This window comes from Ctenocephalides felis, unplaced genomic scaffold (assembly GCF_003426905.1).
Source record: "Ctenocephalides felis isolate EL2017-DRISC unplaced genomic scaffold, ASM342690v1 CF-g0.4_SCAFFOLD_03571, whole genome shotgun sequence".
Lineage (NCBI taxonomy): Eukaryota > Metazoa > Arthropoda > Insecta > Siphonaptera > Pulicidae > Ctenocephalides > Ctenocephalides felis.
In genome coordinates, this window is record NW_020539725.1 from 5,299,996 (window position 1) to 5,372,084 (window position 72,089).

Below are 72,089 nucleotides of genomic sequence, written 5' to 3' on the forward strand. Positions count from 1 at the left end.
GTACGTTTGACCAGCCCAAGAATCTAATATTAATATAAAAAATCCTTTTCGACATATGACTTGAAAACATTAATAAAATTTATTCACTACAGCACAATCCCCACAATTGTAAATTTGAACATAGTTTTCACATGGAAATAAATTATATCTCTTTTTCCGTATTATTGCTGATATTAATATAAAATTATAATGTTTCAGGAATCACTTAACATTTATATGATCGTAAGTTTCATAAGTAATATCAAAATAAAAATTTACCGGTATTGCGGATGACTTTATTATAGAATATTTAGCGAAAAATATAAAATTAATTGAAAAATCAAATAAATTTTGATATTATTTACACATGAAATTATAAATATCAAATAAAAAAAAATAAAAAAAATATATCTGAATCGGGAATTGAACCCCGGAGCAAAAATTAGTATTCCACGACGATAGCCACTCGGCCAATCGGCTAGTTGATAAGGAAAAACATCGCAAGCTATGCATGCCGCGCGCTGCTACAATGCAAACTTTAATTAATTTTTATAATTAAACCGCTTCTCATAGGCCTCTAATATTTTACCGGAGTCAGTTTGGGCATCAAATCTACCATTGTGCCAAGTTTCATCAAAATCCGAGACGAGCAACGCGCGGGTTCTCCTTTTAAGTATAAAAACTCCTAAATATAAAAATTTGAATAAAATTATATAAAAAAAGGTTCGTAGAAACATAGAATTGCATAAATATTAAGAGTGATCTGTTATAAAAAATTACGTAGTGTTTCCATGCATCCTGAACATAATAATAATATTGAATAGTAGTCTGCCCAAAGGCAGGTAGGTTATATTAAATATGAGAGCACCACAAAGTGTATATTTATTCCCCTCCCTTGTTTATTATTCCCATGGCCATTTTATTAACACTAATTTATGACCTTTAATTACTTTATATTTGTTTTTATAAATTTTTCTCTTCAGACTTCTGCTGACATGCTTCCTGGTCCTGTATTTCGGTTTTCAATTCTCTATATTTCCTCTTCTTGTGTAAGTCGTCAATCATCTGCATTCTTCTTCTTGCCAACCACTTAAGTTTTTCTACTTTGCTTACGACGGCATCGTGCAGGAGGCACTCTTTTTGCAGAATAGGTCCGATCCAGTTTCCTTTTTTTTTCAAGATCGTGCTCAGTAGAGACTTTTCTTCGCCCACTCTTTATAAGACTTCTTCATTTGTTATCTTGTTGGTCCATTTTATCTTCAGTCCACTTAAGCCTAGCCATATCAGTTTTCAAATCATATAGCATCTATATAATATTTTTTCTCTTTTTAATTTTTTTTCTATCTATATAATATGATTTCTATCTATATAATATTATTATGGATAATTATCATTATCCATATGATGAGGTCAAAATCATTTTTATATTAATTGTTGTAATTTACAAACTTCTAAAACAATATAACTCCTGAATATATTCCCAAAAAAATTATCTTAATACTTTGCAGTATATTTTCAATGTTAGGCAATGTTAAATTCTGCTAAACAATTTAAGTGGAATAGATCATTACCTCCGCGGTGTCGCTTTCAGGAAAGCTGATGGGATTAAACCTCTTGGCTCATACCGGGCTATAAATACTATTATACAAATCCTCAGTTTTAATATTTCTCCCTGGGCTGAAATATAAATATGATACATCGCCCTGTAGGGGTTGGCATTTCGGGTTTGGGATTTGTTGTAGTATCTACCCCCTGATAGAAGCAGATAACCAGCTCGACTAATTAACCAAATGAGACATCATCGCGGCGGCGAGAAAATTCAAATCGTTTTGGTTATTTTTTGTAAAGAGCTCATTTTGTATTAATCGTTGACAATTTGTTAAATTAGGGAAAATGTAGAACATTTAGTATGACGTTTTTATTTATTGCAGTAATTTACTGTTGTGATATATTTAGCATCATATTTATGTTTGAATGAATTTTGATAAGCATTGTCTGATCATAGGATTTAGCTCGAGTTATTATTTGCAGAGTTGTTCAATCAAATAATCGAATAAAGTTACATACAAATAAACAAATATCTAAATATAGAAGTACATCAAATTGAGGGTTGCTTTGTGGAAGAAGTTGATCAAATACTCTATTTAGAGCGTTAGTTCTAAATGGATTGGAGCCATGGACTTATACGACTTTACTTAGCGCACACGGAAACTATCTGGCAACTCTCTAAATATGATGTTAGAGATAAATAGCGTGCTATATTATAGTATTTCTGCTAAATAGTAATTTGGAGTGTAGGGCAATCACGAATTAGATCAATGTGAGACGTCATTGATAAAAAAATAGTTTTAATAAAAGATCTTGTTGGACAAGCACCAAAAATGACGTTGGTCGGCGTTTTCTCAATAACTGCTAAACCAATTTTGAAATTAAAAAGCTATTTGATGAAATTCCACAGAGTCTTGCGGTTACTAGTTTTTTATGACGATTGTCGCAGCGATTTTTCATAATTAGCATGTGAGTGCTAAATTTTATGTCCACGTTTCAGCCTCCCAAACCGATTTTAACGGTAAAACATTTTTGCGGTAAAATGCTACTTACTACTCACACCTGGTTTTTAGTTTTTATATTTTATGTTTCGTTTAAACTTCTACTGATATCCAACTCTAAATTGCAAATTCTGAAGAACAGTTTAACATATCAATACTATTTTTTACCTATTATATTCAGATTATATGAATATTAATAGATTGTTTAAATAATAATTTAATCTATAAATGATCAGGAATACAAAATTCTATATCTTTTGCTTATAATATATCTTGAGGTAAGCAATTGTTTCAACATAGTATATACTATTTCCTCAAAATTAGTCAAAATTATGATTTGGCATAATTTTGTACCAATTAGAATAATAGTTTGTTTTACAAATTAATGCATATTTTCAACATTGCACAAATATAATTATATATTATTTGCCTCAATTAAATTCAATTCGAAATTCATTGTTAATCAAACCGTATTACTAATAATGGATATGATTTGCGTTTAATCATAGTGAAAATTGCAGGATATTTTACTCATAATAATAGTAACATTTATGTGCATTCTGTACACAATATGCGCATACGTAAGTACTTATATCAATGTATCAATAAACGCATTGATAATAATTAAAATATATTCACACATCAGATTCCATATCACGTAATCACTGAAAAGCCAATGTAAATTAATAAATATTTTAATTATTAATTGCGTTCATTGTTTTCAGATAATCAATATAATAATTATTCATTCTAATATAATATTATGGATAATATCATCCAAAATATTAACTATTTGTATATATTCATTGTAGTAATTTTCTAACAGAACGTACGAATGAGTTAATGAAAATATTAGTCCACAATATATGACTGAAAATGTAAGACATCTTTAGAAAAAAATGACAAGTTGAATAACCAAATCAAAATAAACACACGTTAGTGCAGTCAAGTGATAAAATGAACTGTAAGTGAAGTATAAAATTTATATTAGCATCAATAATTTATTACGTTTGCAGTTTATTGCTAATAACGTTTTAAGTTTTATGTAGATAGAAGACAACCCATTCTTATGAGAGCAGAAATTTATGGACCATGAAGAAGTTAATTTCACACTTTTTGTCGATATCAATTTTGATCGAGAAACTTCCTTTCCTCTTGTATAAACCAGCAATTTTAAGTAAAATGTACTTTTTTCTTTACCATTTGATTAACCGTTTCAATTATAAATAAAGTTTGTTCAGATTTTTTTGTAAACTACAATAAATAGAGAAATTTAGCAATCGTTTTGTATATATAAAAAAATATGATTAAATGATTCTTTCTGGTGAGAATTTTTTTAACATATTTAGTAAGTATTTTTGCGACAATGGTGAAAAGAGCTATTTTCACTCAATAACCTTTTTATCTATATTTTTAATTGCAGAATGTTATCACTAGTGCTTGATATCAGGTCATCTACAAAAATGATCTTGTGTCCCACCTTCGTCATAATCTAGTTTTAATCTGATTATATCTATATTTAGTATTGCACAAAGTCTAATATTTGTGTTCTCTAACTGTACTTTAAACTGAAACATAGTTATGGAATATGTAGAATATTTTTATTAGTTCTACTTAAATATTATGAAAACAAAAAATTAAAACAAAAAATACCACTATTAAAGTAAAAGTAAAGAAAATGAATATAGTATTATGTTTAAATTAGAACTAACTTGATGTATCCATAAATTCATAATGAGATGTCGGCAAGATACTCTTTACGAAAATGATCTAAATACAATTACGCAATACGCCTATCTTATATGCAAAGAAATTTATTATGCCCGTATATTCTCTACATTTTGCACATATAATCAAGCAATAAAGTTTGTGAATTTATCTTTCACTATCATATTCTATCTTTTCTATTATTTAAAGGAAACTTTCAACTAGTTGGATGGAATATTTATGTTAGCTAAGTATTTGTGCGAGAATGTACTGTTAAAGAATCTCAAAAGGTAATTATAGAAATTTCCTTTAGTTTTTTAGAACTACAATCAGCAGTTTGTGTATATGTAGAAATTACCAGATGTTTCTGAGAACCTACTACAGGCACCCATTACTCAAACTGTTTTCTGAGCTTAAATTTCATATACGCCATGTGGGCAACAAAAGTCCAATTTGACATTGAGCAATATATTGTAAAATTCAAACCAATTATATCGCAACAAATAACACATATAAAAACAAACAACAAAACTCGTAGCAAAGTTGGAATTACCATTTATTTAATTTGTATCTTTTTCTTTCTTAACTTAACTTACTTTTTGATTTGCTATTTTTCTTTGCTAACCTTTTACAAGGCGTTAGTTTTATTTTACATCTTTATTCAAGATATTCATGGATAACAATTTGCATATATATATATATATATATATATATATATATATATATATATAAACTTGATAAAATGAAAATGGAAAATTCCCATAAAAATCAGTATAAGGAATATGATGTACATTACTAGAAAAAACAATTTGCAATAAAAATAATTAGTTGATTTTTTAGTATTGCGTCTAACTACAATGGCGTCATAAACTACATAAACTTGAATCAGAATTTTATCATCGGACGTAATTGAAATGTATTACTTAAATATTCTAATTCAACATTATTATTAGAAAACCATCATTAGTTTTACCAATACAAGAGCTTTAATAATTCTTTACTTCTCTATTAAAACCTTATTACGACTACATATGCGCACGTCCATGAGGGTACTACTCTATGCCCCAAAAATTCATTGTTGGGGCCTCGGGCACAGGCACCTATTCCTGTGAGAGGATCCTACTTCCATATAATGCAAACCCGAATGTTATACGGCCTTAGTTAACAACGATGTTGTATTGTTTTCTGGCAAAATGGCGCAAATGGGATAAATAGCCTTTTCACACATGCTGGTATTAAGACGCGTTTAACAGACTGAATTTGGGGGTCTTGAGGCGGGGCATGGCAAACCAGGTATAACATGAGTTGATTAAACTTTGAACAGAATTTCATTTTATATATAAATAGAAATATTTAGTTTATATTTCTCACTATGAATTTATTTGTCTATATTTTAGTCAAATTTATATAATTCTCTTTAATAATTTATTTATTGAAAACCTAAACTGATCGAAAATCTGTACATTTCAAGAATTTTGGGCATTGCCCCCAACAAAGTAAAATATATTTTTACAACATGTTAGTTTTTGTTTGTTGAAATTGGCAGTTTTTTAACAAGAATAAATCATACAAATAAATTAAATGACATCAGACTAAATATGCGATAAAGCCAATACAATTTTCCCTGTATATATATTTGCACCTATTTCACTATGAAACATCAGCAGGAATTAAAATGTCTACATTGGATTCCAGTCCATTTATTGGGCGTCCGGGTACGAGTCAATAAATTTTGAGAAAAGAAGTTACCTATATCGTAATGTGGAATAACGTTTGTCAAATGATTTGTTCGTAAATAAATATTATGGATTTGAGGACATCAACCTAATACTCTTTTATTAATATTTAGCAATATTTATGAAAAAAATAAAAATTTTGAATAGTATTTCAAATATTGTATTTGATTTCATTGCTTTTATTTAATGTCTTTTGAACACTTTCTTGATCAACTTATAATATGCATAAGTAAACCATCTTTAATACAATTGTAAATTTTCATTTCAAATTTTGAACCGATTTATTCTTTTTATTCGCAGAGTAATGTTACAATATAAGCAAACAAATATTGTATTTTTCCAGAACATTTGAAATTTGTTATACATTTTATACAAAATAATCAATGTTAGTCAATTAATTCTTAATTGTTCTGAAAGAATATGAAACCCATATTCATAAGTTAAAAACAATCATTTAGTGGTCAAAAATGATCATTACAAATTATTATTGTTGATTGAATTTACAAAGTTTAACACAAATGGAATTATTTGTGGACAGTTAGACAGGAAGACATATAGACAGAAAGACAGGTAAACAGGTAGACAAGTATATAGATAGATGGGTGAATATATAATCAGGTAAAGAACTAGAGAGATTAATAGGTGGACAGGTAGACAGATAGACATGGATTGGCATACAGGAAGGTAGGTAGACAGGTAAACACCAAAACAGCTGGACTCATGGACATATAGAAGGTGAGCATATAGAGCGGTAAACAGGTAGGCAGGTAGGCAAAGTAAACAAGTAGACAGATAATCCGGTGAACAGAACAATATGGATGGACAGGTGAATGATAGATAGCTTAATATAAAAAAATTGAGAAAGAAATAGACAGATATAAAGGCAGGTGAATATACAGGTAATCATATAGAAACCTAGACAGGTGGACAGATTGTGTCAACTTATAATAATAAAATATGTATATCGTGAACTTTACAATTACAATTTAGAAAATATATTCTGTAATACTAAGTTGCTTGGAATATTTTAAGGGTATGACTGTATAAAATAAGTATATTGACATTTTACCTGAAAGCAAATTGAATAAACTTCCTGAAAAGTGAAAGTAATATACGTAATCAATAAAAGTTGAGATTTAACTATTTAAAAATGTTATTCTACTATTTTTTTGCTTCTCATCCAAACCTGTACATACTTTCTTACATTAACACGTGTATTATATATTTCAGCTAATTTGATTAGCTGAAATTTCTTACATAACACGTGTATTAAATATTTCAGCAAATTTGATTAGTTTACAGTTTAATACGTATCTAAATGTAATATATGTTTATGTCAACAAAAAAATTAAATGTAGTAATAATTTTTTTCAATTTTGTCAAGTAAACACATATTTTTCATCCGATATTTTAGCAGTGCAACACACTGTAATATTAACGAATATACTCGTCATGAGCTTGATTCGGAAGACAAAAAAGTGTGCAAATTGTTTTATGGAACACAGTTAATTAATAATAAACATCTGAAGTACATATTATTTAATTAGAAATAAAAGTAGATATTATAAAATATTTTTTTAATCTGTTTAAATTTAATTCATTTAATATTTTCTTACAAAAAATATATATCTTTGGCAACTTTAACTTAAAAGTTTATTAAAGATTATTTAAAGATTAAAAAAGATTAAAGATTTATTTAAAGGGTCATGTGTGATAATTCAATAACTACAACTAAACTCAATTACTTAAATTCTTTGTAATTCTGACATCAAACAAAACTAAAAATTAATTCCATTAAAACGTGTAAACATACACTAAAATTTGTTATACAAACTAGCTTGTGTAAAAAAAGTAATTATCATGTTGCTTTCACCAGTCATTTTGTGATGCTTCATAAAAACGCGGTAATGCATTACTCCATTTATCTTAATTAGAAGCTGGAACTAAAAACATTTTTAGCAAAGAATACACAATACCTCTCACCTGGCCGTGTGAAGGTATGAAAGGTTCGTTGTTCCGGGACAAGTGTTGACGCCCCGTTTGCTTTTGCTTTTGCGGCGACCCCGACGGGCGGCAAACTTTATGACAGTTTTATAATTAATGCACTAAACGGCCAACACGGCATTTTGTAGAAAAGTGAGTAATAAACATGTGGATGTTTTCAAGCGAAAACGTTTGTTGCCATTAATAGTGAAATGACAAATATTTTGAACTTTGTGCAGAAATAATTTATATTAAAATTAAACAATGTCGAATCAGATTGCTACACATTTTATTTTATGTAGATATATAAATTACTGCTGGTAGATTCATACGAATTATTAATAAATAAGGTGATAACAAAACTATGTGTAAAGATTATAAATAACACAATATAATAATATAAGACAGATGCTATTGAACAAATAAGAAAACTACAGGGGTGCATGGCACCGTACCTTAAGGTAAATTGCTGGAACTTCCCGTATCGTAATTAAAGCTCTTGGTACGGAACCCAAAAAAATTTACACAAAATGTGTGCACATTATTAAAATCTCTATAAAATATCTGATATATTTTTAACTTAATTTTGATGAGAGTCCATAACCGCTAGACCTGCCTTTACAAAAATTAAATCAGTTCTTCATCTTATCAATACAAGTAAAATGTTTTTTGAATTATATTTGAATATTTTGAAATAATCTCATTTTTTAAACAGCTGTAATATCTGTCTTGCCTAAAAATATTTTCCATTTTAATAACTTCAAAGATTTAAAGAAACTACGAATAATATAGAAATAATTTCTAATCAATGAACTTACGTTTACTTCACGGAATAAATGTTTAATTTGTTTTATTATTTTCAGAGAACAGGGTAAAATATTCTTTTGATTCAGGCGTTTTTTATTAAATCAAGATTAGTACTACGATGTAACTTTAAAATGTTTATTCATCTACGCCGATTTCTTTGTTTCTATCGGTACGCATACAACGACCGATCTCTATTCACATACACGACCACGAATCACAATCGACCCGTATAGAAATGATATCATCGAGAGCGTACGACCAGTCATTGGCACTCGACTCTTATCTTATCTATTCTTATCTGCCGTAACGCATTTCCGTTGCATTTGTACGGATTTACACCTTAATCGCACCTAAAGAAGTTCATAACCGTATGTAATTATGATTAACTTTAAATAAAAATGATTATACCAAAAATGGAATTCGAACTAACACATACCATTTTCCGAACTTTTCATATTATTTATAATATTAATTTTAAGCCCGGTGCACACGACACTAGTATTTCTTTATACAGTATTTCTGTCAAGTTTTCTGGTAAGGTGAGCAAGAATTAAGTGCCAGATTTATACTTATTTTATGATTAATAATAATTTTGTGCCATTTCAAATATTTTTTATTATTGAATGAGTCAATTTAGGGCTAACATAAGTAAAATCCATGCCACTTCTAATAATGTTAATAATTAATAAGTACTCAATTTATAGAGAAATGATAGAGGTACGATAACAATAATATATAGTAAGTGTTTATTTACAATATGAACAAGACATTGCATTCAAAGCCACTTAAAATCTCAAAGTATACTATTATTTTATTTATTTCAAAACTTTATTATTTTATTATGTTTCAAAACTGCAAAAATATACAAACTAATGAATTTATAAAAATTTGTAATATAAAATTGAATTAATATAATTCAATTTTTCAACTTGAATTTAACAAAAATAATTAACATCAGGAAGAACTTTTAAAATATTCATATCGCTAACAAAATTATTTCTTCCGTCTTATAAGGCATTAAACTACGACAATTTCGCTAGACAAACTTTTAAGAAAACTTTCAATTTCCTAAGGCGAACTTATAATCGCTTCCGATTCCTAGAACACATGTCGAACATCGATTGGTACAACTAGAACGCGCTGACAAGGATACTCGGTCGCTCCTCTCGGCTCGGAATTTCTGTCTGAGGCATTTCATAACTTGCACAAGCACTGGCTGCACGTATGTTTATATGAGGTTCGTGGAATTACATTGTTGCAAATGGATTTTGCCTTGTTGTGAATTCGATTCCGATTATTGTGGAAAAGTATAACATTGTAGTGGATTATCGATGTTTATAATATTTATGAAACGGATGAGTATCACAGTCCTAGGAAAATGATAAAATACTTGTAGTGCTTCTTGCCTTGAAGCAAATTACTGAAATATCTCGTAATTTAAAAATTTTAAAAGCTTTCATTTTTTTGAAAAGTTTTAAAAAAATAGATTTTTTGAGCTTTTAAATTTGATTTTTTTTCGAATATGTGAAATTTTTGATTCATTCAAATTCAAATCATTCGATTGATCCTGAATAGTGGACAAAATATTGTATTTAAACATGCATACATACATACTACATACTACACACACACACACAAATACACACATAGGGTAGGGCGAGACAAAAATGACCAATTTAATTTTGAGAAATTTTATTGTGAAAATCAAACCAATTATATTTCAACAAATAACACATATCAAACAAACAACTATCTGACTATGTTCAGTAAATTTCCCAGTAAATTCATCATTGTAGAAATGTGTTTTCATGATTCTTTTTACTCAATAGGCGGGGTAAATTGCGACAGCTATGGGGCAAACAGGTCTAATATCTTACTTTAATTTTGAAAGAATTTTACAAAATAATCTATTATTCAACCAATGCAGAGTATAAATTTCATGGGCGCATCCTTTACAGAGATATCATTGTAAATAACCTTAATTTTCGTATTTTGTCACAAATATTTATCAACAGAGTTGGAATAACTATTAATTTGGTGTATATCTGTTGAATTTATTTTTATATTTACTACTTACACATTATTTACACCGTTGCCAGTTATTATATAAGATTTTATAGACATTATATAAAAAGGGTATAACTAAAAATGACAAAAAAGTCTTATGAAACAAATAAATAAACCATTGATAATTATTATATTAAGGTATTGTAAACTAAAAAACAGTGCTAACAACAACAAAAAATACATTTGTCACTGATTTTTAAATTTTGCCGTTTTTTTCCCGATAGCAACGTCGTAAAAGTCAAGATGCTGGCTGATTATACGTTTTTTGCGCTCTACTTTCAAATATTGTTGGTAAAAATTTCCATCACTTGTTTTTAAAATATTGGTGGACCTTTTTACCCGCGGACCTTCAAACCCCGCCCTACTCTCCTAAAATTAAACGAAGTATATATAATTAATAAGTATTATGTAAAAAATAATATAATATAAAACGTATAAAAAATAAAGGTAGAAGTGGTTAGAAGCTAAAAATATCAAGGTTAAAATAATTGAAAGTAACTAATATAATGTTGTACATAACGTACGTGATAACAGAGCATTTTTTGTGATAAGAATGTTTTTTCTTCATTTACTCTTGATGAATATTACCATTTCGTAATTTTTTAAACGATTTTCAGATAGTATATTAGGTTGATAAAAGTACATTCAATCTTAATAAAAATCTTTTAAAGTATCTGAAAAATGTTATTATTCATTGACACTGACAAGGGTACTTTTTCCTTTTCTCGAGTTCAGCGCTCTTTAATAAATACGTGTTTATGTAAATAAAATTGCCAAAAAGGTTTTATTTCGAATACAAATCAAATTGTAATTTATAAGAGAGATATTGTATTTAGATATGTATGCTGATAAATTTGAACAAGGAAGTCAATATGTTTATTAATCTGTGCAATCTCTAAGATATTATATGCAATAGATTTATAATATTACAATAATAGCAAAGATTACAAATTATTTTCTAATTATTATTTATTATCAATACAAAACTAGGAAAATAAATAAAAATCTATCTTTTATTATTTTAAATATGGTTTGAATTTTTGTAGCTTGGATTCTTCAAATCAAATCACATTGAAGTGCATAAAGAAATTAGCAAAAATAATGACAAAAACTTCTTTCAACCCATTTTTAATATTACCCATTCAATAATAACATTGAAATTTTATTAGCTTTATCAGCCGAATACGAAATAAAATCTTCTAATAATTATTAAAATTACTAAATATATTATTTCATTGCTCTATTTACAAAAAACTTAATTCGACTCTATAGGCTTTATTATTAAAAATAACTAAATTAAGTATTTGTAGAATCGGTGAATTGTTAAAATGGATGAAATTTGATTTATAAAACAATCCATAATACTTCGTTTATTATAAAGCGCATAAACTTTAATACTTTAAAATAACTCCAAATCATAAATAATATTATTTCCAGGCACAACGTGCAACTGATCTATAAATTATTTAAATTTCATCGTCGTAAGTTTTTAATGTTTTATTTTAAAAGAATTAAATTTATGACTTAATTTCTAGAATAGTACTAAATTTATTGTTGTAATCAAAAGCAGCGAAATAATAACTTTTATAAAGTTTTTTAGCATGCAATCATATATAAGAACTATTGCGTGTTGCACGTATGCATTTTTAGAGGATTAGCATTACTTTGTTGTAATCGTGCTCGATATTATTATGATGACCTACTTGTCATTATTTATTTATTTAAATACCGATTATGTAGATAATATATGCACATGTACATTTTAGCAAAACCATATTAGTTTGTTAGAAATGCAGTCAAATCAATCTCAGGGACAAACTAGAAATAGAGTAATTAAATACCATGTTTTCATGAGAGTACTATCAACAATAATCTTTCAAACGGTAAACACACACAATATTTATTGATTAAATCGAAAATCAATTTCTAAGTTACTACTTGATATTACTAAATTAGTTAATAATAGTAACACATATATCCTAAGTTCATTTAGTTCATATTTAGTTCTTTTACCAAAACTTTACAAATATATAATCAAAATTTAGGCATAAACACCTTGATCGATACTTTCTGTGTACTATTTTTGGTTTTATATGGATTTGAATATATTGAGTTTTCTAAATCTAATTGCCATCATTGTCGAATATCCTTAACAGCCTCAAAAATTATTTTCTTTACAATTTAAATAGTTTTACATATTTTATCTTTTTAACTTCCCAAAGGAGAAGTTTATGTTTCGCTATTTTATGTTTTCTCGACGTTTCAAGCCATTCTGAATCGAATGAGACCAAATTTGGAAAAAGTATGTGTGCGTGTATGAACAGATTTTTTGCCGTAAATCGACGTTTTCTCAAAAACGGTTCGACCGATTTAAAAATTTAAAAGCCATTCGATGTATTTTTTGGGGGATATATCATTGTCTTTATAAATTATCATTATCATTATCATTATAAAACTTAGTGAAATATTACGGCCTCACGACAAGTAGTTCAATTTTAAAAATTCATCAAAGTTTGAGAAAATGAGTAGTTTTTTTGACGTTTGTTAAAATTAAAATTACACGATTTACTTGATCTTAATGAACATACTAAATTATTAAGGCCCTTCGAAAACTGGTTCAATTATAAAAATGGTTCATTTGTGAAAATTTTCTTTTAGAGTTAACGTGTTTGTTCGTTTTCAAATATGTAATAAATCCATAATTATTTTTTTATTGTTTAAGTCGATTATTTACATATATCGAGAAGTTCATGTAACTTGCCTAAAGGCAAAATAACAATACCAACTAGTTTTTGTTTTTATACGGGTTTGAATATACTGAGTTCTCTAAATCTAATTGCCATCATTCTCGAATATCCTTAACAACCTCAAAAATTATTTTTTTTGCAATTTAAATAATTTGACATATTTTCTCTTTTTACTTTTTATTTTCAGGGAAAATATATTATAATATATTATATTAAGAATTTGCAGAAGACAACTCGATACTTTTCCTGTCCTATGACTATATTTTCAAGTAACGAAGTTCTAAAAAGCCTTTGCGATCGCAAAGAATTGGGCGAATATATAGTTGCATCACTGTTTTTTTAATAAATAATTTAATAGTACATTGAATATTAATGATAAATGACTTCTGGTAAATTCTGTCGTCTGAAGGATTGTACGTGATAAAAAATAGATCGAGTTTAATTTCCAGTCCGTCTGTGAATTTTGCTAATTCAGCATTTTGATATTTGAACAAACCTTCTGGAAAGATTTTTCCATCACTTGTAACTAAGCATTTTTAGCTAGAGATGAAAATTAATAAAATATAAATCACGACACTCTGTTTGCGATTTTGGAGTCGAAAATATCTTCCAAAATGTAGTTCTTTATCATCTTTTAAAAATTAACTAGCCTTCTGTGAATGTGTTCTTTTATATGCACGTAGTTGTTACTGCAATCAGAACAACTTTATATGTTATATAAGCTGTACTAAATACTGCTCATTACGAAGTCATTACTCTATCTGAGATACAGTTTTTTCAATTTCATACTGAACGGTATCAGAAGACTACATCGTGGTCGTCGTTATAATTGGGATATGTTGCAATGCCGGATGAAGGGCTATTTTCAATTGAAAACATATTGCTATATACATTTCTAAGTGAAAATCGTTGTCACTGCTACCTGACAACAGGCTGGTCGAAGTTGGTATCAAACCCAGGACCTCTAAATCATCGCTTTTAACCGCACACCTACAGATAAGCCTTCGAATGTCAATGTGTTTCTGAATATTTTATTTAAATTTAAGGTAATAGAATGTTTAAGTAATTACAAGTTATTGTGCCTAATTTTCGAAATTGTAAAACCAGAGCGCCAATCACGTTAACAATATGAACACACGTTCCATTCTAGTCTGAAACATCATTCAATTTTTTTTATTATTTATTAGATTTTTTCAAATCATGCTTGCAATCATCAAATGGTACTAGTCATAACTATTAGATAATTAGCCCAATTAATTAAGTATCAGATAATAGGCATACTTTGAAATTTGACATCCATGAAACTGTACAAGTTTCCTAGTGCGTCCAAAATGACTTCAAGGCATTGCTATAATTTGCATATATAAGATACTAGCAAACCCGACGAACTCCGTTTCGCCACCAGATGGTTTCGTGAGAAAGATGAAACATTTTTTGTTTGTTTTATATTTGAAAAGGAAAAATTTGATTTTATTACACAACAGTAATGAATTAATTTCGATTACCAAAAATGAAGTGTTTTTTAGTTGAACTTCTCTAAATAAATGATAGTGAATCCGCAAATTATCCGTTTCATTGAAGTGCTCTTTGGTAAACCACATTTTTTGTTTTTTGGTCTGACGTTAACACAACCAAAGCGGATGGCTTTCCAACTCGTGAGCAGGCAACGTATAACTGCCCATATGAAAAACAATGATTTTCTAAATAATCTATTTAAAATTTATCCCGCAAACACTAAGCGATTGGCCTTGAGACTTGTTATTGCGAACGCAAGGCGCACTGGAAATTGCAATCGTTTGAAGTCAAACGGAAGATCAGTCGGAATTATTGGTATGTCATCAAATCGCCAGCAATATTTGATTGAATGGTGAAATTCAGTGCATGTACATCATTATTCTTTGCGGCAAGAATTGCTCGTTGACTTAATCAAGCATAATTCTGATAACTCTCACTAATGTCATTACTCGAATTTTTAATTACGGTGCATGAAGTTCCAGCAACTTGCATTAAGGCACGATGCCATGCACCACTAACCTTCCTCATTAACCGAGACCTTTCCAATGAATGCAAAATTGTCCAAATCGGTTTGTGTGTTCTGGAGTTATATAGTCAGGAAGGAAAACAGGACTAATTTTTATATATATGTAGATAATACATTTGAAATTATTCAAACCAATTATTGATTATTTTCATTACTAGAATTTCTAATTACGGTACGTGAAAATCTAGCAATTTGCATTAAGGCACGATGTCATGCACCACTAATTTTCTCAGCTATAAACCTTGCGGAGCCCAAGACCTTTCCGCCGAATGCAAAATTGTCGAAATCGGTTTGTGCGTTCTGGAGTTATTTCGTCAGGAAGGAAAACCCGACTTATTTTTATATATATGTTGATTAAGTTGACCATGTAAAATTGCATATGTAAAACCAGTCATAAATATTTGGGCCTAATAAATTACATGTACGCATATACACGAGACTCCGGCGCAAATCCGGTGCGACTCCGGAGCAACGTAAATCCATCGCTAATGGTTCCACACATATCAGAGGATGTCGGCCAGTGCATTGTGTCGAATGGAGCACTAACAAGGTGCCAACATGTAATCGAGCACTAATATTAGGACAAACCTAACATATATCGTGTAGTCATGTGCATGCAACCGATGGAAGAAATTTGATAAAGCAATGGTTTGCATTACTTGCTCAATTTAACATTGCATTGGTTTTGAATAATTGGAAATTGATACATGAACCTATGCACACCTGTTTGAAACGCATATTCTATACAAATTTTCTCGAAAAAATGTTCCAGTTTTAGATTTTTGTTTGCAAATTCACAGAATATTTATTGTTATTTAATAGTAAATGAATAATTAACATTAAACAACTTCTTACCAAATGTATATAATACCAAATGTATAAATGTATGTACGAGCACGAGTATGTTTTTGTAAGTTTTATCAGCAATAAGAACTACTTAGAATTCCATAATAAGAATAAATATATTATTTGATGTTAAGATTAAATTATTAGTTTAACACTTCACCTAATGTTCTTCATAAGAGATAACCTTCCATTCCAACCAACTATTCTTCTATATATTGCGATTATATTAGCTCTTATACCTAAATGTAATTTTCACTTGAAGCAATAATAAGATCTATAAATTCAAATGTAAAATTTGACATAACGCTGCCTGATGTCGGGCTTGGATATCGAGGCTAGTTGGTGCTAGCCCACGTCCGTACCGATTACGCCGCAGCTGAGGCCGAACAATTCATAAAGAATGATAGAGCCTGAAACTGAATTTTATTGAGCAACATTTTTCACAAGAACCGCAATTAATTACGAAGAAAAAGTCTGGAAGATCTTCATCAAAAACTAATTAGAACGACTCCAAAGTCATACCAAAGTCATACCTTTGGAAAAGCTTCTTGATTTTCAAAATCGGTTCAGTATCTCTCATATAGAATTATGTTCTTATCTGCAAATTGTAAAAACATGGGTTGGCCAACCTTCGTACAAAACTAGAGAACATTCGAAACGTTGTCCTGTTCCATCAAATTTCATATAAAAATCACTTTTGAATCACTTTTCAAAATAATCTATCGCCTTTACCAGTGAAGCCCTTTAGGGGTATTGCTACGCTGATAAAAAACCAACACTATTAGATACATGTAAAAATATGTAATATATAAGTAGTAACTATATAGACAGCCTCAGAATTATGCTAGACAAGACACCTTTAAATATGTAAAATCATCACATAATCTTATAGAAACAATGTATTTTGATTGTTTGAATAAAAAATGGAATCGGTGCTTCCTTTGTTGAAAAATAATCGACAAAAGGCCAAATTTTGGTTTCGGTAAACATACTCATACATTAATTTGTCAATATTGGTGTCATACGATTCAAAATGACATAAAACATCGGAAAAAGGTGCACGTAAAGTTCTCATGCGATTGAAGTAAAACTTATTTGCTACTGTACATATGGAATTTAAGTAAAAATAAATATATATAGCAATTTAAAATAATGCTTATTAGTAATATGTTAACACTCGTGATGCACATATTTATTAGTGTCAACCATTATACATATTTATATAATAATAAATTATAAATTATATATTTATATTAGCATTAAAAATATGAATAATATTTGAAAACAATAATGTAATTAAAGTCATACTTCAAATATGACATGATCGGTTTGTGATTGTAATTAGCATTTAGAAATGAACCTTCATTAGAGAAATGAAGTAATTGCTGATTAATAAATTCCTTAATATTTGGTCACACAGTGGATTATGTTAAACAACGCCTAAAAAAATATTGTTTTCGCAACTTCACACATCATGTAATTGTGTTTGAAGAACTTCATGTAATTAAATTTAACATACATTCATTGACTGGTTGTATTTTTATTAGTTTTTTGCTGGCGATATAATATTATTCTTGGAAAAGCTCTAATATCTGTCTTGCCTGAAAAATATTTTCCATTTTAATAACTTGAAAGATTGATGGAAACTACGAATAATATAGAAATAATTTCTAATCAATAAGCTTATGTTTATTGGTTTTTACGGCACAAATGTTTAATTTATTTCATTATTTTCAAAGAACAGGGTAAAATATTCTTCTGATCCAAGCATTTTTCATTAAATCAAGAGTCGTACTACGATGTAATGTTAAAATGTTTATTCATTTATGCCGATTTCCTTATTGTTATCGCTACGAATACAACGTTGATGCCGTTACGCGTACAACGACAGATCTATATTCACTAAGCGACGACTAATCACAATCGACCCGTATAGAAATGATATCTTCGAGAGCGAACGATGAATCTTTGGCACTCGACTCTTATCTTATTTGCCGTAACGCACTTCCGTTGCATTTCTACGGATTTACACCCTAGTCGCGCCTAAAGAAGTTTTGCTTCAAAAATATAATAGTAGCAAATAAGATTTTCGGACAAAAACTTATAAATATTGCTCAGAAAGTAAAATAGAAATTAAATTTATTTAGATTTAGTAAATATTTCTTAAAATATATACTTTCAAACATTTATAATCAAATCCAAGATCCATATCGCTAAGTTCATTCTTTTGCAATGAGGTGCATGGTAACTTAAGACATTATTACATCACACGGACACATGCAACAAAAAAGTTTAGAAACCAAACAGCTAAAACTCTATAAAACAAGAAAAGAACATAATTAGTTACCTATAATTAACTTATGTTGTACTTTAACATACATATAAAAACTGTTAGATAGTTGCAGAGTAAAGACAGTGCATATGACCGCCATAAATTCTCTATCATCCGTATATTTATCCGTAATGTTTGGACTTGAATGAAGAATCCGGGAAAGATCAGGATCATTACCCAAACTTAGCCGAGCATTAATCTTGCGATATTAGGAGAACTTGAGTGTCAAAGCTTTATGTACACAGAAACTCGCGTTATACAAAGCGTGTAATATGTATTGTCTCGTATGTTATTTGTTGAATGGAGCAACCTAGCGAACTAACCCCTTAACCTCTAAAGCAAAACCCCCATGAACAAGACAGATGTGCTTAATAGTTCAAATTATATACTAAATTATGCACCTTGTTAATGTTTCTCTTTATTCAGGGTGTTAGGAAAACTTGAACCCTGAAATTTAGCGGACTGGAATCAGAGATATTTTGAGAAACTAAGTTGCACACAAGATTTCTTTCTCTAATTTTCTTTTATTTGATAAATATTTACAAACCAGTACAATTCTACATATAAGACAAATATATCATTGTCTTTTGATTTTGGTAAGTCGCCTCAGCGATAGGTACTTTGCTGTCATTATCATTACTCTTACAAGAATATATTTAAAAATACATTCTCAAAATGTTTATACGTTATTACTCTTGATAAAAAAATATATCTGTGGACAAAACAATTCATAATTGTACCTATTATATTATAATGAAAACATAAGCTTATTTATTGATTCTAATAAGTTTCAAAGTGATCTTCCAAAAATTGAGTACTTCATTATTTGAAAAATTTCTACTTATTGTTAATTATAAAATAATCTATTGTACATTTCTGTTGCATATTAAAAATGTGAAACTTCATAATGCATAATTCTTTATTACTATTCATAATGGTCAATTCTCGGCTGGTCAAACTGCTGCTCAACCAATTTGAATGATTCCATAACGTTTTAATTCTTTTATGCTTATTAGTTTTTTGCAAAGACAAGTCTAGCCATTTTAATGATACGACGCAATAAGTGCAAATAATATTTTATGTTAGTTTTTGCGAGAACCCAATTAGATTGGTGAGGCGTGCTGATTAGTTATTAGCAAAAGCAGGTCCACATAGCACAAAGAATACAAAAAATAGTTTTTGAAAAAAAGTCGAATGATTCAAACTAAACTTTATTTACATTAACAGAGTAAATATTTGTGAATTTGTTTGCGGTTTCAGAAACCAAACTATGGCTTTAACTTCATAGCTATATTAAAAATACTTACAGAAATGCCTTTGTTCAATTTTAGTATCATACATAAGTCCGAGTTGAAATCATGATAATCCAATCTGTAAACTTGATTAAAAATATAGTATAATTAACTTACCGTAGGGTAAGTTAGAGTAATCGCAAAAAAATCGAAAATGAAAATTTTTATATATCTTTACGTTTTAGGGGTTTCTGAATATTTTGGCATACCTTAGAAAAAATGGATGTATGTGTGTGTGTATGTATGTGTGTGTGCGTGTGTGTATGTGTGTGCGGATACAAATTTTCGTCGACGATTTCGGATGATGGGATTTGAATAATTCAAAAAACATTCGATACGTATTGATAAGGAGACGTGCTGATTAGTTTGTGGCGGAGGCAGGTCTACCCGTTCCCAAGATATGGGGCAAAAGTGCCAAATACGATAACTTAGTTTTTAAGAGAACGGAGCGTCCGATTTAATTAATTCAAAGAACATTTTACTTGTACAAGATGAAGAACTGATCAAATTTTCATGTTGGCAGATTTAGCGGTTTCGGAGATCTAGTAAAAAAAGTAAAAAAAATGCCATCTGGCGGGCAAAAATGATCAGATGTTTTATAGACATTTTATTATCAGATGTTTTATAGTCATTTTAACAATAAGTATAAATTTTGTTTACATTCCTATGGGTTCTGTACCAATGCTTATCCGTTAGACGGCGGCGCGGCGCTTACGCGCTTCGATATTTCGTCTCTATGCAGTTGAAGCAGTACGATTGCTTTAAAAAAAAGTTCAGAGTGTCCAAAATATTTCAAAATACACTTTTCTTCAAAAATTTATAGTTTCTCAAAAATCTAATTTTTCAGAGTAATTTTTTTTAAAAAATGTTAATCTTTAACAAAAAAATTTTTGTTACGGGAAGTTCCAGCAATTTGAATTAAGGCACGATGCCATGCGCCCCACTAGTTATGATTTATAAGCAAAAATTCTATTTTCAGGCCGAGTAGTATGTGTAAGATGTGTAATAATAAGGAATTTTAAATTACTTGATGTAAAATCAAAATATTTGGGTGTAATAAAAGTGGCCTATAAATGAATTTATATTTAATATTATATATGATAAAATAGTCACATAAATTCAAAATTAACTAACTAACAAAATACATAAAAAAGAGTAATTCCGAACTACTAATAAATATATTGCGGTGTTAATGAATATATTATTAAAGTTTTGAGTATTAATTCATGCTTAGATTAGTGATATCTAATGTAATGAATAGAGGTATATATCATTTACATAAATATACAATAGTTTTCTATGATACATTTTCTAATGACGTGTTAGATTACTTGTAAAAACAATGATTTTTAAAGCATCTTTTATGCCATTTCATCACTCACCTTGACGTAATGGTTAAGGACGTGAACGAACACAAAAGCTCTGGGTTCAATTTTAATTTTGGTAAGCTTGATATCATGCAGCATGATGTTAAATTTCCACTTGAGGTTAAATATGTAAAATATAATCTCAAGTGAAAATTGCCTTTTTTTGGACTTAGATAGCTGCAATATGACAATTATCTAGGCAACCAACATGTGATGGCTTTCAAGAACATATCAATCAATTAATCTATAACTCAGTTATTTAGAGCAACCGATGTATTGCGTAAATTATTGCCGTAATTACCTACAAATATTTGAAAATATTATTGTTGAAAGTAGCTCAAAGAACTCCTAATATATCGGATCTCTCTTCTCTAAATTTGAGAAATTGCCAACGAGGGTTATACATATGTATTAGAGATGTGTAACTCACTCCGGAGTGAATCCGAGTGGAGTTGTCTCGTCGGATTTGTGATATCCGACTTCCCTAAACTAGTACTAAAATTGTCACTGCGTTTTTGCTTTGGGAAGGAAGCTGTCGCTTTCTCGTCTCACAGGCAGTTTTATGACCTTTTAGGTATACGGTTTTTTCCAGAAAATACAAAAATATTACTTCAAAGATACAGAACAATGAAATTGTGTTCAAGAGTGAATAGCTCCAATGTATAATTTATTGAATAGTAAGGGGTCATATTTCTAACTACGACAATCTTTGGCCATGAATGACGGCAATCAGGATTATACATACCGAAAAATACACGAAACAAAATGTATTTAACCTGGTTGTTCCATAGCCTGAAATAACAATACTTTAGAGTGCAAAATATATATATATCAGTGACGTCAATAGTATTTATGCAGCAAAATTACATTTTTATATAATTGTCAATTATATAATTGTCTAAAAGTAATAATATGCTAATCGAACTACACGATATAATATTAATTCTTGAACAAAAATAGCAGAAGAAAAATTAGAAAGCAGAAGTATTATTATTTGGTGAAAATATTTTATGATGAATGTTTTGCTTTTATTACGAAGTTTACTACATTATTTTTATATAAAATTAATCGAAAAAATCAATTATTTTCCCATCAAAAGAAAATAAATGAATTGAATTTGATTCTCAAGTTTTGCGTTTTTATTTGGTCAACACTGTTAAAATTACGAGTCATTGAGTCGATCATGTGGTTGACCGATAAGTTTTACAACTCGTCATTTATTTATGAATTTTTTATAAAAATTATATTATTAATATTTTTTCATTTTTTTTTTATTCATAAATTTTCAATTCAAAAAATTAAATGGGAATTGACAAATTCTTAGATGCATAAACAACGCACTATAAAACACATTTGTGTCGAGTATTTCGGTCTCAAAGTTATCGGGGTCCTTGAGTTGTTATGCGGATATAACTCCTCCCTGAAGCGGAGACAATTCCGAGACGACCCGGCTTCGGATATGATAAGCCCATCTCTAACATGTATATATAAATAATCTATAATTATATAATTAAAACATTATTATTTCTCTAATATATATTATATTTTTAAATAATTAAATTAGACACCAAATTCAGCAAAATACGAGCAATGAAGAATTCACACAACAAAGCCATCAATTTACTATATAAAGATATAAATTCTCTTATCTATCGGAAAAGTATGAGCAGTTTCAAATAACACGCAAATGACTTCTGTATTAAATCGTTAAAATAAGTGGTTCTGAATTATCGAGATCTCGTATCATTTAATGGGAGCTACGTGCACCTAAAAGTTAGTTGGAATAGCGTGCGAGCAGACTGTCAAACTTGTCGGCTTATAACATTCGTCACGACCATTATCGCAAAAATGAAATTTTACACCCGTTCTCTTTGCAGCGAAAGCTCCGAACGACGACCATATGCGAGCTTTCGTGAGCTTTTCAAATATCACCTGGCCATAACTCAGCCATTACATATGAGAATCGCAAAAGTTACACGGTCGGGTTAGTTGCATGATTTAACAAACGCTGACGTCATTTCTGGAACCGCGGTGTCGATTTCTCCCTTTTGTACTAGAGCCCGATTTTCCATGGGGTAGTAGGTATAGGCGAACAGATGCCACCCCTTTGAGGTTTTAAACCTTTCGTCGGAGAAGCTACAAAATTTCCAGTGCTCGCCTCTCGACACGACGATTCGTTTGCTTCGAACTGAGATATTTCAATACGGTACGAAGTACTTTAAGACAGGGTACAGAAACGTTTTATTTAAACGTCCCAAGAATTAATTTATAATTATTTAAAAAACTTGTGTTACTTTCAAATCTTTGTGCTAAAGCAAAAATCCAGATAAGTATGAAAAGATACTTGTTTTTTGTTTGTTTTTTATTACTGTTGAGTCTATATTTTGTAATTCATATTTTATTTTCTGTAATAATGACTTTAGTAAAAATCTGTAAGGTAAAATAAAATAAAATCTCAATTTTTATATGAAATATTCATATATTTTATATGAATATTTATTTATTTATATTTTATAAAATTGTATATTGTTTTATATTCATGTTACTCCTATAGAATAACGCAGTAATAATTAAATATAAATTCTTTCATCCAAATGTACAACTTTGTAATACTTTATCTTTGTCGTTAAACAACAACAATAAAATATCATTAAAATTGACTTGTTGTTGAAAGTCTTGCGGGTTAAAAGTTTTTTAAATCATTATTTCCATCCCATTTTTCATTAATTCTGATAACTAGAAATAATTCAATACATAAAAGCTGTTGATTATAAGTTTTTTTGTATTCATATACTATCTTATAAAAGACATTAACTTGTTTATGATGAGTGCTCGAGATGATACTAGAGAAGAAAAACATTAACATTAGTGAACTAAGTCATCACATATATCAATAACTTATTTGTCATGGAATTGCTGACGTACATATGATGCTTAATGGTAACATGTATACATTATGTTTTATACATACAGCAATACTACAAAATAATCTATCATGCCTATAAAAATATTTTTAATTTTAGTTACCTTAAAAATATAGCAACTATAAATAACAAAATACAAACTTATGTTCCTTAAACAGCACGACATTTTTAGATGTTTGATTCGCTTTTCTATTATAATTATTCACAGTTGACAATATATAGTTTTGATTTTCATTAAAACTAATTTTTTCATTAAAACTAATTTGAACCATAAGCTTTACATTGATTATTCGAAATTTGATGTTTCGTTATGTACATGATCTCGAGTATAAAATCTTAGATATCACGTGATAAGACGATCTCGAGCAATCATATCAATTTGTTTCGAATGATCACATTGATAGCCATAACGAATGGGCATTTCTGTCAAAATTTTGTTGAGTTACCTCTTAGCCGCACCTAAAAAAGTTTTACTTCATAAACGTCAATACTGCTAAATTATACTTTGCTTATTTTTAAGAAAATTTATATAACCCGAATATTTTGAGAAAAACTTTTATAAATAAACTAAAGCTATGATTAATACAAGTAAAGTATGGTGTTTTATGTGGCAAACCTGCACAATTGTATATATTGCGTCGGCCTGCATACATACAAGAAAAGTGCAATATATAATTTTAATTGCAATGTGTATTTTAGAATAGTGGAAAAACTTTTTGAGTTTAATAAATTTGTTAGAAATAATAATCGTATATTTTTATAAGGTATATGATATTCAGATTTCCAATCAATTACGTTACAAATAATGATATCATCATATTTGACAATACCCTTGACTTCAAACAATTTCTACAAAATCCTCATATGCACCATACTCTATCTATACTATAAAGGCAGTGTCATTAAAAATGATTCCAAAGCCCGCAGACACGACGTCACAACAGCCTGCAAAGAGCTCTTGAAAATAGGAATGCACAAGAGCGGCATTCACGTCACCCTTTACGCGACCCCCCCTCGCTCGCTCCCCATTTGAATTCGCATGCGGGCGGATTCATGCTGGCAAGTTCAGGCGTGCCTCCATCGAAAAGCTCCGAGCTTCCGAGAGGTTCAAAGCTCGAGCTTTCATACATCTACACCGCACGCGCCACCTAGGGGTAGAAAGAGAGCGGACCCTCAAGGACGAAAGCTCGCATGACCAACGGGAGGAAAAAGCTCGGCACTTGTTACGTATCGAGTGGGCTTTATAGATTTTTCTGTGATAATATTTTGCTTTGTTACACGAGGTTGTATTTCACGGACGTGATGGATTTTTCTTTTGTGCATGATTAGTGTGTTTCCGATACGTATTATGAGCGGGTATGTAATTTGAATAAGTTCTTCTACAAGATAGTTAATGTAAATGTATTTAGACTTATATATTATTACTTTAATTCAATTTTTTCAACTTTACAAATGAAACACTATATATATCAAGTGTATTGTATATTATTGATTATTTTGCTTTGTTTTCACACGCGATTGAAGAAAAACTTATTTGCTACTGTACAAGATGACATTTATGTAAAAATAAATACATCATATAACAATTTCGAATGATGTTTATTAGTGATATGGTAATACTCGTGATGCCACTTATTAGTGTCAACCATTATACACATTTATATATTGATATATTATAAATTATATATTTATAATAGCATTAAAAATATGTATAATATTTAAAAACAATAATGTAATTAAAGTCATACTTCAAATATGATATGATCGGTTTGTCTTAGCATTTAGAAATGAACCTTCATTAGAGAAATGAAGTAATTGCTGATTAATAATTTCTATAATATTCGTTCACACAGTGGATTATGTTACACAACGCCTAAACAAATATTGTTGTTTGAAGAACTTCATGTTCAATGAACTTCATTAACACACATTCATTGACTGATGGTATTTTTTTCACTTTTTTGCTGGCGATATAATATTATTCTTTGAACAGCTGTAATATCTGTTATGCCTAAAAAATATTTTCCATTTCAATAACATCAAAGATTTATAGAAGCTACGAATAATATAGAAATAATTTCTAATCAACAAACTTACTAATAATTAATCTTATCAATCAATATTTTCAAGGAACAGGGTAAAATATTCTTCTGATTCAGGCATTTTTCATTAAATCAAGATTTGTACTACGATGTAACTTTAAAATGTTTATTTATCTATGCCGATTTCTTTGTTGATATTGGTACGCATACAACTTTGAGGCCGGCACGCATACAACGACAGATTTCTATCACATACGCGATGATTAATCACAATCGACCCCTATAGAAGTGATATCATCGAGAGCATGACGAATCAATGGCACTCGATTCTTATTTTATCTGCCGTAAAGCACTTCCGTACGGATTTATACTGTTTGTTCCGCATTTGTACGGTTTTATATCTTAGTCGCGCCTAAAACGTTTTACTTCAAAAACAAAACACCATTTCATTTTGTTTGTACTTTCCCTATTGTTTGTGGTATGTAGGTAGTATGTAGAATGTAAGTATTATTTGAGTACGATTTATATGCAAATAATAATAATAAATTAAATATAGTCAATATTAAGATGATCATATTTAATAATTAGTCACAGAGTTATGTTAATTTAGTATACAGATAATAAGCGCGATATTGGAAAAACTGGTCTTTAACATCTAAATCCACTAAATGACAACAGACTGCTTATAAGCAATAGTTAAAATTTAAAAATTCTTTCATACAAAAAGTATTATAATCAAATATTTTTAATTTTGAATTTTTCCTAGACAATAGTTTCGTAGAGTAGATCTAAAAAAGCAAATTCCATAATTCGAAATATAGTCTAAAAAGTCATGTTTGTTCGGTATTCAGTATTCTGTAATCACTAATATAATTTACTGATCAATCCAAAGGGAAGAACACTTTATAAAGTTCTTGATCAACAATGCTATTCTACTCTTTCCACAGGAACTCCAACCTACTGGCCTACTGACATAAGAAAGAAGCCGGATTTACTGGATTTTTTTATAATAAAAGGTTTAAATTCCAAGTATACTGATGTTAATCCAAGCTATGATCTTTCATCAGATCACTCCCCGATTATTGCCTAATATTTGATATTTCTTCTTCTATTATGAACATCTGTAATCCTGTTAGACTTCATTCAACAAAAACTAACTGGGAGCTATACCGTTGTAAAATAGAAGAGAAGATAAATCTCAAAATTAGTCTAAAAAATCCAGCAGAGATTGACCACGCTGTTGACAAGTTTAACGAAATTCTTCATGCAGCAGCTTTAATAGCTACTCCAAAAACAACCGTCAAGCAGGAGCAATCGCTGTCCTTGGAAATTAAAAATTTATTAGCAGATAAAAGGAGAGCAAGACGCAAATGGCAATCAAGTCATTTACCTTCGGATAGAAATATTTTTAATAATTTAAGCAACAGGCTTAAATTGAGGCTCAGAGAGATTTCCAACCAGAACTTTAACAAGTATGTATCAAATCTTAATAGATTTGATAATTCAATCTGGAATCCTATTAAACACAAACAAAAACCTCAAATTAGAAATCCACCTATTCGATGGGATAAGCGCAATCACCTACACTGGGCAAGAAGTGACGCAGAAAAAGCTGATCTATTTGCTGAATATCTGAGTTCAGTTTTTCAACCTAATCCAGATCTCTCAAATACAGCGGACACCAGTTTGACTTCATTTACCTTAGTGAACTCTGAAAACAGTATAAACTTCTTCTCTTCAAAAATGATAGTTAAAGAAATTGCTAAACTGAAGAATTAGGAAATCTCCTGGATTTGACTTGGTGACTTCAAGAATGCTTAAAGAAATGCCAAAGAAGGGATTTATTCTATTAACTTATATATACAATTCGATAATAAGATTAAACTACTGGCCAACCTTCTATAAAACATCCATAGTAAAAATGATACATAAAAGTAGGAAAGATCCAAACATGGTTTCTTCATATAGACCGATCAGCCTTCTGCCTATTGTCTCGAAAGTGCTTGAAAAACTGCTACTCCAAAATATCTTAGCTAATACAAATATTTTTCCAGACCATCAATTCGGCTTTCGGAACCAACATTCTACAGTTCAACAGTGCCATAGAATTGTAAGCGTTATCAATAATACCTTTGAGGCTAAGAAATTCTGCTCCGCGATTTTTCTAGATGTGAGCCAAGCTTTCGACAAGGTGTGGCATAAAGGCCTTTTATTCAAGATTGGCTCTCTACTTCCAAGTAGGTATTTCAATATTCTAGAATCCTACCTTGATGGTAGGAAATTTAGAGTCCGCGTTAACTCAAATACTTCAGCATCTCATCAAATCGAAGCAGGTGTTCCACAGGGAAGTGTTTTGGGCCCTTTACTGTATATTCTATTTACAAGTGACTTTCCAACATTACAATCGACCATAACAGCAACTTTCGCTGATGATATTGCAGTACTTTCAACACACATCGATGCATCTGTTGCATCAAGCAATCTGCAAAGCCATCTTAATATTATTGAGGAATGGACAAGGAAATGGCGAATAAAAATTAACGAAAGTAAATCGAGTCATATTTCGTTTACTCTCAACAAGTCAACATGCCCAAGTGTTTACTTTTATGGACGAAAAATACCAAGTAATAATTGTGTCAAATACTTGGGTATGCATCTTGATCGTAGACTGACCTGGAGAGATCACATTTGCTCAAAAGTAAAAACGATAAAAATTAGAACTGCAGAAATATATTGGCTATTAGGACGCCAATCAAAATTATCCCTTGAAAATAAATTATTAATTTATAAAACAGTGATAAAACCTATATGGACTTACGGTATTGAATTATGGGGATGTGCCAGCAAGTCTCATATAGCATTAATGCAGCGTGCCCAATCAAAAATACTCAGACAGATAGTTGATGCCCCGTGGTTCGTCAGTAACAAGACCATACATGACGATCTGAATATTTTATATATCGAGGAAGTAATAAGAAACTTCAGTGTCCACCACTTTCAAAAACTAGAAGCCCATCCAAATAAAATAGTTGCACAACTGCTTGAGATGCCACATTCCAGGAGGCTCAAGCGTAAATCACCAATGGATAATATCCTAATCTAGCAAATTGTTTAATGGAACAATTTCTATATTTTTTAGAGTAATCATCGAAATATGTTAGTTAAGTTAATTTAATTTTTTTTTTTTTTTGTAGTATTATTTTATTATTTTATTATTTACTATTATTATATATTACTATTATTATTAGTTACTATTTTTATGTTATTATTTTTATTTATTCTTATTTAGTTTATTCTTTTTAGTTTATATATATAAGCAATGCAGCTCATAGAATATAAGTACTGTTCTGATTGCTGTAAAATAATAAATGAATAAAAAAAACTAGCTGTAAGTGGAATTCTGTCTTAAGGCAATTAGGGCATCGTGCCTTAAGGCAAATTGCTGGAACTTCCCGTACCAAAAATTATTATTTTTTTAAAAACGATTAACATTTTTGAAAAAAATTTAATTAAAAAAAAATAGATTTGAGAAACTACAAATTTGACAAATAATTACTTTTTTTGAAAAAAAAAAATTATATGAAAAAAAAATTTTTTTTTGAAAAAAAAAATATTTTTTTGGATACAAAAAATTTTTTTGAAAAAAATGTTTTCTTCATTTTGACATATTTTGGAAATTCTGAACTTTTTTTCAAAGCAATCGTACTGCTTTAACTGCATAAAGACGAAAATTAAAGCGCGCATGTGCCGCGCCGCCGTCTAACGCATAAGCATTGGTACGGAACCCATAAAAATGTAAAAAAAAATATACTTATTGTTAAAATCTCTATAAAATATCTGATAATTTGATGTGCATATGTCTAATGATAATTTTTAACCGCCGAATGGCATTATTTTTTACTTTTTTCATTAGATCTCCGAAACCGCTAGACCTGCCTCCATGAAAATTTGATCAATTCTACATCTTGTCAATACAAGTAAAATGTTTTTTGAATTATTCAAATCGGACGCTCCGTTCTCTTAAAAACGGAGGTACCGTTCTTGGCACTTTTTGCCCCGTATCTTCGGAACGGCTAGACCTGCCTTTGCCAAAAACTAATCAGCACGTCTCCTTATCAATACGAATCGAATGTGTTTTGAATTATTTAAATCGGTTGATCCGTGTTCCCGAAATCGTCGACGAAAATTTGTATCCGCACATACATACACACACGTACATACATACATACATACATACATACATACATACATACATACATACATACATACATACACACACACACACACACACACACATACATCCATTTTTTCTAAGGTATGCCAAAATGTTCAGAAGGTTTTGAAACGTCGAGAAATGCAAAAATTTTCATTTTCGATTTTTTTGCGATTACTATAACTTACCCTACGGGAAGTTAAAAAAAAAAAAAAAAAAAAACTAATATAATTTATTATTTATTGTTTTTGTTAAAGCACTACGTGCTATTTGAAGGTTATCCGAAATTCTTCCGTTTTTACTGTTAGATTTTGGTATCACGTTCTATGTACAATCATTTAGTATATAAGAAGAAGTTAAGATTTAGTTAGGCAGTCAGAAGTCAGGAGTCAAGTCAGATGCCAGACTTGGAGTCAGGCTTAGTGTTTAGATACTCAAAAAAATGTAGTCTCTGATTATCGATAACCAAAGGGTTATAAAACAAATTATTTAATTGTAAAAATAGTAAACAATAAAATATCAAGATTAACCAAGAACCAGTATTTCTATAATGCCAACCGCTCAGCTCCAGCTACCAAACAACCTCCCATAATCACAGGAGTGATCAAAACAACCACACAATTACATTTCATTAGATATTAAGAGAGTTAGGAATAAATGTTACAATTTTGAAATGGTTTTGTATATGAAGTTTGTTCTTCGGAATCTAGTATGATTTCCTCAATTTTTTTTATAAAGCAGTTTTATAGATCCGGGAGGCTCTAAAGAGAAGGTGAATTTTGGTATTAATATTATACTAAAATGTTACAAAATCTAGCATTTTTTCACACCATACGCAGAAATGAATATATTTGATTATAGTAAAAACAAAAATGCTAATTATGCAGATGCTGTAAAGTAATTTAATAAATTCGTATTTGTTTTTAAATAAAAAAGTACATTTTATACTAAAATTTCACAAAGTCTAAAGTCATCACAGAAAAGAACGAAATTGATAATAATTTCAACTAGTCCAGAAGCAGATCATACAAAGCATTTGCATGTATGTATAGTAATGTATGAATATTATAAGTAATTCAACTAATTTAATATTATAAATCACACTATCAAAATAAATATGACCTCACATTATGAATTTTCACAAAAACCTGTTTTGTAAGTTTTCTTGGAAGTGTTTTGAATACTCATTACTTTCTAATTTATAAATAAACTAGTGGTGTGTATGGCATCGTGCCTTAAGGAAAATTGCTGGAACTTTCCGTACCGTAACAAAATTTTCGAGGAATATTAAATGTTTTCAAATAGATTACTATAAATAAATACTGTAACATTGTCTAATATTTATAAGAATTATATAAACTCAATTGCAAAGTTGAAAATATTTGTTTAAAGTACATTAGAACTTATGTCAGAATTACAATTATAATCTGAATTATTTTTGATATACAAAAAAAATTAAAAAAAAAGATTAAAAAAGTGAAACAATTTTTTTCAAAAGCAATTACTTTGTTAAAACAAGCAGAAAGTTTTCTGAATCATTCAAATCGGACGCTTAGTTCTCTCAAAAACTGCCATTTTTTGCACATTTAGCTTTGTATCTCCGAAACCGCTGGACCTGCCTTTGCCAAATACTAATCACCACTTCTCCCTGTCATTGCGAATTGAATGTTTTTTGGATCATTCAAATCCGATTCTCCGATCTCTCAAAAACTCGATTTCTAATTTCTACATTCTTTGCTCCGTATTCCCGAAACGGCTAGACCTGTCTCTGCGAAAAACTAATCCGCACATCTCCCTATCAATAGGAATCTAATGTTTTTTGAACCATTTAAATCGGTTGATCCCGAAAACGTGAACGAAAAATTGTATCCATACATACACACACAAACACACACACATCCATTTTTTCTGTGGTATGCCAAAATATTCAAAAACCTTCAAAACGCGAAGAGATGTAAAAATTTTCAATTTGAATTTTTGGACAATCACAATAACTTACCCCGTGGGAAGTTAATACCAGATTATTTTATAGAATTGTTTTTCAAATATCCGTTAACTTGTTTCTCATTTTCACCCTTGAATAATTAGTTTCATAGTTTTATTTAAATTATTCAATTAATAAAATCCTTATTTATCATCAGTATAAATTATGACTTATGCATTAATACATTTATTTAAAAAAAACTCGCACTGATATTACATTACAATTACACTTCGATGATGGACTCGAAACATTTCTAATTAAAATAATATTTGTGAAGTTAGTAAAAAAGAATGTAATATTCTTCCAACGACTTATGAATAACTCCAATAACAATACATAATTCATTATGAATTATATCAAATATGCATTACTGTTAATTCATTAGGAACTGGGACAATTCCCAAATTCCAACCGCTAATGATTTTTTAATCAAAATGTGACTAATTATAAAACTAATCAATCATTGAGGGATCTCTCGGTATTATGAAAATAAATGTGGATAAAAAATAATATTGGAAAAAGCTCTGTTGTATAGAGGAACCTAATTGATTTCACAGAGCACAAAGGAGCAGAAAATCAAACAATATAACGCATGTGTCCGACGAGCGCACCATGAAAATATATTCGCGTAACGTCACATGGACGGAAAATTAATTTTTGCGAAATAATGAAATGAAAATTTCCGGAAATAAAAGTTTTGATGCAGTGAAAATTATTGTCACAGGCATAAAAATGATAATAAAATATTTTTAAATGTGTACGAAAACAGCAATATAAATATTTAGTTCATGCAAAGGAAACAACAAATTAATATTTAATACAAAATATAAAAATTAAAATGTTTAATTAGTTAAAGTTTTACATTATTAATATAACCAACCTTCAAAATATAAAGATAAACAATTTTTAAGGCAATGGGAGTTTTTTAATTACGCAATATAGTAAAATTAAAATGGGTTCAAAATTTAAAGAAAACAAGAGTGATGATCTGTGATGAAAGAGTGAAAACTTAGGGCTACATGTTTTCTTTATTTAAGCAATATAAAAAAGTCAAATTGGTCCAAAATTTAATATTATATATAAAATCTAGAGTGGCATTCGGAATATCAACACACCATCTATGAGCATGATATCAAGCAGTCTTAGAAATAATATTTATAAATTAGAAAGTGATGGTCATTCAAAACACTTTTAAGAAATAAAACTTGCAAAACAGGTTTTTGTAAAAATTCATAAAGTCATATTTTATAAAAACTTTTTCTTCCAATTTTTTTAAAAATCGAAATTATTTTCATTATATCTCAAAAAGAATAAAAGATACGTATGAAAGCATATAGATAAAAATCAAAGGGATCTTTCTGGCTTATTTTTGTTTTTTATTATTTTTCTTTCACACAAAAATTGACAGAGTTATGAATGTTTAAAGACTGCGCGGCCGCGCAAATTGGAAAAAAAAGTTTTTATAAAATCGTGAGTTTTCTGAAAATAGTTTGTACTAAAGTAGTGAATCTGCTAGAATCCATTAAGATGTCTATAATAAAGTGAATTCTAGAAGGAATGTGAATTACTTTAATTCTGGTGGAAATGGCGCTCATTAAACCATATGATTTACTAGAAAAAAACTTTGTATCTGCTTCTTATTTCCATGATAGCTCACTCATTTTACACGCAAAAAACTTGTAACAGCACTCATTTTAAAGCTTATGTTGAGCACTATAAAACCCAATTTCACCGAAATGCATAAAATGTAAAACCTCGACACTAGATGGCTTTGAATACAACAATTAAATCTTGAACGAAATAAAAAACGACTTTGCTCTCTCAAATCTTGCTTAATATTTTTCCTAGAACACTTTATGTAATACCGATTTATTAAGATTTTTATTGACATTATTTTGTTCATTACATGATTTCCGTTAAAATGTATATTTTAGGAAATATTTGCAAAAAAACGAAGAAAAACGCCAAAAATATATGAATCTTTAGTGGCCAGTAACTTGAAAAGTATTAGTTTTTTTGAAAAACTATAGAAGACATTTTTTTCTTATAATTAGTTTTTCTATCGATTTCCGACGTTATTTTGAAAAAATGTAATTACACAATTGAGAGGGGGTGTCATCCCGCCGGGGGGTGATGGCGCAACCCGAATTGTTTTCACTTTTGAACTTGAGGGTAAGATGAACATAATTCCAAAATTTCATTCAATTCGGAGCACAGTAAAAAAATTCAGACCTAAAACGCTCCGTTTACTGCACTATATACATACGAGGTGTGTTCAAAAAGTACCCGGAATTACTAATAATTAAATTTCGCGGGTCTGGAGTGTCTGATTGTCAAAATTTTTTTTTATTGTGTTGGTATACATGCCCCTAAAGTATGATGAAATTTTCAGCTATATTCACTGTTTACTTTGTCTGTGGTAGTCGCTAAGGTTCGACGTGTTTTTCTGAGCTCGGCGATTTTTACAATGGAAGAATTGAAAAGTCAAAGAATTTGTATTAAATTTTGCGTTAAAAGTGAAATAAAGTGTTGCAAAGTGCAAAAATTCACCAGATATGGCTCCGTGTGACTTTTTCCTATTCCCAAAGTTGAAGAGACCCATGAAAGGACGGCGGTTTTCCTCGATTGAAGAAAATCGCTGAGAGTGCTCAAGGACATATCAAAAAGTGAATATCAAGGGTGCTTCGAAAATTGGAAAAAACGCTGGCATAAGTGTATTATATCTGGGGGGGACTACTTTGAAGGGGACCACATTAATGTAGACGAATAAATAAATAATTTTTTGAAAAAACGAAAATTCCGGGTACTTTTTGAACAGACCTCGTACATGCAAATGCTTTGTATGATCTGCCTCTGGACTAGTTGAGATTAATATCAATTTTGTTGTTTTCTGTGATGGCCGTTAGACTTTGTGACATTTTAGTATAAAATGTTTTTTTTTATAAAAAAATATGAATTTATTAAATTACTTTATTGGATCTGCATAATTAGCATTTTTGTTGTTACTATTATCAATTATATTTATTTCTGCGTATATTGTGAAAAAAATGCTAGATTTTCTCACCCACTGGTGCATTAAGGGGGTATTCTAGTATAGAAATTCTTAAAAATATTATAAGTTTTCCTCTTCTTTCATATTTTCAAAGTTTAACTATTTAAGAATATGTGTACAAAAGAGTTTTTAAAAACTTACGATGTTTTCGAAGATACGGCTGTTTGTCCATGATAATCCTTTTCTATTTCCTACATTTTGCGAAGTTCAAATGTGTTTTTTTTCAAAACCGTTTTTTTAATAAAATGCTAACGATTTCTCTAGTTCTACTAGACTGATTTACTTCAAATTTGCAGAGAATCTTCTATATAGATTATGCACTAAGCTCATCTCTCAATTTCAATGTTTACTATTTTTAAAAGTGTCTAATAATGAAATTTATTACATAGAGATGGGACAACTGTTTAGGTTGCCTTATATGATAACTAGTACTAGAAGTAATTTAAATTTCATTATCTCAACAGCTTGTAGAATAAGTTAAGTTTAGATCTGTTCAAATAATTAATAAAAAAATTATTTTGCGCTATGAATTTGTTTTTTTAAATTTGACTCTCTAAAATTTTAGAGTCTTCTACAAAGGATATAAAGAATTAGAACTATTTCTCAATACAATTCAATTTGTTTATTTATCTGGTCTTTCAATAGCAATAATATTTAAAATATTTTATAGTTCTCGAAATTAGGCCCAAGAAGAAATTAGTAACATAGGTACCAAGAGCGTTAAGAAATTATTAATTCATAAATATTATTATATATTCAATCTTGAAATGTACTCATATTTTCCATCACCTGACGCCCATGAATTTTCCGCGGTTCAAATACATGATACGGGCAAATAAATTTTAAATATTCTTTTGCGTCGATATAAAAGACCATTAATCAAATTCGTTTTGTCTATAGTGAACGATCGGGAAATTACTCGTAAATAATACATCGCGCTCACGGAAAAGCCGGCTACGGAAAATCCTTGGAAAGCGTGTTTTTCGTAAAGTGAAAATTTTGATGGCGGTGAATAAGCACTTTTATTTTGTTAGTATAATTTTATTACGGTACAAAGAATAAATTTATTTTTAACAAATAAATTTATTGAAAAAAGAATAATAATTGAAAAAAGAAAAAAAAAACTTTCGAAATTAGATATAAAGTATATAGTGAAACATATACTCGTACATTTAAATAAATGTCTTGATCACTTATTTTATTTTTCATTTGTAATTTTATTATGGATATGGATATGGATTTATGATGATATTATGATTATGATATTATGGATATGGATAAGAAAATTACTGCCACGTTAACAAATAAAACATTTGAAATCGTACATTTATGATGTTTGATATTATCATTTGCCATTTACTATACTTGCTTATTTAAAAATATAGTTAATTTAAGTAATCAATATTGGTCAAGAGTATGAATAAGTACTATGTATTTATGAGATACTTCATATAACGAAGTAACTAATTAACAATAAGTACAAAAAATTACTTGTTTGACATAATTATTTTCTTTGGAATCACATTGTTGGATTATAAACTTAACTTTCAATATTGTTCAGAAAACTTTGTTATTTTTAATTAAAAACATTGAAATGGAATAAATTTATTAATATTTATTTAATTGACTAGGCTATTATAAAGTAGAAAAAATGTTAAAAGGTGGCATTTGATGGTCAAAAAATGATCATCAGAGATAATTATTCTTCATTCTAGTACATGTAGAAATATTGACAGGTGGACTGTTGAACAGGTGGACGAGTGATAGGTAGAGATAGGTAGATACATGAATAGGTAAACAAGTTGCCAGGTAGACCAGTACAAAGGTAGAGAAAAAGATTAATAAAAAGTTGAACAGATTCGCAGGTAGTCAGGTTGACAGGTTGACATATTTAGACAGACCAAAAAAATGTATTGTAAAATAGTGATCTGTCAAGTAGGCAACTTGACAGACACGTAGATAAGTAGTCACATTCACAAGTAAACAAGTTAAATGGGAAGATCATATACAAATCAAATGTTTATTGATTAAATCGATTAATTACACCTATCGGGAAGTGCAACATGTTTTACGGCGAAAAGCCACTTACACTTTTACTATTTGCTTGATTATCCATCTACATTAGATATCAAATAAATTAATCATGAATACAAAGACAAATTTAAATCTAAAAACTACGTCTGAAGTTACTGCTTTTTACAGTAATTATAAAAGATAAAGCGTATTTATATATATTTGTAGACGTAAATTAGATCATTGGTGTTTTTATTTATTTAATCTTTTCTTGCGAATTGAATACAACAATTTCTTTGTTAGATTACTAGGGGTGTTCAATCTAAGTTGCCTATACTTTCAGTATCTGCAACAAATGGATATAATAATAAATATTATAGAAAATATACTAATGAAAGTAAATATAAATAAAATGCATTGTTGATGAAGGTGCACTTTGACTGATGTAACTGATTTGAAAGATGTAATAATCGATTTCAGCATTTTGGAAGTCAAAGATACTACTCATTCTTGAAGGCTGCACAAAGGTTGAATTCGTCGGTTTCGACAAGCCGAAATAAGAAGACAAATGTATTGAAACATAAAGGTATATTTCAACCAAAGCAATTTTGAAATCAAAGAACGTCGGAAATATCGAACGTGACATGTGTGAGTTTATCCTCTGTTAGTTTTGTCTTCCATTGCTTCAGCCGCAATTTTTTGCATTAAATCTAATTGCTACAATTCTGTATCCCGCCTCATGTTCAACTTTATTATATCTGCCGCACATTTTTGATGCGGAATATAGTAGAAGCATATAAGCTTGATTAGAATGGGAGCACGTGATGTAGCGGAATTCTTCCTGCAGCAGAATTATAGTTATGAAGTGTGCCGTTAACTTTTATATCCGTATTTAATCTCGAGAAAGAAACTTTACTGACATGTAATTTACTCGTGGAATATTTCTCACCGATATTTTCTTAAGACTTTGAGAGCAAAGAAGGCAAAACATCGAGCTCATGCATTAAAAACATGTATAATATCTTTTATGTACATACATATTCACGATTACATGATACCACGCTCGATACATATATAAATATATATATATATATATATATATATCTAGGATAGAGCAGGGCTTAAAGGTCCGCTGGTAAAAAGGTCCACCAGCGATAACTCAAAAAAAGTAAAGTATTTTTTTCTAATTTGGAATTTTCTAACAACAATATTGGAAAGTAGAATCAAGATATAATCGGCAACGTTTGAAAATTCATAGCAAAGGTATTTTCTTTCGTTGTTAGTTTTTTGACTTGTGAGCACTGTTGCTTAGCTTACGAGACCTTAATATAATTTATAAGTATATTTACACGTTATTTACACGTTTTACACGTTATTTTATTTTTTTATAAGATATATTACTACTTTTATGTTAATTTCAACAGTTCTTTTCATATAACATCTGTAAGAGCTTACATGTGGGTAAGGTAGAAAGGACCAACTGAACCATTATTCTGAAAAAGGTGAAAACAATTAGAATTTGTAAATAAAAAAGTGTAACCAGTTAAAGAATCTAGTTTACAAAAGATAAATTAAATAAATAGTTATTCAAACTCTGCTGATGAATATTCTCGACGATACAAAAATTCTGCAATTATTTTGTTAAATTCCTTCGAAATTGAAAATAAGACACTTAACCTGCGTTCCCCCTGGCCGTTCTATTTTACTCCGCCTATGAGGTAAAAAGGACCAGATGTCAATTTTTTAAAAAACAGTAAAAACTACATTTCTGCAATTATTGCAGATTGCTTAGCTGTATTGAATTTTCATTAGTGAAGCGTGCCAGTGGAAAATAATGAATATGATGGACCATTTTGCAAGTAGCAAAAATACAGAGAATTAAATGCTAAAGCATAAAAAATATCTATATCGTTACCCCGTGATTCATAACTTTATTATTTCGTACGTTTCAAAACTTAGTATTAGTGTTATTATTTAGCAGTTATTACAATTCAAATATAAAACATACATAAAAGTAGAATAATGTAATTTTACTTTTTATTTTTTTAGAAAAAATATTATAGTTGCAATGTGGATAATTGTTTCAAACAGCATAGACTTAATTTTTTTAAGAAAGAAATGTTAGTTTTGAAAGTTACAAATTCTCAGCCCTCGAATTATATATTTACACAAGAGAGATTTACACAAGAGAGTTTCAATTGAATTTTTAATAAAGCGATTTAATTTTCTTCATTAATTTGGAAAAAAGCATGAAAACTCTTTGTATATATTTGAAACAGATGTTTACACAGAATAATAACTATACGATTCCAGCTACATACATCAAAGTGAGTTTGTAGTTTTTATTATTCCGGGAAACATATGAGTAATTTGCAATAAATAAAATTTTATCCTGAAAATAAAAATGCATCTAGTTATTATTCATAGCACTGCAATCATTTTCAAATTAGATAATATTATCATATAATATATTCAAGCATAAACTTAATGAGGCAAAAATTTATTTGAAAATTCCTATATTTGAACACTACATATCTTATAAAAAAATTGTAATATAAATGTTTAGGATAAACAGCATCATAAATATGTTACAATAAATAAATACATATACGAGTATGCAGTACCACTGATTATTATTAAATTGCAAGTTAAGCTTTAACATTTTGTTAAAATTATGATGCAATATAAGAGCAATCAGAACTAGCTCAATACTCGGCAAGCTATTGTAATTTGATTATATTTGCAAACGATATTAAAGGCTTTACTTTATAATGGTCTTTCTTGGTATTTATTTGTTTTAAATTGTATTCAACATATTTTTGCATTGATTTTGTATTTATTATTATAACGCTAGTTTCATATTGAGCTTTATATTTTTGAGAAATAATGGATATTGCTGAAGCTTGACATCACGCTTTAGTGATATAACAAGTGTAAAGTAAAAACTTAGTAGAGTAAAAAGTTAAAACTTTGCCACCCATTGGGTTGCTTCTAAAATAGCTTAGCAATAAATAGTATATCAGAGAAAAGCTGACAAAGCACTAGAAAAAGATGTGATTTATGTTCAAATAATGTATATAAAGAAAGTATTCAAGATACGGGAGAAACACAAATATATTAAGAAGCATAACGTTAAGTGGAGAAGTGCAAAGTTACCAATAGATTACATATAAAGTATATGAATAATAATGGATAGTACTGTCTGATCCAACTCGATTTTGGGATGAATAGTGTGAAAGGTTCCTCACTGCCGTTTCACACCGCAGTGCCCAAAATTGACTATTTTCAATTGGAAACATATTTTTCATTGATATTTCTAAGTGAAATGGAGTTATCAAGTGCACACGAGGCAACGCGTTAAACCGTTACGACATGGAAAACCGGTATATTAATATATATATATATATATATATATATATATATACCGGTACGTATATGAATATATTTATGTTTGTATGTTGCATGCGAATAATAATTATCAAACACCAGTTCGTAATGGTCTATCGTGTATGCATAGAATATATAATCACGGTCGAGTTGTGTATGCAAGAGCCTTTGATTCATTGTTTATTAATTCTAATATTTCCTATCAGAACTTTGACATCTTAATTTAGATTAGTAAATGTGCAAATTTTGCATGAGGTAGTTTATCAGCCAAGTCAACATATGACTATTAATTTGTTCTTAGGAAAATGTTTCATAATAAAAATATTCGAATACATATTTTCTTGAACATTCATTACAAATTTGATTAGCCCTTTTTCTAGTATTTTAATATTTATTCGAGACATTGTTAATAATAATTTTTAATGAATGTTGATGTTTTCAGCCAATTGTCAAAATAAAAGAAAACAATAAATAATAAGACCTTTATTTATACGTTTCGACACTGTTGTGTGTCACTATTCAGCAATTTTCTGATGTTTTAGACTTTTAGAGTATCTAAAAGAATTTTTACAAAGTTTATTACAAAGGGCTAAATTTAAATATATTATAGATTAAAAAACAACAGTAAAAATGGACACATGCCACACCAGGAAAAATATAACACACATTTAAAAAATATAAAAAATAAACAATAAAATAACAATTTTGTTTTTAATTTTGTTTTTAAATATCTTTTCATATTGATCATAAAAGCTGTCCTGAGTCAACTTAGTATTTGACTTAACTTTTTGACATGTTGTACTATTTATACTTCAAACATATTTTCGACAAAATTATATAAAATCAACTAAAACATTTTTTCTAGAAATCTTGTTATAATAACTCAAACTACTGCTCCGTTTACCCAGAAACTTCGAAAAGTAGTAATATTACAGAAGTTGAACTAATATCATTGTTACTTGTAATGTTATGCATTAAAAGCTATATAACATCTCCGGACGGTACCTAATTTTATTCAATGAAAAATTTCGCATAGTTTAGTAGTTTTCCGAACTTAGCACATATAGCAAGAACTTTTTTAAATATGAAAACAAGAAAAACCACTTTGCATAAGTTCTCTAATATTATCGTGGAACATATATTCATTTATACGCGCCTGCGTGTTGCCTATAAAGTTTTATGTTTTAATCTTTATGCCGGTATGAGGATATATATATATATATATATATATATATATATATATATATACTAGCTAAACCGGCAACCATTATTGTTTTATCATGTAAGGTACTTCTAGAGAATTTCTACAGAATACAAAACTTATTGTGTTCTATATTAATAAAAAAAAGTAATTGAATTTTGTAATTTATATCAAACCTAACCCTCACTTTGTCTGCAAAATTTATTTGATAATTAACAAATAAGCGGCCATCTTACATTGATATTAAACTTCGCAATATTCTAATAATTTCTCATCTTTCGCACCTTCTCTTCACTACTTCAAATATTTGAAAACTTAAACTGGCTAAATCTGATCAGCCTTTTAGAAATAATACATGTTTCTGTTATCAATACAGTTTAGTATTATTATTATATTTATGTTTATGGTTTGTTTCAACCTTTGAATTAGTTTATAGCTGGTCTTGCCTCACAATCAGTCGTAAGAGTATCAGCAATGCAAGCAACAAGGTTTTTCGGTCAGATTTTCGTCTTAACTTACATATTTTCTTTATGTACATTATTATGACATATATCACAATTTTCTACAGTGCCATCTAAGTTGTTCTGTGATGTACAATTCACTACATACTTTATTAGAAGTCAACCAAACGGTTGGCAAAGTTTTTACTTTGCATTTTTGTGTGTATTTTTGTGCTATATTCACTTGTAAAGATCTTGGTAATAACGATATTAAATAATAACAAGCTTATAAAGGTTTTAAAATCCAGGTCATCGACCTAAAGTTAAAATTTATATAATTATATTTGTCTAAAAATATGGTATGATATACTAAATAAGGACAGTGAACAACTTAATCAAACAAATCATTTTACATTTAGAACATTGGTTTGTTTCATATTTTTAAAGGAATATTCACAATAAAAATACATTTTTCTGACTACAAAGTTACATTTGCAGTATTTTAAATCCTCCAAGCAAGTTTTTTCCAGGTATGTAATGAATATGATTTTTTCATACTTTATTTCATATAGCTACAACTATACATTGGTAATTTTCTCAAAGAATTATTTATTGCAACAACAGCAATTTGTCATTCTTTACATGTTTCGTGCAATGCACTAGGTATTATTTTCGCACAAATGAACATGCATGCAATTAATTACTTTAAAACGTATAACTTTTTTATTAGCTTGTTCAAATTAACCACTCTTAGTCACGTATATTTAAAATATTCTTTCATTCTAATAATTTATACGTCAGTAACAGAGTTAGGTGCGTTTCTATTAAATCAGTGATTTAGTGATATTCAATGCAAATAAGCGGCTCATACAAAACTGGTGGTTTTATCGTTATTAGATTTATTCAAATTATTATCATTTTGTTACACAGATTTTGCTACGGAAAACTGCAATAATTTTCATAAATTTAGACGATTTTTAATCTATCTAAAACTTTTGATTAAAATTGGTCAAAAAATATCATAAAAGACTAAGTTCGTTTCAGAAGTTGAATGTATTTAACATACATTCAAAAGCCATGAATCTAATTAGTGAAATGGAACATGATTAATTTCTATTTTGATATTTCTGAACCTCGAAAAAAAGTGCAGAACTTAATACAGCAGTAAAAATATAAAAGTAGAACGAAAAAATCTGCATAAAGTATATGCTTCTTATTAAAAAACTTGAACATTTTTTTTTATAAATTTTTAGTCATAACTCAAAAACAAATGTGATCTCTAGAATTTAAAAAATACTACGATGTAACTTTAAAATGTTTTGTTTATCTATGCCGATATTCTTGTTGGTATCGGTACGCCTACAACGTTGATGCCTGTACGCATACAACGATAGATCTCTATTCACATACACGACTACTAATCAACAATCGACCCGTATAGAAATGATCTCATCGAGAGCGAATGACGAACAGTTCGGGCGTAACGGACTTCCGTTGCATTTGTACGGATTTACACCATAGTCGCGCCTAAAGAAGTTTTACTTCAAAAAAATCAAATTATTTTGAAATAATTGTGACGACATAAGTTGGCTTTATGTGCAGAGTTGCTTTGGAAGCAGAAAACAAGATAAGATACGTGTCATGACTTTTTAGAAATTGCAAAACAATAATTGAAATTAACACATTTTTTTGGTGTACACTTCAAGATTGGCTACCACCGACGAAAAACGCAAATTGCAAATGAGCGCTGACTAAGAAACATTACATATAAAATAATTCAACGGTTGGATTATTAACGCCAACCAAATTTCAATTAGATAAGTGATTGCGGCTCCGAAAAAAATGATGGTGATTACTAGCACATTTAATCACCACCAGTCTTCCACCGGTCTACCTATCCAGTTCGCAAATAACCAGTTTTATACTGTACAGGACCTGTCTTCACACCAATAAAATACAACGTGTTTCCCATTACATTCGAATAGGTTTGACGTGCACACACGTTTATTAATATGCTTCAACACCATAACAATAGGTTCGATTTTTATAGTAATATATTGTTTAAATTTATCTCAAATATATAATGAAAGCAATCAGCAAATAAGTATATATATATATATATATATATATATATATTTAATAAATAACACTTGCCTATACTTGCATTAAACCCAAGGAATAATTTAATTTATACCACATCACCTTCTGCTACGAAAATAACCACAGCCTCAGCCGAATACACTTATATATAGAAAATACCCATTAAAAGCGATTGCTCATTTCCAAGATAAACGGATTAAGCTAACCAGACCGCAGGACGAGTAAATATTCACGAGTTCCAGAACGATTATTTTATTAATACGGACTTAGATAACGCTTTCCACCTCTGACATCCCTTTAAAACCCACCCCGAGGGGCGCAATATATCACTCCGGCGGCGCAATAGAGGTAAACTGCTTCATTGCTTCATAAGAAATATGGGAATACAAGAGAAATAAACGGCTATTATTAAGAAAATCAGCTAGGCCTCGGATTTTAATAATATGCGTCTAATTCAACTTTTTTTTCGAAATCTGCGAAAAAAATGTTGGACAACTGTAGTGGTAATAATTTGTGTAAATTAATGACAGAAATAGAGTCTTCACCTCTTATACAAATTTTGTAATCAAAAAGTAGTATTTGCTTGGCTTTTTAAACTAAGTTGATATTTAATTACTTGAAGAGACAACTATATTTAAAATTTTATGTTTTGTATTATATTTTAAATTAATTCCAGATGCGCTTGTATCCATATATTACAGAAGGAGTAAATCCTAATTTTGTAGGTTTATTACTTTGATAGTGACAAAATATAGGTTTTTGTTGATTTGATCCCTAAAACTTTCAAACTAGTTAGATATAATTCAATCAAAACTATTGTAGTTTTAAATATAGAGGAGACTAGGTTATAGCATCTAAGCTATACTAATTTTAAGAAAGGGTCCAAAGGGAAAAAGATGTGCTTCGGCTTTCAGTTCCCTGTATTTTCTCTTCTCGCGTAATTTCCTCTTCTCGCGTAATTTTAATGTTTATTGTATACTAGATAAAATATATTATAATTTATTCCAATTTTATATAATTCATATAAATTGGTTAAAAAATAAACTTATGTGGTGAACCTAAAGCAAAATGCAAGGGTCATTGTCTTTTAACGACAAGAGTACAAGTTCTAATTCCACGTTGCTTGCGATATCAACAAATAGTGATGTCCATTTTTACCCGAACATAAAAGGTAAGTATAAAATATAATAATTAGGAAACAAGAAACTTATCTTCAAATGGTCAGTAGTAAAATTAATCATTACAACAGCTTATAGAATACAACAATTCTGATTGCCGTTAAAAAAAACTTAAAACAAAAAAATGCAACACCAATGCCAAAAATTACCCTTCTACTTTATAATAACTGTATCGATCTATTTGTGAAGTCACATTGTACTGCACGTGTAATAATTCAAGAAAATATAAGAAAAGCTGTTAAAATAATAAATCATCTGTTAAAATGGTCAAGTGGGCCATAATGCCGCTGCCGAAGATATATGCTCAAGATGTGAATCAAAAATGAAAATCTCTTATGAAAATATGCTAAGAAATGGTTCTGACAAATTGTTAAGATAAAATATGTAAGACTTAATGAAATTTTAATAAAAATCTAGATATAAATATCGATAGTATGTGGAATATATTACAGCCTTTGCCTTGAGTCATTAGCATTATAAAAAATATATTAAAACTTATTAGCAAAAGTATCGATAGTTTTAAGTGACTCAACTATTATTTTTCTTGTGACAACAACTGTCATGTTTGAGGTATTCTGCAAAATTATAAGTTTGAATACTCACTGGTACATAGGCTCAAATATTTTGTAAAAACTCTTCTGGTATATTGATCTTCAATTTATTACGAGAAATTGCTGTCGGCAAATCTAGATCTTAAATCTTTAGAAGGATCTTACATATGTTTCTAAGTTAAAATAACCCTTACCGGGAATTGCTGCACCAAATTGAAAAATAAGTCAATCATATTAGATAAAATAATCAAATGTGAATGGATCAATCAATCAGCTGTTGGGTTATCATCAACAACTGCAAAAGTTTCAGACCAACCGTTTATAGGACGTAAAGTTCTGATTGCTCCTAAAGTATGATAAAAAAACTTATTGCAAAGGTGAAGTTATTATATAATAATTCGCTGAGTACTTCATCTACCATAGAATTAGTAAAACAAATAACCTAATTAGATAAAGCAATTAAAATGATACAACTTCTAAATCTAACAATATATTTTAAATATTTGAATTACACTGCATGGGATAGAAACGGTTGAAACATTGATTTAATATTCTAAGAACAGGTACATTTACCATTAGATTATTATTTATCTATTATAATTTAATATTGAGACGAACTGTAAAGCTAATTTTAATGTTAAAAAGTCGACAAAACTTGTCACTTTAATCAGCTAATAAGTAATTACAGGTAAGGTAAAGTTTCGATATCTATTAAAATTGTAATAATCTTTTGCAAGAACAAAACGCTATATATAACGCATATGAAAATTTTACGATAACTCAGCTGTAAAGTTATTTAACGTACGTGTTACTTTTAGTTTTAGTCGTGCACTTAATTTGAGCAAGTTTAACTGGTAATAAATTTCAAACGGCTGTTTTTACCCAGATGGCAATGGATAAAAGCTGAGAGCCGCCATATATCCAACTGGCGGCGCAAATGTGTGAATTCAAACCTCACGTAAGCAATTAGAAAACCGAAATAGGACCATTTCGTTTGCTATTTTACGCTCTTCCGAGTTTAGGATGTCTTTAGAAGTAAAAGCCGACTAAAATCTTGCTTGAAACATTCAGTTTCACTGTGGATGTAAAGTAAAAAAACTCCTTTATATGTGCATAAAACCAGTTATTTTGAATAAGGTAAGGGCCACGGGAAAAAGGTCCACTACCACCACCTCCAAAAAAAATTGAAGTTCAATGTAGAAGGCAAAACATGTGTAGTCAGTAAATTCTTCAATTTATCAGGAGATAAATAGCCATGTATCAATATTCAAAAGAAAAATATTTTATCTGTATATATTAGAGATGGGCTTATCATATCCGAAGCCGGATCGACTCGGATTTGACTCCGCTTCATGGTGGAGTTATATCCGCTAAACAACTCCACGACTTCGACAATTTTGAAACCGAAATACTCGACGCAAATGGATCGGATTTGTCAAATTCCATTAATTATTTGAAATGAAAATTTATGAATAAACATCAATAAAATAATTTTTCTAAAAAAATTCACGAATAAATGACGGATTGTAAAATTTTTCGAACGACCAGATGATCGACTCAATGACTCGTATTTTTAGCAGTGTTGACCAAAGTAAAAACGCAAAACTTGAGAATCAAATTCAATTTAATGATTTCCTCTTGATGAGAAAATATTTGATTTTTTGGATTAATTTTATATAAAAATTATGTAATAAACTTTGTAATAAAAGCAAAACATAATACTTCTGCTTTCAAAATTTTTCTTCTGCTATTTCCATTTGAGAATTAATATTATCTTGCGTAGTTCGATTAGCATATTATTACTTTTACATAATTATATAATTGTATAAATAAATAATACTAATGATATCACTGATAAATTTTGTACTCTAAAGTGTTGTTATTTCAGGCTATGGAAAAACAAGATTAAATAAATGTATTTTGTTTCGTATATTTTTCGGTATATATATTCCTGATTGCCGTCATTTACGGCCAAAGATTGTTGTAGTTGGAAATATGACCCCTTACTATTCAATAAATTATACATTTGAGCTATTCATACTTGAATACAATTTCATTGTTCTATATCTTTAAAGTAACATTTTTGTATTTTCTGGAAAATACACAATGGTGTTTATTTTGACTGTTATACCTAAAAAGGTCATAAAACTGCCTGCGAGACAAGAAAGTGACCACATCCTTCCCAAAGCAAAAACGACAAAAACACTAAATGCCTGTACGAGTTAACAGATTTAATACCAGTTTAAGGAAGTCGGATATGACAAATCCTGTAAAACAACTCCACTCGGATTCACTCCGAGGGAGGAGTTGTATCGGAGTGATAACTCCGGAGTGAGTTATCCATCTCTAGTATATATTATATAAGTATATATATAATATATATAAGCATTTGAGTTGTTTTGTAAGATCTATTTTTACTTAAGCTAAATTCAATTAGTTTTTTAATAAATCCTCTATAAAGGCTTAAATGTGGGCAAAAGGACCAACTAAATTTTTACACTGGCCATGGTGTTAAAAATAAAAAAGAAAATTAAGTTAAGAAAGCAATTTTGTCAGATATACATTAAGTAATAATTATTCAAACTTTGATAATAAATATTTCTGTCAAAATTCCAGTTCCAGGTTTTATACAGTGTGATCTTTGTAGAAAATGTGCCTATATAATTAGAACTTCGCATTGATCAAAATAATGTATTATTTCGTAAAAACCATTTGAAATTAAAAATACGTCATTGTATCTGTTTGCCTCTTATCAGTCCCCTTTACCCCACCGATAGGATAAAAATAGTAAAAAAAACATTTATGTATAGATAATTAGGATTTAACAGAAAATTATACAGAACGTTTGTTGTCATATAGTTTAATTAGTGTACACAGTAAAATTACTGAAAATCAAAGTGGACCTTCGTGCCACGCCCTTTCCTATTTTATATTAACTGTATTAAAACAAGAATTTGTATTACACAAAAAAACTGTCACATTATATTATTAATTATATAAAAGTCAAAGCTATAATTATTTCAAAACGATGCATACTATTTGAACTTTAAAATACAATTTTGATCAAATTATTTATGAAGCCTTTGCGTATTGACTATCTCACTTTAGTGACAATATCTTGGACTATTTTTTTATCACTGACAAAATAACGAAAAATTTAATTAAATTACGATATCTGAATTGTCCTCTATCAGAAATTGTAAACATTCCTAGTATAGATATAAATTAAATTTCATAACGTTAATTAATTCCATAACATTAATTAAAAAACACTTTATAAAATTGTTTGAATATTAACAAAATGAGGAACTAAAAACATCTAATATGAAAATTAAAGTAGAATGTACACCGTTTTTTCAAGCAAAACTATGCCAAAAATGTTCAAAAGCAAAATATTCAAAAAATAAATCCAACCTTTGCAACATAGATGCCCTATTATTAAATTTAAAAAAAATATCATAAAACTTGGTTGATTATGACATTATTGTAAAAATGCCATTCAGTATATCAACAATATATTTTAATTTTATTCAACATATGAACAATTTATTTTGATGTTCTCTATTCAAAATTCAATTTCACAATAAAAATATTTTTAACTTCGTTTTCCAGCTAAAAGTTTCTATCATAGATTTTAACCTCTATTATATTAACCCCTCATAAAAAACATTATTATAAGAATTTTTTTATCATTTCCTGTGCTTTTAAGATCTTGTAATTTATATAAGATTTTTTAAATGTTTACTCGTATATAAAAAACGAAGTTAGGTTTAGACCAAGAAATTCATCTTACATTTGATACGTTAATTTTAAAAATCTTGGACAATTTAAAGTCATTGTTTTATCCTACAGTTCTACTTGTTGCTTATTTCAGGACAGGTGTAAAAATTATTATATACTGACAAATTTCCAGTGCGTATATAAATAATTTTAAAAAAATGCTGGGAGTTGAAATAGTCTTCGTCTAATCTAAAGGATATCTGAAGCCATATTTTCTATTACATATGCTGTGTTTATATGCATATAAAATAGGTCACAAGTTTTGATTGCTGAATAATTGAATTAATGTGCCATTTGTTACTACCTCCGACAAAATAATACATTTGTTATTACAACGTAATTAAAACTAGAGTGTGTATTATTTAAAACGTGATAATAGCTACCGGGCTCTAGCTGAAAACACGAATTTGACGTGTAATATCCCTGCAAGACTGTTTTGTTGAAATCCATGCCCGTCATAAACCGTCCCGGTTATTAAGCCGGCAATAAAATGATAGAGGCAGCTGCCTTAAGTGCCGGCACTTTCGACGCGGAATTAAAGTAAGGGCAAATGTGCTTAGGTATACCGGTTTATATGGAATTATGGAACGGGATCCGGTGAGAACTTTCACGATGTCTTCGAGAAAATTACGGGAAATATTTAATATTATGTATTTCCAATTATATTATAAGACCTATGTTTTGTTTGATATTCTTACAAACTCAAAATTTAAAGTCATAAGTTCCACAATATTTTTTAAGGAAATTTTTAGAAGCTCATAAATTAACATATTTTGTTCATTTTGATATTAATTTATTAGGTTATTTCACACGCTTAAGAGAAAAATTGTAGAACTTTTTCTGGAAAAACAATGGTGCATAGCATTGTGTTATGGCAAATTGCTTAAACTTTTCATACTATAATTAAATATTTGAATATTAAATATAGCTAGTGGGGTGTATGGCATCGTGCCTCAAGGCAAATTGCTGGAACTTCCCGTACCGTAACGAAATGTTCGAGGAATACTGAATGTTTTCAAATAGATTATGATAAATATTGTAACATTGTCTAATATTTATAAGAATTATATAAACTGAATTGCAAAGTTGAAATTATTTGTTTAAAGTTAATTAGAACTTTAGTCCGAATTAAAAATAAAATCTGATTTATTTTCGATATACAAAAAAAAAATTTGAAAAAAAAATATTTTGAAACAAATTTTTTTTCCAAAATCAATTACTTTGTTAAAACAAGCAGAAAATTCTTTAAATCATTTAAATCGGACGCTTAGTTCTCTCAAAAAATGCATTTTTTTAAACATTTGGCACTGTATCTTCGAATTGGCTGGGCCTACCTTTGCTAAAAACTAATAACCACTTCTACCAATCATTACTAATTGGATGTTTTTTAGATCATTCAAATCGGATACTCCGTTCTCTCAAAAACTCGATTTCTATTTGCTGCACTATTTGATCTTTATCTCCGTAATTGCTCGACCTGCCTTTGTCAAAAACTAATCAGCACATCTCCCTATCAATAGGAATCGAATGTTTTTTGAACCATTCAAATTGGTTGATCCGTGCGCCCGAAAACGTGACTGAAAAATTGTATCCATACATACATATACACACACACATCCATTTTTTCTGAGGTATGCCAAAATGTTCAGAAACCTTCTAAACGTCGAGGAATTTCGATTTTTCGACGATTACAATAATTTACCTTACGGGAAGTTAATAAATAATACAATTACTATGTTTTGAATCAATAACACAAATACTAGAAGTTTCATCATTTGTATTTCATAAATCTATAATATAAATGCTTATATTTGGGACGAGAACTTTATATATGTTTATAAGAAACATAATATATTTAATCAAAATGCATCCTATTCGAAATACTTCCGAAAACCTTCTCATATTTCTTATTTGTCTTATATAAAAATTTTGAATTTGAATTGCAAAGTTAAAATTAGTTATTTCAACTATATATAATAGAATTTTAGAATTTTAGAAATATTTAAATTAAAAAAAAAATGTATTTTTTATATTTTGCACTTTTTGCTCCGCATTTCCGAAACTGCTAGATCTACCTATTTCCAAAACTAACGTTTCCCTATTAATAGGAATCGAATGTTTTTTGAATCATTCAAATCGGTTGATCAGTGTGCCCGAAATCGCGAAAGAGCGAAAATCCGAATATACATATATGTACACACATACTAAATATTCAGAAAACTTTAAAACGTAAAGATATGTAAATGTAAAGTTATGTAAAATTCCTTTTCGATATTTTTTCGATTACAATCTATAACCTACCCTACGGGAAATTAAATCATTTTATATAATTAAATTTGTGAAAGTGATTTAGCATATTTTTATAAGATTTTTTCATCAAATATGTGGTTAGAACCAACCTTATATTTCTTATTGATTTATCTGAATATTATGAACTTTGAAAATTTTTATTTTTTGGACCAGAACCCAAAATTGGGTGAATTTTGCGAAGAAAATATTTCCATAGGATTGAAATATAAATAAAAAATGTGTATATATGTGTAAACTAAATACTTATTGTCGATCCCACAATTTCCTAAATTAGAGAAAGGTTTGATAAATAGCACAAAAAGTTAGGATGTACCAAAATAATCATAAAATCCTGAATATGCCGAAATGCGAAAACATTGTTATTATAGTTTTTTTAAATGACAACCCAAACAGATTTTTTTTTATTTAGAAACATATTGCAATCTATATTTATATAAGTTTGAACCGATATCACAACTGCGAGACCCCCTTAAATAAGATATAGGAATAATTTCAATTTTCTATTTAATAACAGCCTGAAAACAAATCTTATTGGACTTTATTGGAGTGATTTTCTTACTTTGGAAATAAATATACTACAATGGTAATTGTTTCTCTTGCGATTCCTTCCAATTTTATAAGTGAAGAAAATTGTACGATATCCATGTTATTATATATTCAGACTGTAACACCGAATTGTATTGCAACTGTTAGATTAAAGTGATTCCAAAGATGGAAACTACCTTCTTCTTAAATTCACTCCACCAGACTCTGTATCAAGTCTAAAATGAGTAAAAACTTATACTTTTACATGTTTCCTAAACAACATATTTCGTTTGAATATAGTAATGTAAAACTCTAGATATTTGATATTATTTCCAAAAATGCTTTCACCTTAATTGTTATACATGTCTGTAACAATTACGAATATCTAATCATTCCCCGATGTCATGTTAAACGTATTAATCATGTGAACAACCATTGTCGCGTCTCATTAGAAGACGGATGATAGCAATAATGCGATAATTTCTAGACGGCCCTATCGATAATACATTTAAGATAATCGTATGTTCAGAAGATTAACGACATATACATTGCGGCTAGATAGAAACATCGTCCTACCTCTAAATACAATGCACACATAAGAAATTATTAGAAAAAGAGCTGGTGTCTATTATCTTAAGAAAAACTAGATCGAATTACCATCCGACCTCCGTATACAATGCACATATGAGAAAATAGAAGAATCAGGACTGATGTCTATATTTTAAACCCACGGCTAAGAAGGTCCACCATCGATATCTCAATAACAAAAGAAGTTAATTTTTTTACAACAATATTAGAACGTAGAGGGCAAAAGATGTATAACCAGCTATCACCTTGATTCTTACGACCGTGTTTTTAAAATCCATAACAAAAGTATTTTCTTTCCTTGATATTTTTTTTTAATTGTGAGCTCTGTTGTTTAGTTTTTGAGACCTTTATATCATTATTATGAGTATACATTATTTAATTGATTTATGCGATGTAAATTGATTTTTTAAGTTAGATTCAACAGTGTTTTGTATATAAACTTTATAAAAGCTTACACGTGGAATGACTAAAAAAACACTGAATCTGTTCGGACGTATTTTCGTTTTATTATATCGGTCATGAAAGTGAGAATCTTCATGGCAATGAGCTTTTACACCGGATGGGTGCTACCCCTGGTAGTGGGGGTAGCGGAGAGTTTGATAGGACTAATAGTTCACTTCTGAAAGTAAAGTCCGCAAAACAACATGTGTAATAAATAACCAATAAATATATCTGCTTTTAAAAAACAAATCAGTGATTGTAATAAGAACTGCTACAAATACATAATGTACAAACAAATCAGTCCACAGCTACAAGGGTTAAATTATAACCCAACAACCTAATTTAACGAAGGAGAGTTTTAATAATTTCTATAATAATTAAGCGCATATACAGAATCTTTACGCTGGCTAACATGTAAACAATATAAAATAGTAAATAAAAAATAAATTAAGCTAAAAAGCAATTTTACAAGAGATAAATTAAATAAATAGTCATTCCAACTCTGATGAATATTTCTGACAACATACCAGATAATAAAGTGTTATCTCTGTAAAAAATATACTTATATTTGCATTGGTTGAATAATGTATAGTTATTATTTCTTTAAATCCCTTTAGAAGTAAAAATAAATCATTGGGCCTGATTTTTCCCCCCTGGCAGCCCCACTTTATCTCGACTATAGGGTAAAAAAAACAAGTGACAGATTTAAAAAAAAAACGCCAAAAAACATTTCTACAATGATGAACTAGCTGGGAGTTTTATTGGACCTTTGTGCCCCGCTCTATCCTACAACAAATTTGGTATCATATCTACTATACTATTTTACCGTTCATTTTTTCTTACTGCTCTTCTATTATTAACTTCCCGTAGGGCAAGTTATAGTAATCGCAAAAAAACGATTCAAATTCAAAAAGTTTCTGAACATTTAGACATACTTTAGAAAAAATGGATGTATGTGTGTGTGTATGTGTGTATGTGCGGAAGCATATTTTCGTCGACGATTTAGGGAACACAGATCAATCTATTTGAATAATTCAAAAAACATTCGATTCGTATTGATAAGGAGAGAAGACAGGTCTTGCGGTTATGGACTCTCAATAACAATAAGGTAAAAAATGCCTTTTGGTGGTCAAAAATGATCATTAGTCATATGCACATTAAATTATCAGATATTTTTATAATGTGTACACATTTTGTGCAAATTTTATTGGGTTCCGTACCAAGATTTTTACTTTTGAAGTTTATTTATATGTTTCAGACAAATGTTCTCGACATTTTCGACAGTAAAAAAGTTTAAAAAACATTCGATTCGCATTGATAAGGAGACATGCTGATTAGTTTTTGGCGGAGGCAAATCTAGCCGTCTCGCAGATATAGGGCAAAAAGTGCCAAAAATGGTAACTCAAGAGAACGAGGCGCCCGATTTTAATCAATCGGACAAAATGAAAAACTGATTAAATATTTAGGAAGGCAGGTCCAGTGGTTATGGATTCTCCAGCGGTACGGGAAGTTCCAGCAATTTGCCTTAAGGCATGATGCCATGCACCCCACTATTTTTTCTCTCTGAACTCTAATAAAATAGTTTTTGACAAATAAAACAAAATATTCATCAAAATTATAATTTTATAACTCAAATGGCAGTTTTCTGTTGCCTTTTATTACATTTGACTGACAATGATGTCCACTATAACTGAAATGTTGAGGTAGGCGTGTGTAATTTTATAAGTGACAACCAAGGATTGACTATAAATCATTTTTAAATTATACAAAAGTGACTGCAAAAATTTTAGAAATAAAAAGATTTGTAATTATTTTAAGAAATGCAGTTTAATTTTTGCAAGGCAAAATTCCGAGTGACTTACCCAAGAGAGCTTTAGTATTTAATTTGTTATGAGGATTTTCTCTGTGCATTTTATTGTTTCAATTACACATTTTGAAATTTTCACTAAGTTTATACTGTATTAAGTTATGCAACCCGATTACAAGTAGGATTATTCTTTTCAGCAAAGTTTCGTAATAATGCAAAATTATTTCATTAAACAGAAAATAATACCCGCTTGTCGCGTTTGCCAGTGCGGTTTATATTAATAGCAGTATATTATGTTCCGAGGCATTAAAAATATAATATACAACTTTGTAATAATATGCTTTATGTAGTTTCAGCCGCGCATGCAGAAATCTTGGCAAAGTTTTGTATAATTACAATTTTGTGGCGGATATAAGTAAGAGTTGGTGTAGAGTTTTTTAGCGCGCGATGTGTGATTTTAGCACAAGCATAATTTCTGCAGCATATTGTAAAAATATTGAAAGTCAAGTTATGAAAGCTTGATTTGATGAAAAATATATCATATTTTCCAAGTTGTAATATATGAGATTCTTCATCAATAAATAAAAATTGGTACTGCCTTTGGCCTGCAGGCCAGACAAGAGTGCTTACGTATAATATTCTATTTATTAATTATTTTTTATTCTTTATACAAAAGAAATTACTGACATTTGGTGCTTGTTTCCAATTATTAATTTTTCACAAGCTGTATTAATATGTGTAAGTGATAATCTAAGAATTTCAAAACGACTGACGAAGACGTAGAATTTTACGTCGAAACGTATGGAAAAATAAAGATGTTTTAAATAAACTTTATTTATATTTTTTACTTGATGTTACGCCCTCCAAGAAGTTTAATCATACATTTCAACATCAAATTTAAACACTTTCAACAGATATATATATATATATATATATATATATATATAAAATAAAATCAATCGTGTGTAAAATCATCAAATATATTACCAGTTTATAATCCTGATTAAATGCGCTAACTATTTGTGAAACTTTCCAACACACTTCAGTGCATTTGTTTTTAAAGAAGGCCCTCTCAAAGTCGACCAAATTAAAAATCTATTCATAGTTGAATGAGAAGTTTTATTTATTGACTACTTGGGACCAACGTGATATTTTTTTACCTGGTCATAGAAATGTTAATCACGGTTACGATTCAAGTTTATATAATCAAAATAATATAAGGTGACCATAATAACCCAAAAATGGTCACAATTCCACCAAGAATCTAAAATGTACTTAAATGCTCATAAGTTTTTTTTTTTTTTTTTTTTAAATTTTATTGGCCTCCGCTTTTTACAGCATTTTAGCCACATACATTATTCATTTTATTCTTCATCATATTCTGTACAATTCTTACATATTTATTTCTTATACATTCATCATATATATACTATCTATTCTTATATCTTAATCTTCCATCCAATTTTCATTCTTCTTCTTGTTACTCAATATGTTCTTCTCATCTTCTAAACTTCTTTTTTCCTATTTACTTCTATTTTTTCTTGTATTCTACAAATTAACAATTATTTGGAAGCGCCAGGAGTCGAACCAACGATCTCCGGCATGTGAGTCGGACATGCTACCTCTGAGCTACGTCCGCCACTGCTCATAAGTTCTAAATATCTTTTTCTCATTTTTTTTTTTCAAACAAAATCATATTTTAATGCATTATTATTTAACTTTTCTTCGAATATAATGTGCTTAAACAAAATTATTCGTACCTTATTAAAATCGTTCTCGGAGAAAGCAGAAGATATTCCGTGATCATAAGAAATTAATTAATTCAGTAGAAATGAAATGAAGACATCCTCTTACCTGAAATAAAAAGAATATATTCATTAGTGAATTCTGACTACTATCTTCAATTTTTTATCGGTTTAACTTATTATTATCGACTAATTTCAAGTTTAATAAATCTTAATATCTTTCATATTTACCAAAATCTTTGATAATGTGTAACAGTTTTTGTGATTGCTAAATTATTTAAATACTTGATTAACGTAAAAAAACTTGATAAATGTAAAAAAACAAACCTGGTGGTAGTTAAAGCAAAACCAATTATATACAGATCGAGTTTATGTGATTCGAGATAAATGTTACAACCAGCCCCAAATACGGGATATGGTGGAATGTACCACTTTTTCTAGAACTATTTATAGTTAGTATTTTTTATATCAAACTGCATTTTCAAATTCATTTCAACAAAAATAATATGAAATTCAAATATACTTACAAAGTCACAATAGGTATTATTTTTGGGTACTTTATAATTCAGACCTCATACGCAGAAAATTAATTATATAGCCTGAAAACATTTTATGTATTACATTATAATATTCATTTTAATAATAAATATTGAATTGCGAGTAAAGCTCTACAAAAGAATTTCATTCGAAAGCAAATAACTGTTACTTTTAATTAGATTAATTTTTCACCTAAATTATTTTTTCATAAAAAGAAATTTCATTATCCTCTTCATTCGATCGATTCAGCTCGATTGGATTCGAATTTGATCGAAACAAACGCAATGTAATTAAATTGGTGGTGTTTATGATCCGTTAAACGGATCGAAACAAATTGCAAATCGAATTAAAATATCGAATTTTAATTGAACATCGAATTTAAACGTTCAAGTGTCCGGTTGTAATTTAATGAAATATGGATTCAGCTTTAATTTGTATTCAGGTTGTCGGTAATGGAATTAGTGATTTGTGGATGCGGTTGCAACGATATATTTTTAGATGTATTTTCCACATTATACAGTTTTTATTGAGCGTGTATATAGTGTAGAACATGGCTTGAAGGACCGCGGGTAAAAAGGTACACCACCGATATCTCAAAAACAAGTAAGGTTAGGGCTTTTTTTACAGCAATATATGAAAGTAGAGGGAAAAAGATGTGTAATTAGTCATCGCTTCGAATCAAGTAACTATTGTTCAGTTTACGAGAACCTAATATAATTTAAAGTATACGTTAATTAATTTTTTTTATAAGATGTATTGGTAATTTTGAGTTAATTGAACAGATTATATAATAGTTCACACTTGGGTGGGATAAAAAGAACCAACAAACCTTGACAAAGGCGTAAACAATAATAATTATTAAAAAAATTAAATTCAATTAACAAAAGCAACTATACAAAAAATGATTTAAAACAACATTTATTCCAACTCTGCTGATGAATATTTCTGACAAAATATTAGATCATGGTTATATTTAGTGCAATCTTTGTGAAAAATGTACCCATAAAATTTATATTTTACATTGTTTGAATATTGTGGCTATTATTCTGAAAATTTCCTTAAAACATTAATATAAGCCAAAAAAACTAGTGACCAATTTTTGAAAAACAACAGTAAACACATTTCTGCAATGATGTTTATTGTTGTGATATAATTGGTTTGGTTTTTACAATATAACTGCTCAAATGCAAATTGGACCTTTGTGCCTTGCCCTACCCTATATATACATGTATAAATATATTTTATGGAGAATATTTAATTGAGTAACCAAATAATATTTCTTCGAGAAAAAACACACAACTTGTTTCATCTGAAATTATGATTGCTAATTTCTATCTGAATTTTTAGTGAGACCACTACATACAATATATTAATTTTATAAATGTTTGGAAGAACAATAATTCTTTGTCAAATTTGATTTGAATTATAACAATTTAGTCGACACTTTCAAAAACATTATTAATTGACACATATCAATAAGTTCCAAAGTTAATATATAAACTCATTTGTGACGTTAAATAGACCCAATTGAATTTTGAATGAAGCATTTGCTAATAACAAACTCACAAATAATTAAAAATATAATTTCTCAATATTAAATTCGTAATTCCAGTTGTGTTTTTACATTTCCTCATCTGGATGTACGGCACTTTTACATTTATGTGTATAGTTTTTTACAACGGCCTTGCTATTTCAATTTGCTATGTAAAATATTGTTATGAATATTTTTCGTTTAATGGAATTCCACTCGTTTTTCTATAGCTTCGTTGCTTATATTAAACTCTCGAAATCGAGAAGATATAATATTGCAAACATTGCGAATATTTGTATTATTTAACGTTCTGCAAAGTAATTTATATTCAAATATATATATTATTTTGATACTTTTACATTTTAGGGCCATCTGATAATTTTGGCTACTTGTAGATAAAATACATATAATATATGTATCATACAGTTTTTGTGTCTGTTTCCGAAGGATTGGACCAACCAATTTACAAGGATAATTTTATTTTTTGAGAAAGGTAGGTCCAGCTATTTTGGAGATACGTTGCGAATAAGGGGAAATTTGTCAAAAGTGATAATATGACATATTTACAATGGTCCATAAAGACATTCACTTGATTTTCAACAAGTTAATATCTTACACTGAATGATTTTAAAACAATGGGTATTTGCATTGATCTTTAGACATTTCTCAGTTGACATTTTATATTGAGTAAATAATATTAAACTGTTATATTTGTACAGCAATAAGCACTATGTGCTCTATAAGAGTTTGATATGTAAAATTAATTGACCTAGTGTTTTCAGAAGCGAACCACTTCGTTGATCATTACGTTTACAATTATATTTATTTCTAATAGTTATGATTTATAAAGTGAAAATGTAGCCCAGATGTTCAAAGAAATCAAATGTCTATCTAATATGAATAAGTCAGTTTTTTTTTAATTATCAAATAATGTTGATCTCGCGTAGAAAAGTTTAATATATAAAAATATTATTTGTCTTCTAATAATTTTTTTTAGGCAATGCGAAATGTCTAAAAATTAAGATTTACCTACATTCTCTAAGTGAAGAATTAACTAGTGGTATATGGCATCGTGCATTGAGGCAAATTGCTGGGATTTATTATCATAGTGTTATGAAATATTCGAAGAATATTATTAAATGCTTTCGAATAGATTATTATGAGACGTTTATATATGTTTACATAAAAATTAAATAAATTTATCTTGATCAAGTGAAGTTAGATAAAGGAACTTATCTCATATTTTTAAGAATTATATAAAATATTTCAAAATGTGTTTCGAAGCATTTGAATCAAATGCTTTGTTCTCTCAAAAACTGCCATTTTTCACACTTTAAACTCATTATCTCTAAAACGGCCGGTCCTGTCTTTGCTAAAATCACCATGTTTTCTCACCCAATAGAATTGAATTTTTTTTATTCGTTAAAGTCGGAAACTCTGTTTTATCAAAAACTTATTTTTCATTTTCTGCACACTTTACTTCAAACTAATGCACTCTTTGCCAAAAACTAATAAGTACGTCTTCTTATCAATAAAAACCGGTTGCTTTTTTATCATTCAAATCGTTTAGCGTACGGTATGATCAGAAACATTTGTAACGTAAAGATATGCAAAAATTTTTATTTTCGATTTTTGGATGATTACTTTACTTACCCTACGATATCAATAAAAAGTATTTGTTCAATAGAGGTCAATAATCTTTAGATCACATCACAAACGATAGATTCATGTATGAAAGCTAAAAATCTATGTTTTAAAACATAAATGCAAATTTTAAATAAAATGAAATAGAAACACTAATTAATATATATTATGCAAAGCAAACTATACGATTTTTGATCAAATTAAGTTTTTTCATATTCAGTATTTTTTCTCCGACGCGACTAAGTTTTATTTACCAAGTCGTCGTTTGAAATGTGGCTTTCTGTTTTATTCAGTTCTCTTTGAATCTGCTCTCTTAGCCTACATAGAGATCTCTATCACAATTAAGGAATGCAATGTAGCGATATTAAAAATGCAATTTCATAAAAATTTCCATCGGGCAATACTTGAATTCTATTATGAGAGCCAACCGAGCGGCTGCAGAGCTCGGTGAAGTGCATTGCGAATTTTATAACTTTTCAAATTGTGATTTAAATGAAAATTGTTTTCCAGTTCAGATTTTTTTCATACTCACCAATGGATTATTTGCTATAAAATGTAAATAAAATCGGCGTTGTGGAATGAATGCAGATTTGATGGCGTTAAATTAATTCACTAATTGGTGGAAACTGGTTCATAGATTTTTTGCTGTTATGGCCAACGGCTAGATATTGACCTTTGTTTTAGCTATAGTTTTGTAAACACACACAAACTACTAATGCAGCTTTGAACTATTTTTATAACATCAAAAACTACAATCGAAAGTTGTACTTTTACACCGTGATCCTTCTTTTGAACACACGACGAATATATTCGTGACATGTCATTATTTCAAACATTTTTCAATTAAAACCTCTTTTTGTTGGCCTATTACTGGACAAAGTTTAAATGAAGTCGTCAAAAAAATCGACTAATATTTATGAAGAAACCATACAACTCATCTATTGTGCTCAACATGATTCCTGAATCAGATTTTTAAACAGTTTTTGAATTTTCATAATTGTTTTAGTATTTTTAGTGTAAACGTATACAAATAATTTCGCTTTTATCTACTGATTATTAACTGCTCCATCGAAAAATTGCTTTAGTCTTCTTAGAGATTTATCAAACGGCTTGTATATTTTTAAAATTGGCGTAGCCACTTTTGAGAAAACCTCAATAAAATGTAGAAAATTGGTTCAGATACACACACAAACCATTTTCAATTTGGATGTTCAAATATTCAGTACGACTTTGATAAAACAAAAACAAGATAACAGATCACATAGATTGAATATTAAAAGCTTATAAGTGCAACCCAGATTATTGATAAAAAGTAAGTAAAAGTAAAAAAAAACTAAAAATAACATGGTTTACTCACAATCCATTGAAATGTTTATAGTACGCGCTAAGTTCCAATCCGCGAAAAGTACTGAATGTGAGCAAAATGCATTAGCCGTAACCGTGCTATTTTTGGATTTTTATTTTTTTGAACCATTTTTTTTTATTATAAAACCATCCACTAATTTACATTTCTGCAATAATGATTAAATGCGCCAACATTCATGAAACCTGCCAACACTCTTTCATATTTGTTTTAAGAAGGAATTTTAAATTCATAGTTGAACAAAGTATTAATTCTTGAAAATTCTTATTAACTAGAGCCATTGATGTTATTGTTTTTGACTGCGATATTACAAATGCTATTCACCGTTACGGTTCCTAGGTTTAAATGAACAAAATCAACAAAAGTTAATCACAATAACCAAAACATAGTCATAGCACTAGATTGCACTCAAAAACTCGTAATTTCTGAAGAACGTGAGATATTTTCTGGACTATTTTTTTCTAAAACAGTTAAGGTCGACATATCATCGCCCCGTTTCGGACGTCAAGATCTGGGATGTCCTGTACATTAATTATAATTGGCAGTCTACTCGCTGGCAGGTGCATGATGTGAGAACTAACACAAATAGATGATTCCATTAAGGGGAAGTCCCGTAACGCCGGACGGTAGCAAGCACCGGACGCTCTATTTAATGCGTATTATTTAAGCAAGTATAAATCTTTCCATTTCCAAATACAAGTGAAAGGGGCACGATGGGCACACAGGTACATGATCACGCGCCAAGTCTCGCCTGTGACGCACACGGCCACGGCAGGAGCAACCCTTTGCAGTTTTAGGCACAAAATCACGGCGTCACCTAAATAGTAATAGAAGTAATTCTAGCATATTTATGCATTTACATTTGAGTGGTATGCAAAGATAAAATTTGTACTTGATTGTTATCCGTAAAATGGTAGAATGTCATTAGATCTTTTAACCAATTTTAGTAGGTGCCATCAAATAAACGAAAATGTCAGTACCTAGCACCGGACACTAAGTTTTGCCTTAGTGCCGGACAGTAATCATATTGACATTTCTTGTGAAAATTTACGTAATTTATTCCAATTATTTAATTTTATTCTGTATGAGTGCTAACGATCACTACATACTTGCATTTTTTGTATTTCCTAGTCAAAGAATGAAAAGTTTATGAATGCACCAGCTGAGAGCATCGGTGTGATCCAGCCAAAATGGTGTATGAATAGTGACTTTTTTTTTGCAATATCTAAGAATATTCATCAAAGACACATGTACAGACATTCCAGGGCGTGGAGATGGCTACATATGTGATCAATGCAGGTTATTTTGGAGTGTCCGGTACTAGGTGCCACTGTTTAAAATCATATTTTTTGATAGCAAAATTTGATTGATAGTATTAATTATTTTTTAGCAAAGATTGCGGTTTTGTTAATTTAGTTTGATTTCTAACTTTCGGATCTAACATAAATCATAATTTAATAAACATTTCGTAAAATATTTTTTGATTTATTTATAAATAACCTTAGGCGTCCGCCACTTGGGGACTTCCCCCACCCTTTGTCGTCTATCATTCGCATTACCACTATTTCTCCCCCCCCCCTCCTTTTTCGAATACATTTTTTTTATGTATTTTTCTTTCTAAACTTGCCATGTATAACCATGCCGTATATTATATCCAATTTTTGAAACCGATCAAAAATGTACCCCCTATAACATTTTCCAAGATATAATAATACCTCATTATAGTAAACTTCACCAAATGCAAGCCACCAAGAACTATTGCTAAAAACAAACACTCACCGAATCGACATCCAAAGTTTTCCAAACTTTGCATTGAAACTCGATCAAATCGTGTCACTGGGAACGGAGTTAAATCGCTTCACAAATATCATATAGAGCAACTTTCTCACACAATCATATCCATTATATCGCAAATGGTTTTTGTTCGTTTTGTCCGTCTGTCGGTGCGTTCGTTCGAAAACCAACCAACGAACAGCGGAATAAAACGAATTTCCAAACTATCACGCCAAACTTTAGACGTCGAATCAGTGGCTTTGGTTATTGATGAATACGCCGTTTCAAATACCAAGTGATATATAGATCGGCGAAGTCGCCGATGAAAAAAACTTTTAATTGTGCCACGCCATTCGCGGGAATCTGATGCTTTATTGGCGTTTGCCTTAACGTATGCAAAGGCAATAAAAATCCGAATAAAACTGACGCTTTGAAATTCAATCGATTATTGAGATGATTGCGACTCTTGATTTTAAATACCCTGAAATGACACTTGACTAGTCTGTCTAGTTTCATGGTTCAACATGAAGTTGTTGAGTTGTTAAAACGAAGAGACATTTTATGGAAACTCTAAAATGTAAATGATTAACAACATTAACAATCAATTTTGGGTCGAACCTGGTCTAATAAAATTATATAAATATATACAACACTCTTCATACAGGTTAGCAATAATTAAATAATTAAACTCAAATTTGAAGTTGATTTTGCTATATCGTATTGATATCATTGGCTAGTGCAGTTACTCAAGTAGTCAATAATGAATTGTCGACTTACTATATAAGACATGCATTCATATCTATACATGTGTTTTACGTATGCATACAATTCCAATAGATATAATGTGACTATATATCAAGTCAATATACTCAAAACAAGTCTCACTAATCTCTTGAATTTTAAAACGTTAACATCGGGGTTTCTCAAGGCAGTGTGTTAAGTTCGATATAGTATTTTATCGCTCGTATACTTACAGATGAGCTATTAATCATTTTTATTTACCCTGGCTATATAGATACAATTCCAAGCAATAAAGTTATAACAGAAACCCATCTTGCCAAAATTATTTATCAACTCTTGCAATATGGGTTGTGAAAGAAAATTTGTTATGGTTTGATTAGATCCGGTTTGTTTGGACCAACTTAGTTTTGAATTGATTAGTTTATAACGTGAATTATAGAAAGAGCTCGTGATCCGAAGAGGTGCTGCCGAACTCTGTTAAAATAGCACATACACTTTTTGCGTCGACAGGCCAAATATAAATTGCATAGTCGCTAATCAGATCAAATAAAAGATGATCAATAGTAGGGTTTGTCGGTTTTCAAAAACCGGTTTTTTACGAAAATTATGGAATTCGAAAATCGGTTTTTTAGCGAAAAAAGTCGGTTTTTACTGTATATGTGGAAAATGACAAATATAACCAAATATAAAATATAGATGAAAGCGTTTTGATTCTTGAAATCATATCGGTTCAATAGCATTTATTATCTTATCAGTCCGGTTCCCAGAAAGGTTTTGCATATATTAATTTAGATCTTTATACCAGTAAATATATTAATTTTAATCAATATGACTTCTTCTTGAAGAAGTAACTTCCTGTGCTCAAACTTGAAAAAAATAGTTTTAAACCCTAGAAGCCACAAATTAAAAAACAAAAAACTTATAATTATTATATTAGGCTTTAAAAACAATTAGGCATAATTTGGTCACAAGTATGAGAGTATTTTCTATTTCAGGAAATTTTGTGAGACAATCGATATTTCGTAACGTTTCGAGAATTTCAATAAACGTTCTCAGTTTTTTGAAATCATATTTTATTAAACAAAAAAAAAACAATTAGAATGTTTAAAATTAATTAATTAAAATTGCTCGGAACAGACAATACTCAAGTTTAGCTTAATTGTTTTTAAAACTATAATTGATATTAATTAGTATGTATCAACATGTATCTAAAAATTTTTTATTTTATTCTAATTTAATGATTTTTTTTTAAATGTATTATTTTTATTTATTCAAAAAATTTCCTTTCACTATCATAAAAATATTTTCATTCTTTTATGTGAAAATGATGCGTGAATAACGAATAACTATTTTCAAAGTTATTTAATCAAGATAAACTATTGTTTTTTAGTTCTACTAATTAAAATTAAAATAATTTTGTTTACTATCTATACAATTGAACAATAAATAAATTCATTCAAATACTGCTCTAAATTACACTAAATTTGCGGATAAATTACAGAATATTCAAGCAAAAAATTATTTTTTATATAAAATTCGAAAACCGGTTAAAACCGGTTTTTAGTAAAATTAAAATTCGAAAACCGGTTTTCTGAAATGTCGGTTTTTGTATAAACCCTAATCAATAGTTCACATTGTTGTATATATAGATGAAATGATACGATGTTAAGATTTTTGCTTGTTTGAAAGTTGAGTTAATACTAATGTAGAAAGTTTCTATAATTTTATATTATCCTTTTGGTTTATTTTTTGGTACAAGCGACTGCCCATTAAATTTTGGTTCAATTATATATTTATCTATGATTCAGTTGGGTCGAGTTCAATGAATATAATTTCTTTAAATGACTTAAAAAGTAGAGTAAGTTATAGTAATCGCAAAATAAATCGAAAACGAAAATTTTTGCATATATTTACATTTCATATATCAATATTTAAAACAAGTTTCATTAACCATTTATCAATATATATTATTTACTTATCATTTTTTCCAAATACTTGATTCTGGTACGGAAAGTTCCAGCAATTTGCCTTAAGGCACGATGCCATGCACTACTAGTTTCAATTAATTTAATTGAACTTCGATCTGGCGCGACCGAGCTTTTCTTAGATTCATTGATTATTATATTTAGATAAAAGTTATTGGCGATATCTAGATAAGGAGATACCATTCTTTCAACAATATGGCAGAAAAACTTCATCCAAATATACTATATTTATATTCATATTTTCTATGGTCTGCCAAAATAGTTAAAGTGACGAAAAAGAGCGCTGAAGAAGGCACAAAATCATGAATTGAAATATGAAATCTAATCATTTGCTGTATATATAAAAGTACCCATTTTGTCCATGAAATACCCATTTAACACACCCAACACCGGAACGTCCGGTCATGTCTTTCACATAAACCAAAAATATATCTACACATCACAAATCATGATGTGTCACTAAAATTATATCCAAACATATCGGAAATTATTGTCAAGAATCTTTAAATGCAAAAATATAGAAAATACAATTATGTTTATTTGTAAATTTCAATCGTCTTTCGTATTATAACAATTTAGTTTTATTAATCAAAACTGAAACCATCACATAATACAAGATCATAATTTGAGCCTTCTCACATGATTTTTTGGATTTTCAAAATGTACTTTTTGTCTTAACATAATCAGCAATGAGGCAGAAATTTCTAAAGCTATAAGAGGGCAGAAGTGCGAAATGTTCCAACGAATAGTTTTCAAAATACGCGAAACTTTGTTTAGAAATTTTTGAATTATATTAATGTTGGATGTGTCGTAAGTGAAGTTTGAAGGAAATTATAATAGTGTTGTCAAAAATAACATTACTTTTGAAAAACAATTTTGATTCTTTTTCAGTAAACAATTTGATTCTTTTTCATTAATCTGTGATTGTATATGCTATATTTCTTATTGTCGATGTGAACCCTCAAGTTTTATTTATCGCAATAGGTGTGTACAACACTAAAGATAAAATGATTACTTAAATGATTAAGTTAAAATGTTAAGCCGTTTTCTATCAAAATAAATAGATTGGTAAATATTTTTCACGAGAAGATTTACAACTATCCTGACAGAAATTTAGTAAATATTGGAACATACATTAAACATATAACCAGTGTTACTTCCAACTGACTAAAATAACATAAATATTAGTGTAAGCATATTGCACAGAATGCCCAACCTAATATGTTTTTGTTTTAGTTTTTTGATGAATTTTAAAGTGATTATAGTCCTTTGATAGTATTTCTTCAAGGTTTAAGGGTGAGTAGATAAGATTTGTCAATATTAATCTTCATAATCACGTTAGAAGTATTTATAAGCAATTTTGAATCTGACGACTTGAAAAGTATATGCATTGCTTCAAATTGCATCTTTGTCATTAGTACAATCATAGTATAATAGTTGATAGCTCATACAATAGTTCGTGTAGAACTTACAATGATGGGCTTAACACATTGCCTTGCGGTACGCCCATAGACATTATAATATACCCATGTAGAAATTAATATGGTCTGAATCTACAAGCAATATACAATCTACATTGGTCAAATTTGAAACCAATATCGGCTGGTCATAAAAATTGAACATTTTTTATATTGAGGCCATATAGGTAAACCAACAATTGGTCTATATCGGTCTATATTTGGAAATTTGGAACCAATGTTGCCTACGAATTGTTGAATGTTGGTAAGGTAATATACAATTAGACAGAGAGCTGGTAAACATTTAGAATTATTAATTATTGAATTATTCTGAAACTTATAACTGATGTTGAAATATTACACAAATATTTGAAGATTTGAAGTTGAAATAATATAACGCATAAATCAATATCATTTATTTAACAATAAAACACCTGAAATGAACATTAACGTAAATTTATTAAAAATGTTTTTGTGGAAATTCATTTATTAAATATAAACAATGATACAAATATATAACTGCATTAAAAATATGATTATTCATAAAACACAAAAGTGTCATGAATATTGATTATTTTTTAATGGATATTTATTAATACATATCAAGTATTTTTTTTTTATAACAATAACAAAGGCAAATTAACTTTCCTATTTACAACATCGTCACTCGATAAAATATTGTACAGCACCTGAACATATTTTATTCGTTGTTAATATATTTATTATTCATTATGAAATATTTATTTCATCATCTAGAACAGTCATTGGGAAACCTACATTACATTTGATATATATCAAGTAAATTATTTATTTATTTATTTATTTATACGCCAATCGGCTTTATACAGTTTTATAATATTGTTTGCTAATTCATAACTTGTATATTTATATCTATATACATATACACACAGATATATACACATATATATACATACGTATACACATACATACACATCTACTTACATACAGATAGACATACATATATACTCAATTTAAATCGAATAACAGCAACAAAATTAAATTAATTTAACTATTTATAACATCGTCATTCGATAAAACACTGTACATCATCTGAACATATTGTATTCATTGTTAATATAAATATTATTCATTATGAAATATTTATGAAAGCATTGAAATGAGGTTATGAAATTTATCTTATCGTCTAGAACAGTGATAGGGAAATTTTTTCAATCATAACCCCAAATTATTTTTGACCAAGTTTGCATTGTCATTTAAAACTTGTATTCCTTGTTTATTATATCTATTATTCAATATGAAATATTTATGAAAGCATTGAAATGAGATTGTAAAATAGGATTGACTTAACTCTTTCCTTTAGAAATGATAACTTTTATCTTATCGTCTAGAACAGTGACTGGGAAACTTTTTTAACCATAACCCCAAAATATTTTTGTCCAAGTTTGCATTGTCATTTAAAACTTGTATTCCTTGTTAATATAAATATTATTCATTACGAAATATTTATGAAAGCATTGAAATAAGATTATGAAATAGGATTTTATTAGGAAATAGGATAACTTTTATCTTATCGTCTAGAACAGTGACTGGGAAATCTTTTCAATCATAACCCCAAAATATTTTTGACCAAGTTTGCATTGTCATTTAAAACTTGTATTCCTTGTTAATATAAATATTATTCATTACGAAATATTTATGAAAGCATTGAAATAAGATTATGAAATAGGATTTTATTAGGAAATAGGATAACTTTTATCTTATCGTCTAGAACAGTGACTGGGAAATCTTTTCAATCATAACCCCAAAATATTTTTGACCAAGTTTGCATTGTCATTTAAAACTTGTATTCCTTGTTAATATATTTATTATATATCATTTTATATTATCAATATGAATAATTTATGAAAGCGTTAAAATGAGATTGTAAAATGTAATTGACTCTACTTTTACCTTAAAAAATAATTACTTCATATCATAGTCTAGAATCTTGCTATGCAAATGTACAGATTTATTGACATTCTACATTGCATTTATTATTATCAAACATTATGATTATTCTGTCAAAATTTATATCTTTCCTTTCTACAACTTATTTAGTTACAAACTTTTGATGAAAACCTTTTCGATAAAATTTTACTACTAAGCAAACCAGTTTCTCTATTTTCTGCGCTTACAACAATATTACCTGAAAATAAATAAGAATGCGTTTTAAATGCAGAAGGAAATAATTATATTATAGCAACTATTGAAGCTTACCTTTTATAAATATGAAAGTATAGAAATTTTTTCTCTCTACTATATTATTATTTCCTGAAAATAAGTAAGTATAAGTTTTAAATGTATAGACAGAATAATATTGAGAAGTATTATACGCATTCACCTGGTAGTATAACCTCGTAAAATAATCCTTGCCAAAAATTAGGTTATGTTATGTTTGATGTCTATAATATATTTCACATAATATATACGGCAGATTTCTCAACGCTGTTAAACTCCTGATCAAATTGGAAAATCTTAGTGTAAAATGTTATTGAAGACATGCAATTCTTGTTGAAAATATTCTCGAAAAGTTCAGCTTCAGACAAATATAGTTAAACATGAGACACCACACAACACCTACACAACACTTCTCACTGTTATATTTTATTTACAACTTATAGCTCATAACACAACCTACACACATACACACATTATCACTATTTTTTAAATTAAAACATAATTTGATTATTTACAAACGAACAAAAAATACATTTCACTAAGTGACGCTACTCTATGCATCAACCATTTTGTTGTGTTAATGCGCGTCAATCATCGAATTTACTAGAAACGTATTAGTCCGCATCAAAAGTAGAAAACTCATAGCTTTATTAAATTCAAGATATTTAATAAATTCGTAAAGAAATCACAATATATATTATTATATATTATTAAATTTGTCTTAGAATACTTAGTTTTTCTTTCATACAACTAAATTTCGTATTGTAAACCGTTTGGAAAATAAGCTATTTAGACTCCTGTAATTTAAGAAAAAATTCCAAATTCACATTGTCAAAGATAAACCATATAAAGTATTATACATTGTTAGAATCGTCTCAAAATTTTTAATTTTTCTTTCATATATCACAACTCCGTATTTCAAACGGTTTGGCCTATGGGCGAGTTGCAGTGCTAAACTTCAAGAAAAATTAAAAATCTGAAAATAATTATATGAACACACATATTGAATTATATATCATTTTATTCGTAATTTTATTCCGCATCTTTCGTCTGAATAAACTTTTTACGTATCTTTTACATTTTAGCTTGTAGCATGGAATATGCGTGAATAATTACATGCTTAAA